General features: G+C 40.1%; 2 protein-coding genes across 2 annotated transcripts; one reads left to right on the top strand and one right to left on the bottom strand.

Moving 5' to 3' along the window:
- The first annotated feature begins 6,824 nt into the window (after positions 1-6,824).
- mfsd6b (major facilitator superfamily domain containing 6b) lies at positions 6,825-23,661 on the top strand. Its single transcript, XM_048599021.1, has 6 exons — positions 6,825-8,376; positions 12,836-12,933; positions 17,580-17,741; positions 19,360-19,458; positions 21,146-21,426; positions 22,063-23,661. The coding sequence occupies exons 1-6, from the start codon at positions 6,851-6,853 to the stop codon at positions 22,348-22,350; spliced, it is 2,454 nt and encodes an 817-aa protein (XP_048454978.1). The 5' UTR covers positions 6,825-6,850; the 3' UTR covers positions 22,351-23,661.
- A 690-nt stretch (positions 23,662-24,351) lies between these two features.
- On the bottom strand, positions 24,352-55,362 carry nemp2 (nuclear envelope integral membrane protein 2). Its single transcript, XM_020523551.2, has 9 exons — positions 55,247-55,362; positions 53,566-53,669; positions 48,157-48,394; positions 42,716-42,788; positions 42,084-42,174; positions 37,273-37,375; positions 36,120-36,345; positions 31,179-31,349; positions 24,352-27,032 (listed from the first exon to the last, which is right to left on the bottom strand). The coding sequence occupies exons 1-9, from the start codon at positions 55,332-55,334 to the stop codon at positions 26,840-26,842; spliced, it is 1,287 nt and encodes a 428-aa protein (XP_020379140.1). The 5' UTR covers positions 55,335-55,362; the 3' UTR covers positions 24,352-26,839.
- Positions 55,363-66,186: the final 10,824 nt, after the last annotated feature.

The following is a 66,186-nucleotide window of genomic DNA, read 5'->3' as shown; positions in this document are numbered from 1 at the left end:
GGAATAGTTTAGGTTAGATGGGCTTCAGATTGGTTTCACAGGTCGGCACAACATCGAGGGCCGAAGGGCCTGTACTGCGCTGTAATGTTCTATGTTCTATGTTCTATGTTCTATACCTAATAGTTATCGTTTAACAGAATTGAGCGAACCGGAGGTGTGTCCATGATATCAGACAGCATGAGTGAAGATAGGAGAAAAACTAGAAAATGAGGGGAGTCAAGGGCTAGGATAGTGGGGAGCATTTAAGAATGTTTAGTCATTTGAGGAGGTAATAAGCAATTTAGACAAAGGAGAGCTGGGGAACATGATCTATTTGGATTTTCAGAAGACCTTTGACAAAGTGCTGCACAGGAGGCTGCTAAATAAGACAAGAGCCCATGGTTTTAGGGGCAAGGTACCAGCATGGATAGAGGATTGGCTGTCGGGCAGAAGGCAGAGAGTGGAGATAAAGGGGTGTTTTTCACTAACTGGTGAGTAGTGGAGTTCCACTGGGGTCAGTTTTGGGACCACAACTATTCACATTATGCATTGACACTCTGGACAAAGGAACTGAGGGCATTGTTGCCAAGTTTGCAGACGACACAAAAACAGGTGGAGAGACAAGTAGTGTTGAGCAAGTGGGGAGGCTGCAGTAGGACTTGGACAGGCTAGAAGAGTGAGCAAAGAAGTGGCAGATAGAATACAATTTGGGAAAATGTGAGGTTATGCACTTTCGTAGGACTTGGGAGTCCTAGTTCATGATTCTCTTAAGGTTAACATGCCAGTTCAGTTGGCAGTTAGGAAGGCAAATGCAAAGTCAGCATTCATTTAAAGAAGGCTAGAATACAAAACCAGAAATGTACTGCTATGGCTGTATAAGACTCTGGTCAGACCGCATTTAGAATATTGTGAGCAGCTTTGGACCCCATATCTAAAGAAGGATGTGCTGGTGTTGGAGGGGGACCAGAAGAGGATTACAAGAATGATCCCAGGGATGAAGGGCTTGTCACATGAGGACTGCTTGAGGACTCTGGGTCTATTCTCGAGGGAGTTTAGAAGGATGGGGGTGGGATCTGATTGAAACTTACACAATAAGGAGAGGCGTGAATAGAGTGGGCATGGAGAAGATGTTTCCACCAGTAGGACAGACTTGAGGGGAAGGCCTCAGAGTGAAGGGAACTTTAGAACTGAGATGAGGAGGAACTTCTTCAGCCAGAGGGAGCTGAATCTGTGGAACTCATTGCCACGGAGGGCTGTGGAGGCCAAGTCATTGAGTTTATTTAAGGCAGAGATAGATAGGTTCTTGATAATGGGGAAAAGAAAGGAGAATGGTGTTGAGGAACATATCAGCCGTGATCGAAAGGCAGAAAAGGTGGAATGGCTGAATGGCTAATTTCTGCTCAATGTCTTATAATGTCTTACGTTCTATTGGTCTTACAGTCATGCGGGTTTGTGGAAAGGAGGGATGTGGCAGAGGCAGTTGATTAGATTGTCTCAATGTTTATGACAAAGAAGTCTGTGATCACCTTGCTGCTTGTTGAAAGCAACAGTGGATGGGAGGAAGGTTTAAGAAGTTGGTTTGCATTAGGGAAAAAGCAAGGGGATGGGGCTATCTTTGCACTCCACAGTGTTTCCAGAATAGTGAGTAGGTTTACCAGGCGAGAACAGGATCCAGTAGTTTTTTCAGTGGTTTCAAACAGATCTACTTTTGAATAGCTCAATCAGTTGTCCACCATGCCCTATCAAGTGTGTATCCATTGGACTCAAGAGTGGAGTTGACAGCTGTACCGGGGTAATGACCAGCGTGAGACAGTAATTATTATCAGAAACTAATACATCAAAGGGGAGGATGAAAGAGCAGCTGAAGAAACCCGTAGCCACAGAAATGTTGTGGTGCAAGGAGGGGCTTTTGAAACTGAATTAGTTTTTTTTTCCTAGGAATGGATATGGAAGGAGATTGGTTTGGGGCATAGAAGCAGGGTGTGGGTGGAAAGTGATAAAAGGAAGTGATCAGTGATGGCCTTATTTGTACTGATACACGAGGAATTGTAAGACCACATGAGATGTCAAGGTGAAGGGGGTGGCTGCGAATAATGGCTGTGGCATTAACATAGAGGTGAACTCAAGAAAGGAAACATGAGCTGAGATGGATATTGCAATCACTGAGAATGAGACATTGAGTGCAGAGCCTGAATGAGGGAAGCAGTGAAGATGTTTTGGTGATTACAATTTCACTGTCGTTGGGAAGGCAGTACAGAATGATGATTTCAAAAGAGAGGCTTTGGTTCAGTTTGAGAATTTTTTAATCTGATGGTCGAGAATTTTCCCTAGTTATCTCACCTCTTTTTATGCAGACAATTGATATTGGACCACATTTGTAAGGGAGTCAGCAGTTCGTACATAATTCATTCAGCTGGCAGTCCTTGATGGATGAGACGAGACAGTGAGCATCAGTGTATTGGTAAACATGCAGCCATCAAAGCCAAAGCTGATTCTTTCCCCACACATCTTCACTTTGCAGCAGAAATCATGATCTCTGGCTGATTTTATTTTCCTCAGTTCAGTCCAACTGTGAAATCCATAGCCATGTAGCCGTGTTTGTTGCTGCATTTTTACATCATAAACCTGGAAATAGAACATAGAGTACAGCACAGGAATGGGCCCTTCGGCCCATAATGTTGTGCCGAACATGACGCCAAATCTTTTCTCTTCAGGGGCTTTCCCAGTCCCTTTTGAAAGTTCCATTGCACCTTCCTTCCCCACAACCTTTCACACCAGATCCTAAGTATTCACTGTGTTAAAGGTCCTTCCTCATTTCATCACTTTTTTTTGCAATTCCTTAAAGCGGTGCCATTGGGGTTCTTGACCCAATGAGAACAATTTCTTCCTATTTAATCTGTTTAGAGTCCTCATCATATTGAACGTTTCTATCAGAACTCCCCTCCATCTTCACATCTAACAGCAGCACCCCCAGCTTTTGCAATGTATCCAGGTATCTAAAATATTTAATCCCTGGAGCTATTGTGGAAATTTTTTTTTGCACCTTCACTAAAACCTTCACATCCACCTTAAATGTGGTGTCCAGAGTTGAACACAGTAGTCTAGTTGAGGTCAAACCAGTATTTTATAAAGGTTCAACATTCCTTGAAAGTAAAAACAAAAGCAATGGGAGCTGCAGCAAACTATTTAGCCCTCGAGCCGACTCTGCTATTCAGTGCAGTTGTGACTGACCTTCTATCCCAGGTGTCCCTCCCTGCTAATTGCATTCTTAGATTCCCTGAGAGAGAGCAAAGAAATCTGTCAATCACAGTCTTCAATATACCCTAGGATACAGCATCTATAACCCTCTAGGGAAGGTAGTTCCCAAGATTCACAAACACCCGGTTAAAAACTTCCTTATTTTTGTACTCTATGCCTCTATTTATAAATGCCAGGATCCCACATCCTTCTTTAAGCACCTTCACAACCTGTCCTTCTGCCTTTACTAAATTGTGCACAAATACTCTGGGTTTCTCCATTATTGCTTCCCATAGAGAATTCTGCTTTCACATTTTATTGCCCCTCCCCATTCTCAGCAAAATGTATTACTTAACAGTTTGCTGCATTAATCTGTCACCTGCAATGTGTCCATCTAGTCCATCAGTGTAGGTCCTTTAGAAATCTTACAGTTAATACATCTAAGTTTATATTTCTAGAAAAGTAATGGGCCTGGCAGTGACATTCAGAGCACACCTCTGTATACATTGCTCTAGACCGAATAGAAACTATCCTGTTTCCTGTCATTCAGTCAACCTTTTACTGCCAAGTCTATTATGTGGCACTTTCTCAAATGTCTTTTGGCAGCCTATGTACACCATATCAACTACATTTCCATTGTTAACATTATCAGTCACCTTTAAAAAAATGCTCAAATCAATTATTTAAATGTGAATTTCTATCTCAGTGACTGTTAACTTTCTTCTGGATTATTGTTTCTAAATGTTTCTAGCACCAAAGTGAATTTCTGTGTTTATCCTTACATCTATTTTGAATAAAGGGTGTAACATTTTTCATTTCTGTGGTCCTCTGCTGCTTCCCCTATCTATGGAGCATTGAAAGATTATGTTTAGTATATTTCTACTGTCAACGCTTAGTCTCCTAAGATTTTCCCTTACACTTCACTCAGTCAGGTCCTGGTAGCTTATCGACTTCAAGTACAACCAACCTTTCTCATATCTTCTCTTCATCAATTTTTAGCCATCTGTACTCACACTACCTCCTCTTCCAGCATGGCAAGATCCTTCCTTGGTAAAGACAGTATTCATTTAATCCCTCAGGTATGCCCTTTGCCTCCATTCATATATCCCTGTTTTTGGTCTTTAATAGACCTACTCCTCCCCTTGATACATTTTTATTAATTATATATCTTTAAAGACTTTTATATTGACTGCCAGATACTTCTCATACTCTTATTTGTCTCCTGAAAATTATCCTGAACCTTTCGCAGAAACTCTTTTTCTCTGTCCCTTTCAGTACAATTATGTCAAACGATTTGGATCAATTAAGTACCCTATTAACACTACTCTATAGCTGTTGCATCTCTTAATTTCCTTGTGAATTTACTGCTCTGTAGGTGTTCCACAATTTGTTGGTCTTTAGAGCGATTTACCTCTGTTGTTTATTAACTGTAACCAAACAGATTCAGTCCGTGACTTCTCCAGAACATTCTATTTCTCCAGCTTTGTTTTATCTTCCTCAATACTGTAATATGCCTCCTCCTTTCTTTACTTCCTATTCTTTTCTGTCTCCAGAATATTGTGTTCTCTGTCCAACCTAGCTTGAGCCAAGTCTCCTATATTGGCAAAACATCATCTTTCCATGTGGCTATCTGCACCTGCAGCTTATCAACTTTGTTTATTACACTTCATTGATTAATTCAACAAAACAAAATCTGTAATTAAGAGTCTAATGATGACCATGATCCATTGTCGATTGTCAGAAAACCCCATTTGGTCCACTAATGTCCTTAGGGAAGGAAACTGCCTGGTCTGGCCTACATGTGACTCTCCAGACCTACAGCAATGTGGTTGACTCTTAAACTGCCCTCTGGGCAATTTGGGATGGGCAGTAAATGCTGGCCTAAACAGTGATGCCCTCATCCCTGCAGGTATTAAAAAATATCTTTGAACTTAAAATCAGTAATATGGACTCTCCTTTCTTCAGATTTAAATTTCTGTTAGAGATTTCAAAAGTGTTCAAATTTTAATTTTTTGTCTTTTCAATTTCATTTTCTCTCTTCCTTAAGTCAGTTTTGGGTCCCCCCCCACCACTTTCTTTTTCTCTGCCTGATGCAGTATAATATTCACCCACTCTAATGTATACTTCCTTCTCCTCCTGCACTGTTAATTTTACAATCATTCGATCTGATTGAATATGGGCTACACAGTTATTTGTGCTGCTCATTGGGTTCAGATGTTCTCTTTCCTGGCAATTACATTATCACCTCAAATTTGAAGCACACAAGATCATTCTGAGAAAACAGGCAAAGTCAAATCTAACCAACAGTAAATGCTGCTTGTTGCTGGATTGAAGCAGATTATCGCTCTTCACTTAGAATTGTTTATTTTGTAGACATCTTCCTCCAACATCTTCCATCCTCTTCATCTTGCGTTACCCTGTGCCAGTGTAAAACTAAATGGACATTGCACACTTGTTGCTTAACGCAGTGGTTATTCATCATCTGTAAATCAATTGGTGTATTTCAGCAGGCGTTTTACCATGGGAAACAACAGGTCCAACCCTGATTCTGACCTCACATTCTGTGTATGTGAATCGGTGAATATTTTACAAGAAAGCAAATCTTAATTCCCTGGCCTTATCCAAAGTGATGAGGCCAGTTGTAGCTTCACTGACAAGTTCAGTTCACTCAGGACAGACTGGTGGTCGGGCTTAAGACCTCACTGATTTGTATGACCCAGCCGCTCATTTCATTTGCAAGCTAAACCCACATGAAACTCACTTGTTATTTTTCTGTTTCCCAACCAGGATTAAAATTGCAACTTTTCTCAGTAATTAATGGCATAAGGACAAACCAATTTTTTTTCAAACCACATGCTGCATGATTGTATTCTGCAATTTCATTAGACTATCATTAATTATTAAGAAGCAGATAATGTCATATTTATTTTGAAAATTAGATTTTCATCTAGCTCTCCATCTCAAGATGAAATATTTAATATTTCTGTTTCTGATGGATGGTTACAAGAAATCTTCTCTCAAAGCTGCACAGCAACCCTAAGCTTTCTGCACAGGCCAATGACAAATCAGTCCTTCAGCTGATCACATGACATTGTTAAAGATTCTGTGTCCTGAGATGAATGGGTGGCACATAAACACAAAAGAGTACATTGTTTGCAAGCACTGTGTTTGAGCTCTAAAACCAATAGAAAAGTTTGTGATTTTGTTTATGCATACTGTACTGATATAATTAAAGGAGAAATGTCAACTTTAATTGAGGAATTTAATGTATAAAATAAGATTCTTAACTGCCTGGGATTGTGGGAAGTTCGGGTATGCATTCCAGACAGATCCCATATTCTCAGCTTTGTCTGGCTACATTTCAAAAACATGTTTTTGGTTTAGAAATTAAAGACACAGATAAATGACTTCCGTTCAATAAATGGGGTAGATGTATAATTTATTGAACTACTTGTCTTTTTTAACCATCCAACTTGACACTGGCAATTAAAAATAAGGCAGTTTTTCCTGAAATCTATTAGTAATACGATGTTGAATTTAAGGCTTTAGTTTTAAATTCATGTAAAGAATTTTCTAAATGTTTCCTTCTCATTTGTAGACTAGTGAAGGAATCTGAACACCACTTCAGTTAACTATGGCGAGTGATGACAAAGTTGCTATCCTTTCTGATGATGAAGAGGACCAGAAAAGAAAATATATTCTTTCTGAACCTTTCAACACTGTGTCAACAGAAGCAAGGAATGAACCACCATCTAGTCCTATCCATTCAGAAACAGAAGCAACAGAAACAGAGAAACAGGATTGGCTAGAGAGACGCTGTATAAAAATAAGTAATGACCTTCTTATTTCCAAAGTGTTTTACTTCTTCTTTTACTCTGGGTATGGATCATTGTACCCATTGCTACCTGTATATTATAAACAGCTTGGTATGTTGGCCAGCCAAGGTGGACTTCTGGTGGGAATAAGGTATTTTATTGAATTCTGCAGTGCACCGTTCTGGGGAGTCATAGCAGATCGATTTAGAAAAGGCAAAATTGTCCTTCTCTTTTCGGTTATGTGTTGGATTGTCTTCAACCTGGGAATTGGTTTTGTGAAACCTGCCTCCATGAGGTGTGAGTCAAAGAATCCAGTGCCTACCACATCAGCTTCAAATTTCTCTACTCTTTCAGCGTTACCCACGACTGCATCTACAAACCACTTTGTCTCAACCGAGTCGAATAAAAGTCGGGTACAGAGGGAGACTTTCACAAGCCAACCTTTTGGATACATGGGTAATCTTAGCCTTTCATTTCCCTCGGTCAGTTCAGAAGAAAGTCATGTTTTACAGAAAAGAGCTGTTCCAAGTGCTGAGAATTCAACAGCAACCATAAATCCCAGCAGGACATTATATTTCACCACGGCCAGCAGTACATCCGCCACGACTCTCCAGCCCACCAAATTGATCACTTATGACTTGGCAGAAGTTGAAAATATTTTCTTACTAATATTGTTGGTGGTTATCGTCGGAGAATTTTTCAGTGCACCAGCGGTCACTATCGTAGACACTGTTACCCTGCAGTACCTCGGCAAACACAGAGATCGCTATGGATTGCAGCGAATGTGGGGTTCCTTAGGATGGGGCATTACCATGCTGGCAGTTGGCATCTCAATTGACCACACGCACATTGAGGTTTCTGTTCAGGGCCAGGGCTGTCAGATACCTGATTACAAGAATTACAGGATAACCTTTATTGTTTTCGGAGTTTTAATGTCCATAGCACTAATTGTATCAACCCAATTCAGATTTGACTACAGTCATTTAAAACCTGAGGAAAATAAAAGTAAAGAATTTATTGAAATTCAACGAGTGGCTCGGAATCCTTCAGTGGAAGATTCTGGAGTCACAAATAATGCTGAAGAGTCCAAGAGTACAGGAACGAAAACATTTGAATTTAGACAGCTCCTGAGAATAATTTGCAGTGTGCAATATGGTTCTGTGCTATTTGTGGCCTGGTTCATGGGCTTTGGTTATGGCTTTGTGTTTACATTCCTCTACTGGCATCTGGAAGACTTGAATGGGACAACTACACTTTTTGGAATCTGCTCAGTCCTAAGTCATGTATCAGAACTGACTGCTTACTTCTTCAGTCACAAGTTCATTGAACTGGTCGGTCACATTAGGTAAGCTGCTATATTCAGTTTCCCTTTGCCTGATACAGTACACAGTTATAAACAAGACTTATAAATGAGGCGACAAGACTCAGCCTGTTTAAAGACAGTAGTTTTGTACTGAAGGAAATTTATGCTCGAGGACTTCATTTGTCTGAGGCTAAACTGAAACCCAAAAGCAGTGTGATTTTTCAATCAAAATACTAATTATAAACAAATTCATAAACAGAATATTAACGTGTCCTGGATTTTCACTCCCAAGGTAATGTGCAGTGGTGGGAAATTTTCTGGCTTGCTGCCCCTGTCTTAGAAAGGTTTCACGAGGGGTTACATCATCGTTCTAGGGAGGGGATAGATGTCAGATACAGTTGGACTCGCTGCACCTGGATCTAGAGTGGAGGTATCCACAGGGACTGCCAAGAGCCAAGGCAGGGTGGTTAAAAGGTCTGTCTCAGTTCGCTAGAACTTGGACCCAGTTGTGTTTTTTTGATTTTAGCCCTCACCTCTCACACTCATTCATACTTAATCCATGCCAACATACTTAACCATGCACTCCACTCATCCCAATGGATCTTTGTACGACCTGTGCCAAGTTAATGCCAACTCATACCAAACCATGCCTTATTCACTATCCTTTGCTGTGATATCTTTCATGCCATTTCACTCAATATCCACCCTGGGCAGATGTCAGGAGCCATGCTAAGATGAAACAAAATGAAATTCTGAATATCTATTGCAGCCGGGCAGGATTAATACGACTAATGGTAGGGCCTGGGGTAGCATTTTAGAACCGAGGGACTAGGGGTTCAGGTACATAATTCTTTGAACTTTGCGTCACATACAGGGTAGTTAAAAAGGCATTTAGCACACTTGGCTTTGTTGCTCAGTCCCTTCAGAGTAGGAGTTGGGATGTCATAATGAGATTGTATAGGACATTGGTGAGGCATCTTCTGGAGTACTGTGTCCAGTTCTGGTCACTCTGCTATAAGAAGGACATTATTAAGCTAGAGGGTTCAGAAGAGATTTACCAGGATGTTGCTGGGTATGGAATGTTTGAGTTATAAAGAAAGGCTGGCTGGGCCGGGACTTTTTCACTGGAGTGTAGGAGGTTGCAAGGTGACCTTATAGAAGTTTATAAAATCATAAGGGGAATAGGTAGGGTTAATGGTCAGTGTCTTTTCCCTAGGATCAGGGATTTCAAGACAAGGGGGCATATTTTTAAGGTGAGAGGAGAGAGATTTAAAAAGACATGAGGGGCTTTTTGTTTACTCAATAGGGTGGTTCATGTGTGGAATGAACTTCCTGAGGAAGTGGTGGATGCGGGCACAGATACAATGTTTAAAAAGACATTTGGTTAAGTACATGAATAGAAAAGGTTTGGAGGGATATGGGCCAGGTGCAGGCAGGTAGGACTAGAATAGTTTGAGATTATGTTTGACATGGACAGGTTGGACCGAAGGGTCTGTTCCCTGCTGTATGATTGTATGACTCCACTATATAAAACCACTCTCATTCATAAAAGCCAAATACATTTAAAACTTCTCAAATACTTAATCCTTTCCAAAAACAAAAATTATCTATATCATCCACATGTATCAACATCAAATCCTTTAATGAATTCTTGGAGCTATTATTCTAACTGTGACCTAATAGTCTAACCACTGTGTCAATGCTAGATTGTGGAAAGGAGTCAAGCAAAAACAATACTATTAGGATTATACTTAAGGTGCAGTTCCAAATATCTGTTGAAATGTCAAGGACAGATTTATTTCAACTTACAGACAGAGACAGACTGTTTTCTTCCCCTCGAAAATAAGAGGACAAGGATTTAAATAACTTCTTAGCTTGACAGCTCCACAGATCTTCTCCACCCTTTTCAAACATTTATGTCTACCCCAAAAAATCGTAACCTCATTTACTGTTTGGTAAGATCTTCAGTTCAACAAAGATGGTGTCTGCTTGAACTCAACAATGGCCTTTTGGGATTTTGGTTTCCCTTATGTATCAGCCATGTCCTGCTTTTTATTCCCATAATGGTGAAAATGGGATTTTAAAAAAATAATGTTCTTGGAATATGGGAATTGCTGGCTAAACTAGAGTTTATTGCCCATCCTTAATTGCCTCGGAGAAGGGGATGGTGAGTTGATGCCTTGAACCAGCAATATGTTCTGAAGTCAAGATGTTGTGTGATTTGCAGATGTTGGGTTCCCACCCATCTAAGGCCCTTCACCTTTTAAGTGATACAGGTTGCAGTTTGAAAGGAGCAGTTGCAGTCAGTAATAGCAGTAGGATTTTTGGATCTGGGTTCCCAGCACCATTTTGGATAAACTGTGAAGTCTTCACAACTCCATGAAAATCTAGGCCAGTGTTGTTTATCTACATTGACCCATTGTGACAGAATGAACAAATCTCACAGAATTTACAACACAGAGAACGGTTGGTCTGGAAATTTTTGTTCAGCTTGCAGTAGCCCGCTCCAAAATGCATTTCTTTGATTCATTGGAGAGATTCTTTAATATCTGTTGAAAAATGTAACTTTAACAGCCAAAAATGGAAGGGTTTGGTTTGGGGGGGGGGGGGGGGGGCGGGGGTGGGGGGGGGTGGGGGAGCAGTGGTGGTGGGTGAGGAGTCACTAAAAAGCTAAACACTTGAATTGCTCACTTCCTGTTTTGATGAAGTCACGTAAAGGATTTGGTGAACAATCTCTAGTCAGGTGGTGATTGGGTCATTTAAATATACGTATGAAATTTTGTGGTCTCATTTTAAGAATAAGTCTAATTCAAACCACAATCAGCCTGATTTCCCTGGTGTCAGGAATTCCAGCTGACGGAAGAGGATAGGAGGCTTTAGAGGTGCCCCTACAGGCTCCCTACCCTGCAAGAATTAGTCAAAGGCCTTTATTGTCTTCTCCAGGAGAAGCAGGAGTGTTTTCCACAGACCAAATGAATTACTATTTGGAGCAAGGGCCAAGGAAGGAAATTCCATTGGAGGGAGAGGGACACAGTTAGATAGGGAGGATTTTATCTGGGGTTTCAGTCAAGGCAGGAGTTGGGCCCAGGTGTTGGACAGAGTGAGTGTGTGGGCTCTTGATCCTGGAAGTGCTGAGAGTGGTAAAGCCAGGGGCTTTGTGTTTGAAGGATTGCACATGCCTGACAGAGATCACATATCTTTGAGGAGTGGTGCAGAGCATTAATTGCTTTGGAGAAGAATTAGAAGTCTGTGTGGGAGGTGCATGGGCGTGGTGTATATTGGAGACCTGTGGTGAAGAGAGGTCAAATGTTATGTGCCAGGCCTAGGACCTGTGGGTGAAGGCTGTTGGTGTAGTGTGTGCTTTTGGATATGTCTCAGGTAGGTGTTTGGATCCAGGAGGTAAGTGCAAAGGTATTTATCTCCTGACTCCACCACCTAACTCTTGCCAGAGGTAGCCCAATGGTTGGAAAACCCAGCTAAGTGCAATTATTGCCAACTATATAAATGACAATAAGGTTAGCAGCTTCATTATCATACTTTAAACAGAGTGGATTGGGAACCCATTCCTGTACCAGCCTCAGGTAAAGACAGACAAATGAATAGTTTGGAGACAGGTTTGGGGTGGGCTATGTATTTCTTAGCCCTTAACTCTCCCAGTGATACAGAACTGCCCATTTTTTAACGTCAAACCTATGTAATAATACCATTTTCACAGATACACATTCGAGTCAGTGGAATTCAGTATAGGGTGCTGCATTTAATGGACAGCTGATTTGATCCTGCCCATTTTACACCATTGTCCCATTCTGCTCCTTATTCTTACTCAACAAAGAATGTTAATATTGGGGAGTGGAATGCTCCATTTCAGCTGTTCAGTGTCAGCATCAAGTACAGCTGTATCCTGAATAAAGTTTCCTCCATTATGCTCCAACATCGGTATTGTATCTCTCCTGCACTAGTGTAGCAGTTCCTTTTCCACATCTACTACCTTGTATTCTCTGTGATTGGCATTTCCAGTTTGTGCCATATTTACAGATAGTTTTGTGTTTTGGGCCTATTTTTGACAAGCAACTGAAATGGGACTGGTCAATGTAATTTATACTGGATGCTTGTAACCAGAAGAGACGGAGCTTGAAATAAATCTAAAGGCAATGTTTACACCACTGCTCCATGTGATCCCTTTGTGTAGACTATTATTATATGAGGTAATTTGTTCTTGCATTGATTATCTATTATGCCATTGGTACCTGGATGGGTCAGCTAAGAGATCCATCCACCTGTGACCAGACTCAGTTTGGTGGATAAAATCTATCTGCTAGTAGCTGTTGCTTACTTTGTCACCTCCAGCTCTCAGAGGACAGATGCACCAAAAAGAAATGCCTCAAGTACACATTTCATCTCTCTCATTAGTGTTTTAGATTTCAGAAATTGGGGTTAACACACTTGGATTATTTCCAGAGAAGCCAATGCTTTGTTGTTGACTGTTCTACTTCTGTTCCAGGGTATTGTACATTGGCCTGGCCTGTAACACAGCTCGTTTCTTGTATATATCTTATTTGGAAAATGCATGGTATGTCCTCCCCATGGAGGTGTTACAAGGTAAGAACAATGTCAAGAACATTTTGAAACCTTAACACACGGCAAAATGAAATAATTATAATGTTCTTCCCTGAAATATCAGCACAAAAGCTGTTGAGTAAAATGGTTCCTCCGCTTGCGACCATTAGATGAGCAGAAGTAGGTAAATTGAACCAACATTTTCACTTCTGCAGGGGAAGAAATCCTCCTTTCTTTCCTGCTACTGACTGACTATCTCATGTTTACAGAGCATGTTGCTATGATCTTGAGTTCACTGCCAGAAAGGGTGGCAGAAGTAGATTAAGTAATGTCAAAAATCACACAACACCAGGTTTGTTTGAAATCACAAGCTTTTGGAGGGCAGCCTCTTTGTCAGGTGCAGTGAGAGGAGAGCACACAGACACAGAGTTCATAGGCAGAGAGATGAAGGGCAGAGAGATGAAAGGATCATACAACTGGTGTGAGTGGAGTGAACAAACCTAAAATGGCTGACTGGCTGCCTCCTGTTGAATCTTTAATCATTTATACATTCCTGCATTCTAGAAATTGCAGAGGCAGGATATGGAGAACTCTGTTATAAAAGGAGATGCGAGTTTCAATTGATTAAAATGCAAATTCCAGAATCTGTTTCATGTCACTGCTCCGAGATAATTGATCAGTGTCTGCCTAACTTTCCAAACTTCAAGGCAGAGCGATAGGAATATACAAAAGGTGACATCTCCGTTCAGACACAGAATTGTAGGTGTGAGGCCTTGTTCAGAATCTGTCTCAGAGTTTTGATCTGGAATCGGACTGGTTTTATTCTGAAAGCAGGAATTTATAAAATGCCACACAGACTGTCTGTGACTACAAATTGTGTGTTCCTTGAACAAAATAGAACTTATCTGCAAATAAACAAACATCTCAGATGAAATGGTTCATCCCATAGGCATGTGTGTGTGTGTGTGTGAGAGAGAGAGAGGGAGTGTATGTGTGTGAGAGAGCATGCGTGTGTGTGTGTGAGAGAGAGAGCGCATGTGTGTGTGTGTGTGAGAGAGTGTGTGAGTTTGAGAGAGAGAGAGTGTGTGTGTGTGTGAGAGAGAGAGCATGTGTGTGTTTGTGTGTGTGTGAGAGAGAGAGAAAGAGAGAGTTTGTGTGTGAGAGAGAGTATATTGTGTGTGTGTGTGAGAGAGAGAGAGAGAGAGAGTGTGTGTGTGTGTGTGTGAGAGAGAGCGATAAGTAATCTAAAACTGTACAAACTAATTAAGGTAGAGAGATCATAACAATTTATCCAGGTGAAGCTGTCAAAACAGGACAGTAAGGAAGATTTTACGGATACAGAAGTGTGGTGGGGTCAACCAGTAGCGCAACATGAATCCAAGATCCCGGTTGAGGCCGGCCTCATGGGTATAGAACTTGGCTATCAGTCTCTGCTCGGCAATTCTGCGTTGTTGTGTATCTGAAAGTCTGCCTTGGAGCACGCATACCTGCAGATTGGAAGCTGAATGCCCTTGACCGCTGAAGTGCTCCCGCACTGAGAGGGAACACTCCTGTCTGGTGAGTGTTGTGCGGTGTCCATTCATCTGTTGTCATAGCGTGTACATGGTGTCGCCAATATACCATGCCTCAGGGCATCCTTGCCTACCGCATATGACATAGACAACACTGGCCGAATCACACAAGTACCTGCCGTGTATGTGGTGGGTTGTGTTCCCACGTGTGATGGTAGTGTCCATGTCGATGATCTGACATGTCGTGCACAGTTTGCCATGGCAGGGTTGTGTTGTCCTGGAGGCTGGGTAATTTGCTGTGAACAATTGTCTGTTTAAGGTTTGGCGGTTGTTTGAAGGCGAGAAATGGAGGCGTGGGGAAGATCTTGGCGAGATGCTCAACGTCATTGATGACATGTTGAAGGCTGCAAAGAAAATGGCATAATTTCTATGCTCCAGCGAAGTACTGGACAACGAAGGGTACTCTATCGGTCGTATCCTGTGTCTGTTTGAGGAGGTCGTTGTGGTTTTTCGCTGTGGCACATCAGAACTGGCGATTGATGAGTTGAGCATTATATCCTGTTCCTATGAGGGCATCTGTCAAATTCCTCCTTATCTGAGCGCAGGGCTTAGCTGTAGGGGCTGCTCTTTTTAATATATATAGGGTGGAAGCTAGAGAAGTGCAGCATCGTGAGGTTGTCCGTGGGTTTGTGGTAGAGTGAGGAAATGATATGTCTGTCCTTGATGGAGATGCATGTGTCCAAGAATGAGACTGATTCTGAAGAGTAGTCCATGGTAAGTCTGACTGTGGGATAAAACTTGTTGATATCACTATGTAGGTGTTTCAGTGATTCCTCACCATGAGTCCAAAGGGAGAAAATATCGTCTCCCTATTTGGTGTATAGTGTTGGCTGGAGGTCCTGCGCAGCAAAGAAGTCTTGCTCAAGCTTGTGTATGAAAATGTTGGCGTATTCGGGTGCAAATATCATTCCCATGGTTCTTCTGGATGAAGAACTGGTTGTCGAAGGTAAAGACGTCGTGGTCGAGGATGCAGCAGATGTAGGATGGCGTCTGGAAATTGGCAGTTGTTGGTATTGAGTACTGAGGCTGTTGCAGCGATGCTGTTGTGGGGGATGTTGTGTTGCAACAGAAGCTGTGTGTTCCTTGTACGATGGGTTTCAAGATGCCCTTGACATAGCCAGAGAGCTTCTCACACAGGGTCCCGTTGCCTGATACGATGGGACATCCAAGTGTGTTGGCTTTGTGTATCTTCGGAAGTTCTTGCGTGGGGAACCTGTGCTGCCTTCCGAAGATACAGCTTCTGTCGCAACACCACGGATTTCACAAAGAAACTCAGCACCCACAGATCAGTCGAACCAGGAACATTCCTCGTTACAGTGGATGTTTTGGCACTCTACACCAGCAGCTCCCAGCCTCCAGGACAACATCGACCACAACACCACACAACCCTGCCATGGCAACCTCTGCAAGGCATGTTGGATCATCGACATGGATGCTACCATCACATGTGGGAACACCACCTGCCACATACACAGCAGGTACTCATGTGATGCGGCCAATGTTGTCTATTTCATACACTGCAGCCAAGGATGCCCCGTGGCATGGTATGTTGGCGAGACTATGCCGACGCTACAACAACACATGAATGGACACTGTGCAACAATCGCCAGACAGGAGTGTTCCCTCCCTTCAGCGGTCAAGGGCATTCACCCTCCGATCTTCGGGTAAGCGTCCACCAAGGCGGACTTCGAGATATACAACAACACAGAATTGCTGAGCGAAACTGAGAGCCAAGTTCCACACCCATGAAGACGGCCTCAACCTTGATCTTGGGTTCATGTCACACTACATGTGACCCCACCACACTTCTGTATCCGTGAAATCTTCCTTACTGCTCTGTTTTGACAGCATCACCTTGATAAATTCTTATGATCTCTCTACCTTAATTAGTCTGTACAGTTTTGGATTACTTATTAACTGTCTCTTATGAACTCTCTTTCACATAATCTCACACTCTCACGCACTCCCTCTCTCACACAGTCTCACTCTCAAGCGCGCACACACACACGCACAGTCTCTCTTGCTCTCTCTCACGCATGCGCGTACACACACACACACACACACACACACACATATATAAACTTATGGGGTGAACCATTTCATCCAACATGTTTGTTTATTTGCAGGTACATTCTATTTTGTTCAAGGAACACACAATTTGTAGTCACAGTCCATCTTTGTGGCATTTTATAAATTCCTGTTTTCAGAATAAAACCAGCCTGATTCCAGATCAAAACTCTGAGATAGATTCTGAACAAGGCCTCACACCTACAATTCTGTGTCTGAACGGAGATGACACCTTTTGTATATTCCTGTCGCTCTGCCTGTTTGAAGTTTGGAAAGTTAGGCAGACACTGATCAATTATCTTGGGGCAGTGACTTGAAACAGATTCTGGAATTTGCATCTTAATCAATCAAAACTTGCATCTCCTTTTATAACAGAGTTCTCCATATCTGTTTCTGCAATTTCTAGAATGCAGGAATGTATAAATGATTAAAGATTCAACAGGAGGCGGCCAGTCAGCCATTTTAGGTTTGTTCACTCCACTCACACCAGCTGTATGATCCTTTCATCTCTCTGCCCTTCATCTCTCTGCCTATAAACTCTATGTCTGTGTGCTCTCCTCTCACTGCACCTGACGAAGAGGCTGCCCTCCAAAAGCTTGTGATTTCAAACAAACCTGTTTGATGAACCTGGTGTCGTGATTTTTGACGTTGTCCACCCCAGTCCAACACCAGCTCCTCCACACCATAGTTTAAGTAATAATGTCAAAAGGAGAACTTATAGTGCTTGGAGGGGAAAATACTATGTGGCTGTGGAGCTTAAGGCTATTTAATTAGATCTTCCAAAGAGCTGGCACAGGCACAACTGGCAGTGTTCCTTCTCTGCTGTATCTTGTCAAGAAAATACCTTCAACAAATTGCAAGCATCAGAAAAAAATAGAGATGCCGTTCATTCAATTGAAACCATAAATCTGATGGTTTTGGTTTTCTTGCTGCCTTAGAAAAGTACGCATTTTCTTTCAAATGTGTAAAGCAATGCATGTCTGAGCATTAAAACTATATATTCCATTTTGTAAATAAATCAAATCTTGAAAAGATTTTTCTTATATGCAGGCGTTACCCATGCATCTGTATGGGCTGCATGCATCTCCTATCTCAGTGCAGCTGTACCTCCGGCATTAAGGACTTCTACCCAGGGAATTTTACAAGGACTGCATCTAGGTTTGGGCCGAGGCTGTGGTGCCATGGTAGGGGGAGTAATGGTAAATGCCTTTGGTAAGTATTGACATGATGGATTTTTTTCCATTTTTCCGGTCTTGGCATTATCGATAATTGGGAGTGAGTAGCTCATTATTTATGTAGCAACAGCAGCAACTTTTTGTCCTCATTATCTTGCTTCAAGCTATGTTGAATATAAAAGCATTTGATGTGCTTCAGATAATTTAGAGGTAGGCATGTCATTTATTTTTAATAGAAATTTTAAAGCTACATTCACAAATTGAACAGTTAGTAAATATAATATTCAATGTATTTACAATTGTCAAGTCCCCTTGAATAAAACAAGTTTTTTTCATTTACTTTATGCTTCACTGAACATCAAGTGCTGCTAAATTGTCTTTTCTGATCTTTAAGAATTCTCCTCTGTTTTCTTAATGAAATTGGCTTGCCTTTCAGAGAATTTACATGTTGATGTTGTAGGATAAAATTGTTAACAGAACAATCTCGGCAGATTATTAACGTTTCAATTGTTAACGGAATGCATCTTTTCACTTCCTCTTCGTGACCATATTAGCGGACCACATTAGCAGTTGTTCAGTTGATCAGAAAAAGATTAACAGGCAACATGAGGCTGCTAAACTGTGAATATCCCACACTGCCTGACCAGAATCTATTTTAAGAAAAGGGAAGTAAAAATGAACAGGATCACTGGGTAAACAAACTGATCAATGAATAGGTGCACAAGCAAAGTCCCAGACATTGTACGTACCCAATTGGTGCTCAGTTGGAAAGTACCAGCCCAGTTAGTTTTTAAGATGTGATGAGTAGTGCCCACTGGGCTGGAGAGATTGGTTTCAGAGAACTATTTGACCCATCACATTGTGGTGGCTCACTGGTAGATTTTCAAAGGGCATGTCATTTATTTTGAACCTGATTACATTTTTTGAACATGACTAAAGTATTGCACAGGGAGATATGAATTCACTTGATCTTTGAGAAGACATGTGATAAAGTCCTTTATAAAGGTATGCCTACCTAAAATTGCTGCCCATGGAATCAAACGTGAATTCTTAACCTTGTTGGGAATTTGCCTGGCTGGCAGGAGACACAGTGTGTTCGGGGTGGGGGGGTGGTAACAGATAGATACCCTCACTGACAGGATGTGACCAATGTCATTCCGCAAAGAATCGAACTGGGGCTTCAACCACTCAGTACTTATTAACAACTTAGACAATGGTACAGAAAGCCACTTACCCATACCAAAGTTATTAAACAGAAGGTTCTATTTGCTATTTGCCATGATTCCATTGAAATGCAGAACAGTCTTGGGGGTGGGGGGAGCTAATTGACCTGTTCCTACTTTTACGTTCCTATCATTTAGATCCACTTTTGTGCTTTTTTCCTATAGCCCTGTGTTCATTTTTGTTATCGAGTATACATCCAATTCCTTTTTTTGAGTTACGTTAACTCTGCTCCCACTACCCTTTCCGACAGAGTATTCCAGGTCACGAGACAACCCCCACAGGAACATGCACGTACACAAATGTCACGGGAGAATGATATTGTCTTTAGCTGTGACAGCCATACATAATCTGATAAGTTGCTGATATAAATGGAAGAGATGCATAAATGAATTGTATGTGACTACAGCAATATCATTTGATACGGATTTCAGGTGCTCCACAAACATTCCGTGGAATTGGTATGGCCTCTCTCGTGATTCTCCTACTTTTTGCCTTGATCCAATGGCTAGCAGTGCCTGATGAAGATGAAGGTATTTATCACATGACAATCCTGATTAGCATTAAATTGAAATACTATTAGATAATATGTTCAAAACACATACAGTCTTTAATTCCCTTCCTCAGTTAAACTGTGAAACAAGTGGCCTCTCTCTTGACCGCTGGCAACAGCTCCAGGTGATAGCTAACAGTTGCTACAGGAAATAGTTTACTTCCTTCTCAATCCACTACTTTCTAGAGGAATTCAGGTAAAAGTAATGACCTGCAAATTCCTAAGCCCCAAACATCTAGCATGCGTGCAGTAGAGTGAAACCCAATCTCATGCCAAGCCAATAGTCCCTTCAATGTGTGCCAGTACCTATACAGGTACATCAATGGTATCTACCTCAGCCAAGCCATCCTTGTAAGGCAGATGTCCAAATGTATTAATTTTTTTTAGAATAAACTAAGCAACTTCTCTGGTATTTATCACTTTAACAAGGGTTTGAGTCCAGAAAATGGCCTTTAAGGAACTCATACTAGCACTCTAAAGAATTTCATTGAGGTTTTGCGGTGTGTAATGGAAGAAATTTTTCAGGAAATTCTGACACGTGTCCTGAAAAAGAATAGAATGAGATCAATTACAGCTCCTTAACAGAATTTTAATGTCTTGTCCAAATGAGTGTAATTCCTACAGAGTTGGGAACGACCCATATTCTGTCACCACTGCAGCCCACTTCCAAAAATGTCAAGTTGTATTCTGTTGCTGAACTAGAGTTTTAAGACTTAATGCCATACAGAATACTAAATAATCTGAAAACTGCTGTCCAATACTATTAAGGTCTATTTCATGTTCGGAAGTACATTTACATTACTTAAAAGTCTAAGATTGGAAGGGAAGCATTACAGTGAACTAATTGGGGTAAAAGCAAAATACTGTAAAGTTGAACTAAGAACAGAAATGCTCAGCAGCAGATTGGGCAACATCTTTGGAAGAGAGAAGCAGAGTTCATTCATCAACCTGAAACATTAACTATTTCTCTCTTCATGGGTGTTGTTTTTTCTATTTCTAGCATTTTCTGTTTTCATTAAGGTAACGAGTTGGCCAATGATATTTTCAGAAGTGTAACTGTGGTTAATCTAACTGCTGAATATGTGCTCGGCTGCAAACTACTAAGAGAGTGTTCTTCTGCACGTCAGCCAATACCTTTGTACTTAGCTTTAAACGTCATCCACTTCACCAGAGTGGTTAACCTGAATGTATGACAAGGAGTAAAGATTTTTGAGCAGAGTTCAACTACTGAAAATTACACAGAATCTACAGCACAACACAGGCTCTTTGGTCCAATTGATATGTGCCAGTATTTATGGTTAACCAACTTGAATGTTTATTTATGTTTTTTCTTCATATTCCTCTCACTTGAATTAGCTCTAACCTCTCTGCCCATGCATTTCTCTATTGCCTTCTCCCTCACAAATACATCAAATCATCCCATAATTTGGATCTGCTTTAACCATTCTAGATTTTAATAAAGTTCATCCTGAATTTGATCTGTTATTGTTTTTTTTACATTAAAATAATTAAAGTCTTTAATTTAATTATCTTGCTTCACAGTTGATGTACTTGCTTCAATACAATGTTGCTTATAAGTGGAAAGTTTAAATTTCTGCCCAATCCTCAATTTACTGAACGAAAGTTCAAATGGAGCCTTTTTATTTTGTCTCCTTTTGACTATTTAGAGAAGAAGATGCTTGCAGAACGGATTCCAGTTCCATCAAGTCCTGTTCCCATAGCAACCATCGATCTCGTACAACACCACTCGGATAGTACGATGCCCCACCTTGAAACCAAACGTCCTCTAAAAAAGACAAAATACCAAGAGGAGCAGGAAGATGTTACAAAACCTGCCTGGGCCATCAGCTCATCGCCATGGGTCACAATCGCGTTTGCCTTTTATCAGGTTATGGAGATGGTAAAGTTAGCGAAGACAAATGCAACTATTGAGCATCAAGTGCTACAGGTTAATTGACAATTTCATATTACAAATCTCACTCTGGCCATACTATAATCTTATAATTTTCTAGTTTACACTTGTGCGATGCTGAGTTGTATTAACTATTAATAAATACTCTGCAAAGATAAAAATTTTAGTCAGAAAACATTGAAATTTAGTTAGTAGTAATAGTTTAATTGTGCCTGTCTTCAAAATATAATGCCAAAGCTATCTTAAACTGCGTCTTTTGTATCTCCTCTGACTTTTACCCTGCAGCTTTTAACTGTGAATCTCTGGCACTATTCTTGGGCTCGCTCACAAGCTCTGATTCCTGTTGATTTCATTCATCTGTCATGTTTTAACATGGGGTTCCCGCACTGATCTCAGGCTGGCTGTCTTTACTCCTACCCTTCACTTTAACCTGTGGGTGACCTCTACTGTTCTCAAGACTTGCATACTGTGACTTCCCCCTTGACACTTATTAGTGTTGGACTCTGAAAACTGTTCTCTCTCCGCTCAACTTACTCTCACTCCAGTATTTTTAAAGTGATAATAACTAGTAACATTAATTTTGGAAATAATCCTTCCAGATAAACCCTCATCATTTATCTGGATCTAGCAATGATCAGCCATAGTTTGAATTCGTTTTTATGTTCACTTTAGGAGGAAAATGATTGTCCACTAGCTGCAGACACCTGGCCGGTTGGGGGCCCTGCAAATCTTAAACCATCACCCACTTCCAAGAAGCAAGAAAAGGTAGAAGTCCCAGTAACTACCTCTGAACCTGATGAGATCAGCATCAGCTCCACACAAGGCACTGAGAATGGATTGAACCAGTCAGATTTGCCTAGGAATTTAATGCCACTGCCAGGAAATGGGAAGCAGAACCTTGAACCAGAATTGCTTCAGCAAACAAGCACTGTTCAAAAAAGTCAAAAAGATGCCTCATGATGGTCAAATTTAAAGATTGCAAAGCACTTGAAAGCATTGAAAAAAATGGATTCATAATTTTCCGTGATGAATGTTTTAAAAAAGAAAGCACAGGAAAGTTTCTGAAGAATAGATCTGCAATATTTCCAGATCATCAATAAGACACTGATGGCTAATAGTGTAAATTTCAGAAATTATAAGGTTCTACAGTACATTTCAGTGTATTTAGAGCTTCAATAGCAGAATTTAAGTGCCTGTTCGTACATGAAGGACATAACACTGTCCGCTCAAAACATTCACATGAATTCTTAAAACCATGCATTGAAACGGTTTAAAAAGTAGCTGAATTGCTGAACTATCGGGATTATACTATCAAACGGAGGTGCAATTGCAGTACACTAAACGGCAATTAAGAAAAAGTCAAATGTCTGAGTGCAAATGGTTTTATCGCAGTGTAGTCAGTTCAGAATCTGAATTTCTAGAATCTGTATTAATTGGTATGTTGAGTTGGGATTATCAAGCAGAATAGCCACTGACGTCTGTCAGTTAGTCTGTGTTAAAATTAGCTTGAGGCATCTTTTGAGTAAGAGATCACCAGAGATTTCATTGTAAGAAGCCATCTTCTTTCAACAAGATGTTGTTTTAGTAGGATACATGGTCTGAGGGAGGAAAGAACTGAATAGTAAAGCTCACCTGTATGTTAATAGTTTTCTTAAGTTCAACATGTAGCCACTATTTATACCAGGATTCAAGAACCAGCCCAACTTTCATTTAAAATTTGTAATTTAATACATTTAAATTTCATCTCCAAGTTCCTCTGTAAATGTTGTGCAGGCAATTAAAGCTTGCAGTGTATTTTAATGGAGATATTTCTACTTTTAAAGATTGCCAATAGGGTACATGAAAGGTAGAATATTTTTAATTTAATTTAAATTATTTAAGCAAACTGGCTGAAACTAAACTATTAACCCAAAACTCAAAATAGAGTAATTAACAAGTTATTTAGCACTTCTCATTCACTTATGTTTGGACAAGGGAAAAAGGAAAAAGTTATCCAGTTGTAAAATGTCTACAGGTTATCTATTCTCACACAAACTCATAGATACCATGCTTCCAAATCTTCACATCATCTTTGCTTAAATGTAAACTTTAAATCTGTCACGAAATGTCTTGATGTACACCTTTACAGTAAAACTCAACTAAAGGTCAGGCTATTTTGTGTAAATCTGTAAAAACCCAACTCGGATGTATCTATGCATACCAAGCTTTTGAATCAGTTAAACAGTCAGCTATTTACAGTGTTACATTGCTGAGTCAGCCTGAGTAAATGAAATACAGAATTTGAAATGCAGGAGCTCTCCTGAAAATTTCTACTTTGAATTATACAATTAATCCTTGTTTTAAAAATGAAAAATTAGAGACCTACTATTAAATTGATCAACAAGTCAAGGCCAAACAGTATGGTATTGGCAGGGGTAGGGGTGCGGAATTGGGGTCAAAATTGAAAAAAAAAAGAGGAATTGGACTACAAGGAAAGTGTGGCATCTCTTATTCATTTTCTGATACCTGGCAAGAAGACACCCCATGAAACCTCTCATCATGCCATTGGTGGCAGTTGTGGGAAACCCACAGGCATTTCAAAAGAAATATGGTTTATTTTTAAGCTTTACTATTTTATCCAGGTCCCTTCTGAATTGCCTCCTAGGTATTAAAGACCTAAAAGCATAGCAAATTGTCATTATGAATTTTCAAAATTGAGGATGGACCTATTTTTGCTCAAATGTAGGGTGCTTCGTTGTGTTGTCTGTACAATTGTTAGTGCCTTCAATGTATTACAAATAGCACTATGTATAAAATATGTTGATTTTGTGTGGGCTCTCGGCTGGTGAAATTTTTAGATTGTTTCTAAACAACGTGGAGATGTAAATTATGTTACTGAATTGTACATTATCTTAGTGCTGAAAGAACTGCTTATATTAAATTTGATTTTATTAATAAAATGCTATATAAAAACAACTTTGTGATCACATTTTACCAAGCAATTTAAATTAATTGCAATTTTTAATAAAATAATACAGATATAAAGAGTTAGAAAACAAACTACTCTAAAATACCTTTGAATATTAAAGCACCGGTCTTGATGAAAAGTTAAAAACCCAGTCCAATCATGTACTTATCTTAGATTGGATACATCCTGGTATAGACAATTACACCAAGACAAACAAGATGATGATGGGGTATTAACTCAAAATAAAAGCACTAACATTGCATTAATAAAACCCTCGAGTTGTCCAGTCCATTGATATAAATGGGAAATGTTCTAACAATAGTACAGGAGTCCATTTCGAGTGCCTCCACATGAGGGAGCTCTTACCTCAAACTTCTTCAGAAGAATACCTGTTCCTTGTGCCCTCTCCTGAACTTAACAGCTGGTGCTGCAACTTTGGTTTAGCCAATCTGGACAAACACAAACTATCACTTCATTCATTTACAATAGGCTGGGTCTCGGAACAATATTCACCAGGTGGTCGTATTTTAATTAATAGCAATAATAAATTTATACATGGAATCCAGATGGTATTAACCTTGAGAGCAAGATTTATCATTGAAATTATTTTTTCCCCTTTAAATGCCATTCTTAACACTTCCACATACATTTAACCCATATAATCATTCCTCTACATTCTTCAAAGTCAGACACTAATGAAGTGTCTTGCACAATTAATGATAAATTCTTTTCACAAGAGATGTCAATAATGGTTTCTATTCAGCTAACAGGCCAGATGAAATGTAGTCCTATTTACTTGTAAATAATAAAATATCACTTGGGAGTTAAATTCCAACTTAGACATCACTTCTAACAAAAACTACAGGATATACAGACACGATAGATGAACATCTAAAGTTAAAATATGCTTGAATAAGCTCAACAAGTAAATAGTTTTTTTTCCCCAAGAATAATGAACTCTCACAAAAAGAATAATGTCATGTAAAAAATATTAATATTTACATAAAATGTTCAGGAGTGGGATCTTGTGTTACTATTTTGCATAACAAAAATTCTGAGTTGAAAACAGGTGAACTTCCCAAACAGGACATTTTGGGCAAATTATCAGCAGAACACCTACATCAAACTGACTGTAATCTGAAAGACAGCTTCATAACAGAGTTAAAAAGATATTTTGAGCATTATTTGCTCAAGAACTCCTGTGAGATTCCAGTCTTTTTTTCTACGTGCATTCTTTTGAATGAAGAATTCCATATTGGAAAAAAAAATCTTCATTTTTTTGTTTGTCTCTACGCCTCGCACCAAAAAAAAATTAAACATGCTTGAAACTCCACAATCACAAAATGGCTTTTGTATCCACGATACTCCACTGCAGGCTTCCAGTCATTATGAGGCAAAGTGCTTGTCCCCTGGCAATGAATAAAATTTGAAAGCAAATTCTGCCTGTCGACACAGAAGCAAGTACATTTACATAAAATAATCCTAATTCAATGTTCACAGGTCATTCAATACCATTTGTTACTTTGCACTGAATAAAATGGCTACAAGATCGTTGTGACTTCGAATAAATCCCATTTCAAATTAATTTTCATATAAATCTTCAGATAAAAGCAGCCCTTTTTTAAACCTGAGTTGGATGTAGAATTAAACAAAATTACACAGTACAGCTCAACTGAAATCCGTTTTGTTAAAATTTGCATACTGAAGTCAGTTGCATGATTAATATTGCATGTTTAAACACAATAATTATCTCACATATTCATCTAATCACCTTTGCTTCCACAATTTAAAAAAAAATGTTTATCCTGGACAAGGAAACAATATTTGTAACACAATGATTTAAGCAGAATACAACACATATCACAATTAACCTAACCTCCAGTTTGCACCTCAATTCCACACAACTTGTTTTCTATATTTGTCATGTGGAGCTGCTTGTTACACAAATTGAGGGCAAGATGGTCTGAACTGCTGATTATAACCAACCCATCAATGCAGCCCTACAATTAACTGCCTGAATGTTAGTAATAAGAACATCAGATGCCTGGTTTTCCTTGTTGCTTTATCTTCCATTTTCAAAGACAGAAATTCTCACTCAGGGGAAGTAATCTAGCAGTCACTGTAGAAAGACCACAATCTCTTCCTCTGAAGCCATCCAGTTCAGATAATGTCATTTTGGTGCTTGAGGTGTAGATGGGCCTCAGTGCCTCAACTTCAACCAAAAGTCTTTCAATAATGATAGGGTCCATTGGTGTAGTCAAAGACTACTCAGGCTGAACTATACCTATTCAGTGTAAACTTTTCCTTAAAAAATACAAACTCTGTGTAATCATTAAGCAGCTCAATTCACAGGTTCCTTGGTCTCTGTGCATTCAGTTGTCAGAGTTATCAGAGTCAGTAATGATAGTACTCAGACATTTCAAGCTATCAATTTTGTGGTATTATCCAGTTTCTATTCACAATAACAGTTGAAAATATTAATTAGATGTCAGTGAAGCAAGATCAATTCATTATCACAGCAACTTCACGTCCATCTGCAGCTGCCATTTCCCCATTCTCAGAGACTGAAAGATTATTTTCTTCCCTGACAAAGAGTTGGGCTTCCAAAAATGAACCTCCAATTCCGTAGTGTTGCTCATGGTTCTGCATTTCCTCTGATGTAATATGATAAGCTCCTAGGATGAAGTCTGCAAGTCTGCAAATTAAATGGAAAGCTGAACAGGAATGTCCATATAGTCATACAGCACAGAAACAGACCCTTCAGTCCAACTAGTCCATGCTGACCATAATTCCAAACCAAACTTGTTCTGCCCATCTGTGCCTGGCCCATATCGCTCCAAATATTTCCTATTCATATACTTACCTAAATGTCTTTTAAAAGTTGTTATTGTACCTACATCCGCCACTTCCTCTGGAAGTTCAGTCCACACATGAACCACTTCTCCGGAAAAAAAATTGCCCCTCATGACTTTTTTTAAATCTTCTCCTCTCACTTTAAAAATAAGGCCCCTACTCTTGAAATCCCCCACCCAAGGGAAAAGACCCCCGCCATTCACCTTATCAATACCCTTTGTGATTTTATAAACCTCTATAAGGTCACACCTCGACCTCCTACGCTCCAGTGAAAGAAATCCAAGCCTATTCAGCCTCTCCTTATAACTCAAAGCGTCCATTCCCAGTAACACCCTGATAAATCTTTTCTGAACCCTGTCCAATTTAATAATATCCTTCTTATAACACGGCGACCAGAGCTGCACACAGTACTCCAGACGAGGCTTCACCAACATTATGTACAACCTCAACATGACTTCCCAACTCCTATAATCAAAGGTTTGAGCAATGAAGGAAAGCATGCTAAATGCCTTCTTAACCACCCTGTCTACATGTGACGCAAACTTCATTGATCAGATGTAACAGCAAATTGCTACATTTTTGAATCAGATGACTGAATATGAACTCGGCTTTCATTTTATAGTGAAATAGTAAATTCAGCATTTTTTAGGGATAGGTAGCAAAGAAGATGACTGCAATCACTACCAGTGATTGCTGTGGTGAGTTTTGTGGCAGAATTGGAATCTCCAAACTGATTGATTCTGCAAGTGAGAGGCAAGAGAAAGGCAGTTTGAAATTACATGAACAAGAATGGCATGCAGTATTATGCACAAGATATATTAGTAGCATTTAATACCAATTTTGGAATCATCCACTAAACAGTTCTCCATTTTCAAATGGTTTGACATAGGAAATGTGTTCCATTCACACAAAAATAACATGGCATGCCAGATAATTGTCTTCAAAGGCTCCCAATAAATTGATATGTATTAGAATGAACAGTGACTTGCATTCAAATTTATGACATGCAGTGATGTCAGTGACTGGAGTAAGGCAGAGTAAACATGCAAATATCTGCTTGTTCTGACCTGGCAAATATTACTATTAATACAACAGGGTTAACAATAAGTAATCTGAAGAGAAAGGTTTACTAGTATAGAAGTACCAGTTGCAGAAAGTTACATTTCTAGGTTTCTAATCTTTGTTCCAGGAGCAATATTAAAATAAATAATCTGAATTAGTATGATAAATTGCCCTTTTGTCAATGTCAACCCACAATACTTCACAGATAAACAGTTGGTTTTGAAATGTAGACATTGATTTCTAGATAAATGCAGCAGTCTAATTCGCAATTACAGGACTGGCCAACTTTTGTACTTTTGATTGAGGGATAAATGCTGAATGGGATAATGCAGTGTTTCTCTTTAATAAAATGCTACGGAATTTTTAAAATCAAAATAAAAGAAGTGCAGATGCTGGAAATCTGAAACAAAAACAAAGTGCTGGAGGAACTGAGCAGGTCTGACAAAGGATCAGAGGCCTTGAAATATTAACGTTGTCTCGCTCTCTATACAGATGCTGCCAGACCTGCTGAGTTTCTCCAGCAATTTCTGTTTTTATATGGGATTTTTAACATTTGTTTGAGCAGGCAGGATTTCAATTTAATAAACATGCAAAAGAAAAAAATACAACACAGCACTCGCTCACCATTGATATCACATTACTTTCGATCTCACTTATTTTGTCCCCACTTTTGCTGAATGCATCTACGGCGAGTTCTTTTCCCATGGAATCCCTACAGCGTGTAAGCAGGCCATTCGGCCCATCGAGTCTACACCAACCCTTCTGAAGAGCATCCCACCCAGACCTAGCCCCCTACCCTAGCCCTGTAACCCTGCATATCCCATGGCCAATCTGCCTAACCTACACATCCCTGGACACTACATGGAATTTAGTATGGCTAATCCATCTAACCCGCACATTTTTGGATTGTGGGAGGAAACTGGAGCACCTGGAGGAAACCCACAGAGACATGGGGAGAATGTGCAAACTCCACACAGTCACCTGAGGGGAGAATCAAACCCGGGTTCCTGGTACTGTGAGACAGCAGTGCTAACCATTTCAACTGCACCACGTACCCTTGTGGGTATCAGCCATGTTCCAGGCACGCGAGTCTCAATTAAAGTTGACAGCTCATTGATAGGCATGGGGTATTACAATTAGGCTCTATCCTGTCCTCAACAGATACTACAAACATAATAATCTCTGCATAACTTCCAATTTCACACTCTATCGAGTACAGCTGAATGCATGGCTAGAGAGATGGTGTAGGGTATTCAGACCAATTTTGGGAGAGGTGGTATAATCACTGGACTGTTAATCCAGAAACCCAGATAACATTGTGGGGACCTGGGTTCGAATCCCACCATGACAGCTAGTGGAATTTGAACTCAATAAAAAAAAATCTGAAATTAAGAATCTAATGATGATCATGAATCGATTTTCAGGAAAAACCCATCTGGTTCACTGATGTCCTTTAGGGAAGGAAATTGCCATCCTTACCTGGTCTGGCCTACATGTGACTCCAGACCCACAGCAATGTGGCTGACTCTGAACAGCCCTCTGGGCAATAAATGCTGCCTAGCCAGCGATGCCCTCATCCCGTTAATGAATAATACAAAAGTAAAATGTGGCTTACGAAATGGCAGCTGAACATTCCTGATTACAACAAAGACAAATTTGCTGGAAAAGCTCAGCAGGTCTGGCAGTATCTGTGAAGGAAAAAACAGAGTTAACGTTTCGGGTCCGGTGACCCTTCCTCACAGCGTTCTGAATTTTCTGAAGAAGGATCTCGACCTGAAATGTCAGCTTTCCTGCTCCTCTGATGCTGCTTGGCCTGCTGTGTTCATCCAGCTCTACACCTTGTTATCTCAACAAGAAAAAGGTCAGTTTTGCACTTAGTTTTAGGGAATGATGGAGGCAGGTGGAAGCAGTATCAGTGGGGAAGGATTTCACCAGTGGTGATATTAGATTTAGTGTAGTTATGGGAAGAAATAAAATATTGACCAAGAGTAATAGTTCTAAATTGGAAAATGGCGAACTTTACTGAGCCAAGACAAAAACCAAAATTGCTGGAAAAGTTCAGCAAGTCTGGCAGCATCTGTGAAGAGAAATCAGAGTTAACATTTCAGGTCTGGTGATCCATCCTTAGAACCAGACCCAAAATGTTAACTACGATTTCTCTTCACAGACGCTGCCAGACCTGTTGAGCTTTTCCAGCAACTTTGGTTTTTGTCTCTGATTTATAGCATCCACAGTTCTTTCGATTTTTATTTACTGAGCTGAGATTTGACTCAGCAAAGTGGAGTGAACACTGCTACTTGATACAATGTACACAGGCTTTAATCAAAGCTTTTGAGAAGGCCCAACATTACAAACTGATGGGATACAGACAAAATTGCAGATTAAATCAAAATTGAATTCAGTGGCAGGAAGCAAAAGTCAACAGTATTTTATGACTGATAGGCAGTTGTCTAGAGTCCTTCGAGGAAATAACAGGCAGAATTGATGAAGGGAAACCACAAGATGTAGTCTAATTGGATTTCTAGAAGGCATTTGAGAAGGTGTCTTGTAAAGGGTGATTGCACAAGATATGAGCTCGGGATTTGGAGTAAGGTTGCCACATGGATTGAGGATTGGTTAACTCACGGAAGACAGTGTCAGGATTCACTGGACTTTTTCAGGCTGGAAAGACATAACTAATACAGTGCTTCTTTTTTTAAAATTATCTATATTAATGATTTAGAATGAGGTCAGAGTGTCATCTATGCAAATTTGCTGATCATACAAAACTAGTTGGGAGGGCAGGCTTAAAGGGATAAATGTTCTACTCCAGCTCATATTTCTTACATTCTTGCATGCAAGTGAATGCCCAACTGGCCGTACGTAAAAATGCATAACTAAGGCAAGTAATCTCTTTGTACAGGGACAATGGTATGACACTACCTACCTTTTTGGAGAACTGACTTTAGATACGATTTCCCATGTAGGAAAATCCTGACCCTTGCAGTATCTACGGAGTTCCTCAAGAGCCTTTATAGTTGCCACTTCACTTTGATCTTTGTACTCTTCTTCAGTGAGGAAGCGAACTTGTCGCTTCTTAAATAATCGTTTAATTTTTCTGCAATTATAAAAGCGAGAAGTTGTCTTTCTGTTTCAACTAAACATGGTTAGCAAGCGCTTCTGTCGCACCACATTGTGCAACATGAAACATGCAAGAATAATCCTGGAAAACATTGACACAGACATTAGAGAGCTCCTTGGAGGCAATTTAGAAAGCCCAACTTCATTTTTAACAATGATGGTCTGCTCTAAAGTAGTCCCTGTGAAACTTTGAGATTCATCATAGCACGTCTCAGATAGAATTCAAAGGGTCCTGACCAATGTCATCAACTTAGTCATGAAAGGTGGCCTGTATCACCCAGAAGTCATTGATGTGGCCCGAGAGAGAGAGGGCACAGGCTCCTGGGGGTGCTGAATAATGTATGCTCAATGAACATTTCCATTAGAGAGAAATGCACATCTGGAGGTTATGTCTCCTGTGGTCACACAAAAAATGCACATCAATAGAGTACAGCCCTTTACATTGGATAAAGGTTACATCTTCACCCAGCGAGCTTTGATCACCATATATACAGGAAGCTCACATTGTCCACAAAGCCCAAAAGACGATAAGAAAAAGGAACAGGAGTAAGCCATTCAGCCCTCAAGCCTACTCTGCCATTTACTAGGATCATGACTAATTTGACATTCCTCATATCCACCTTCCTGGCTTTTGTCCATAACTTTTGACTCCCTTACTGATCAAGAATCTGTCTGTCTATCTCAGTCTTACATATACACAAGGAGAATTTCCCACAGCTCTCTGTGGCAATGAGCTCTAAATACTCTCAATCCCCAGTGAAGAATTTCCTCCTCATCTCAGTTTGAACTAGCACCCCCTTAATCTGAGACTATGCCCTCTGGTCCTACTCTCCCATGAGGGGAAACACGCTCTCAGCATTTACCCTGTCAAGCCCCTGATAATCCCATATGTTTCAATGAGATCAGCTCTCATTCTTCTAAACTCCTGTGAGCAGAGTCCCATCCTGTTTAACCTTTGCTCATAAGACAATCCTTCCATACCAGGGATCATCCTAGTGAGTCTTCTCTGAACTGCCTCCAATCTACCTACTTTTGTGTCATCTATAAATTTGGTGCAATACATTCACTTTCTTCCTCCGAGTCATTAATATATATTGTAAACAGTTATGGACCCAGCACTGATCCCTGTGGCACCCCAGTGGTCATAGGTCAGAAACCTAGAATAGAGGTTTCTTTATTTTCACTTCCATTTTCCTATTGTTGAGCCAATTCTCTACCAATACCAATACACTACCTCCAACATCGTGGCCTCCTGTAATTATGACTTAACCTTTTTTGAAATACCTTGTCAAACACCTTCTGGAAGTCCAAATACAACTCATCTACTAGTTCCCCTCTATCCACTCTGGTTGAGACTTCCTCAAAAATCTCTAATAAATTAGGCAGACACTTCAGTCCCTTTCGAGAAGCCATGTTGACTCTGCTTGATTAGACCCATTTTCCAAATATTCTGCTATTATTTCCTGAATAACTGATTTCAAAACTTTTTCAAGAATAGATGTTCGGTAAATCAGCCTACTGTTACCAACTTTTTGCCTCCTTTGCTTTTGGAATCAGAGTGTCATATTAGCAGTTTTCTAACCTTCCCTTGGGTACTTCTCCAGAATCCAATGACTTTTGGAAAATTACAACCAATACATCCACTATCTCTGTCGCTACCTCTTTTAGGGTCCTAGGATGCAAGGCACCAGGGCCAGGGGACTTATCTGCCTTTAGCACCATTAGTCTGTCTAATACTACTTCTCCAGTATATATCTTTTGGCCTGGCTCTCCGTATCCATTCTGAATTTTACAAACTCTCTAGCCTTCTTAGAGGTAATTTCTCACATCTTTGCTGCAGTGATGTGTGACTCTCTACGAGATTCCACACTGGAGCCCTGGAAGAAGCCACTGGTGGAGAAGTTTAAGGTTGCAGTGATTTTTAAAGCCATTGATACTGCACACTCTCCTCCAACCCACACCTATTCCAATGGATTGCAAATCTTTCTGGGGAGGTAGTAGCATATTGGTAATGCCATTGGGTTAATCCCAAAAGCCAGGCTAATCTTGTGGGGACTCAAGTTCAAATTCTACCATGGCAACTGGGAGATTTTAAAATTAAACTAGTAAATCTGGAATTAAAGCTAGTCTCAGCAATGGCAAACATGAAATCATTGTTGACTGCAGTAAGAACCCATCAGGTTTACTGATGTTCTTTCGGGGAGGAAGTATGCCATCCTCACTTGGTCTGGCCTACGTACAAGTCCAGACATACAGGCACATAGTTGATACTGAATTGTTGTGGCCTGGAAGCAACTAGGATCAAGGGTAATTGGGGATCAGCAACAAATGCTGGCCTTCTTAGAGACTTCCACATCCTATGTAAGACTAAAAAAAAAACATACAGGCCCAGTAACTGCCTCTCTAGGCATGCTCAGCCATCACTGATTCTGCCCTTCCGACATCTTCAGGCATTTAAATCAAGAGCAGACTCTGGGGAGTGCCATCGATCTGTGCCATACTGGTCCCTTGCTCGCTCTCTCCTGACCACAGTCAGAATCTGGTCCTACTGTTTAAGTGTAACTAGCCCGATCTGCCCTCTGTATCATTGCTCCTCCACCCAAGACTTCAGGAACAATGGTGCAGCACACTCATTTTGTCTCCTAAACTTCAACAGAGGCATAACCTGGCAAAGATGTGTCCTCCAACAATGATCTAATCTACAATTAAAAGAAAAACCTTGTGCCTATGGGCAAATGAGTTCTTACACAGTCATTAAGCTCTAGGACTGCAAAACCCACTTCCGCTTGTCCACTTCCACTTGGTCTTGCCCAAGCTCAGCCATGACCTCCCTCAAAGATCAGTGTCCTCCTCTCAGTCATTTTTAATCTTCCGGATTAATACTTCACCTTCCCCAAAATGCTTTGCCGTATCCTCAGCCCTCTTCCAAGATGATCTCAGACATGTTATTAGAATTTTAAGCAACCTGAAAAATCTAACTGTACCTCCCACAGATGTTGCCTGACCTGCTGAATATTTCCAGCATTTTTCCGTTCATGTATTATATTGAAAAGTATAGAGATAGGAAGCACAGCAGAAATACAAACAGATCAGCACACTGGCAACACTGCTAGTTTCTCAACTAGGCACTAAAGCCTGATATCAAGGATGTTACTCCCAGCCTGACTTCTGTGTGAAACACTTTTCAACGGTGTTGTTTTGCACATTGAGGCAGGAAAACCCGACACTATCAATTTTTCCACCTTCCAAGTTTGTCTTCAGATCACAGAATCACCTTGTGGTGGTAAGAGTAATCATTGTTATAATTGTGGTCATAATATGCAATTTCTATTTAGCAGAGAAAAAAAATGACTGGGTTTTTTGGTGAGGAGGGGAAAAGAGGTAAAAATCCCCAGCATAGTTACAGCTGGATGTCAACAAATACCCAATCTATATACAAGAAGTAAATTTATTTTTTGTTCTGAGCTTTGTCTTTAAAGCTTCCTAACAAAACATTGAAAGTTGCTACAGTGATGGAACCAACGTTCCCTGTAAATGATCTTTGTACTGCGGTGGGGTGGGGTGGGGGGAGAGGAGTTGACAGTAACCTGTTTATTTTAGCGCATGGTACTTTTTAAATTGCTGCATGGTCAAGCAGCATGCATCTTCGACAGAAATTAGGAATGAACACCTTTTTACTGTTTCAAATGGGGGAGGGGAAAATATCCCTTGGAACAAAATGAGCTGAAAAAGTCACGTATTCAACTTCAGCTGAAGTGACTCAAAAGCATCAATGGAAACACCAAACTGACCATTTAGAGAGTGCACATTTAATCCAATCAGCTAGAGAACGTGTCAATTAATAAACTTTCTTAATGGACAATGGGTGGAGATGTAGACCAAGTGGGTGGGTTCAAAACAGCGACACCTTCAAATAATAAAAGCAAATAAAGATGATCTGATTCATCGCAGAAAGCATATAATGTTCCTGCCTGCAGTGCCTACTATAACCAGTTTCTACTGCATGAGTCGTAAGTACACTCCCTTTCTTCAATATGCCAATCCTTAACACTAATATCGATTCAAATCTCAATATGCAGATTGTGCTTCACGATTCATTTTTTTGGATGCCCCAGAGCTGGTTTTTTGCTATGAAATATTGTACATATTAAACACTATGTTTTACTGGTAATACTTTGTTCACTTCAGTTTTAATTGCATCACAGCACCATCTACAGGAAAACTTCATCTATACTTACTCAACTGTGACTTCATGAAGCTTTGTGCATGCATCAGAAATTGTACGAAATTCATTTTATTGCCAGATGCATTTGAAGTTTGTAGGGATATATGAATGTAGAGTACTGCAGCAAAAGTAACTGATAAAAATCCTTAAAATGGATAGCATTAGGCTTGATCAAATTGCAAGTCACTCAGTGTAAGGTTCACACTTACATAAGATACTGAATAGAACCTGCATCTGTGCAATCATTTAATTCTGAGTTGTGTCACTGCCTCCACGGAATAGAGAGGGAACTAAGTCATAGAAGGGGAATAATTATTTTACTTTAAGTGAATTACATGAAAGCATCTCTTGAATACAACCGATGATCGAATTAACACAAAATTATTCGAGCATGTACGTCAAAATACAATACTCAGTAGAAATCAGTTGACATTTCTACCCATTGAATGGACTTATTTGCACATTTTCACACGTGCAGTAATATCAAACAACTGAATGCGAGACATTAAAGTAAATACTAACCTGTAAATGTAGCGGATCAAATTAATTGGGTGGTGAAGGTTGCTTCCACACAACAGAATTATGATGACAGTATAGGCACACTGACTGAATGCAACACCACAGTATATCAACACTGATGCTACAAACTGTAGGGTCCAGGTGAGCAGTTTTATACTGTGTTCATCTGATAATGGCCTGTGCCTTTCGCAAATAACATAACTAAGGCAACTAACCACAAAAAGGTAACCTATAAAGGGCAGGGTAGAAGAAACAGAAAAAAAAATATTAGAACTGGATGACCAGCTAAACATTTTTAGACTGATTAACTGATACAGATCCATTAAAAAGTTAGCAGAACAAAGAAATTAAGAGAAATATTTTGCTGAAGAAAAACAACATGCTATTGATGATTTTCATCTGGCATTCTCATCAGAGAGAAAATATCAAATTTCAAAGTAAACAACAATTTATATTGCATTAGAAAAGGATACTGATTAGTTAAGATATTGTCATGAAGAATGTACCAAAGATATACTGGTCTCATTTTTTTACTTCAGTGAAGGTACAATAACAAAATACGGCCCTTTCTTTTGCAAAACATAGGTCCCTGTGGTGTTTTTTTTTTCCAATTTCTACAGTACCAAACAATTAAGTAATACAATATATTTGATTACCAACTATCTTTTGTGTAAATACAAAATTTACAGGTGAAAGCTACCTGATTCACACTGCTAATATGCAGTAGCAACATGGGTGGGGTTCACCAATAACAGGATGCTGCTGTCAGCACTGGAAGCTACATTTATTAATGCATAGGGCTTTGTTTCTTGCAAACAGAAAGAATGTACGCAACATAGGCAGTAGCCACATTCTGGTTCAAATTTCAGGGCAATGCCCTGACCAGAGTCAACATGCCAGGTTTGAAATCTAAACAAAGCCTGGCAGTTAACAGTCAATCAACATTCACTGCTGCATTCTCATGGCAACATCTCTAAAATGGTCCACCTTGCCAATCAATCAGCATTCTCATAGCATATTTGTTGGTTTTCCCCTTTATTGGTATTCTTGTGAACTGTCCTGACAAATGCAAGACAAAAAGTTTGACAAAATTACTTTTCCGTAATACTCAAATTCTGTACAATTAATTAACCAATAATATTACAATTCTGCTTACCATATAAATATTTCCTGTATTGAGATTGATTTATAAGACACAAATAAATCAGAAATGCAGAGGTTGAAAAACTTGCAATCATCAGCAACAAGGAAGTTCTTCTCTATAAAATGAAATTGCATAAATAATATTAAATGGAAAAGAATAACTGATTTAACAACATTAGGTCCATTTACATATCTTTCCATCACATACACTCCCCTCCACAATACACAGCAGAGACCAAATCAATTTCTGGAAAAATTAAACTATGCACTTTAAGCTTAACACCATCAATCAGATTCTCCCAAAACTTAACAACGAGTTTCCTTCAAGAAAAATAATAAACCGGTAAATATTTTAAATTAAAAACAAACATATTGTACAAAGAGAATACCATGGGAGAAACTAGTAATATATACATATTAAAACTACATTAAAAAAAAGAGGTACTGCTATCCAAATCTGAACTACAGATATGAGTGTGTGTTTAAAATCTGATGTTTATTAAGTAAATCCTGCTTAAATAAACCAATACTTTTTACCAAAAAGTGACGAAGTGTTAGATTATCAGCTCCTATTTGTAAAAATAAGGAAGTACAGGTGAAGTCTGTGGCTGATCTCCTTCAACCAGCTGTGAGTACTTCTTTTCTCCCCATTGCTTGATAACATTTTAATTGCAGATTGATCAAGCAGGAAACATTATAAGAAAATAACGCCAATGTTACTACGATTGACAGGAAAATATTTGCATACAAAACATTAAAAGTCAAAACCCCAAGATGAAGATGCTTTCCAGTTGAGTGACAAAACTAATTGGTACACTGCACAATGTGTTTCCTTTTTACTTAAGTTGGTTTAGATTCATTTGAATTTGTTTTTCCTGGTTTCAGGTAGAGACACCACTATGAAAGAGTCAGAGTTATACAGAATGGAAACAGATCCTTCGGTCCAACTCATCTGCACTGACCAGACATCCTGAACTGATCTAGTCCCATTTGCCAGCATTTGGCCCATATCCCTCTAAATCTTTTTTATTCATGTACACATATTGTAATTAAATATTGTAGTTGTACCCATCTCCATGACGTCCTCTGGCATACATGCACCATCCTTTATGTAAAAAATTTACTCCTCAGGTCCCTTCTAAATCATTCCCCTCTCACCTTAAACCTACGCCCCCTAGTTTTGGAATCCCTTCCCAAGGGAGAAAGACCTTCCACCCTACCCATGCCCCTCGTATTTTACAAACCTTTGTAAGGTCACCCCTCAGCCTCCAATGATACAGGGAGACAAGCCCCAGCCTATTTAGCCTCTCCAAATAGCTCAAACCCTCCGTTAGAGACAGACAAAATGCAGACTACAATCAGGAACAATTTAGATAAAAGTTAACTTAAAACTTGAAGAGGAAACACTAGTTCCAACTAATTTGAACATTAGGTCATCAGCTAAGTATAGAAACAACAGAATTGGGCCGTTTAGAGAGCATTCTAATCCATTGAAAACGCTACCATGTCACAAAACTGGATAAGAAATATCTTTTGTTTCTACCTCCCTCGTGCTCTGGAAATAGACATTTTTATGATCACTAAGATGCATATATTTTGGTAACAGTTATATAGCATGTGTTTTAGTTCCTCACATGTGAGGACATGCATCATAATTCACGGCTACACAACATATACCTCATTTATATGGTTCTGACAAACAATCATACTTCCTTATATTAAATTTAAAATAAGCAGCATATGTATTCACTAGAGACATAACCTTAAAATCAAAGATGGTCAATGTGAGGGTGATATTAGCAAGCACATCTTCATAGAATTATAGAACGTTATGGAACAAAAGGAGGCCACTTGTCCTTTCACATCTTTGTTAGCTCTCTACATAAGAGATTAGTAAAAATTTGATGCTCTTTTCCATTAAAAGGCTGTTAATGGTAGGTTAATTGCAAATACAAAAACAAAAACAAATCGATAGATTTTTGGGAGTCAAGTGTGTTACGGTTTCCGAAGCAAAGGCAGAAAAATATCAGCTGTGATCTAATTGAATACCAAAAAGGCTCAAGTGACTGAATGGTCCATGTTTCTCATGAGTCACCATGTCCTTCAGTCAATGAAAGGATGGCAGTGCCACAACATGCAGTGTGGTCTAGGAGATGTCAGATGAACAAATACTTTGTTCAGTCTTCACCATAAAAACATTCCAGCAATATCTGTTAATTCGGAGGTGCAGGGGAGAGAGGAACTCAGTGAAATTACAATCATGAGGAGATAGCAGGAACTGCAGGTGCTGGAGTCAGAGTCAACACAGTGTGGAGCTGGAGGAACACAGCAGGTCAGGCAGCATCAGAGGAACAGGAAAGTTGATGTTTCAGGTCAGGACCCTTCCGGAGAACTCTCAGAATCACCAGCTCTGATGAAGGATCCCGACCCGAAACATCAACTTTCCTGCTCCTCTGATGCTGCCTGACCTGTTGTGTTCCTCCAGCTCCACACTGTGTTGACTCTTACAATCATGAGGGATGTGGTACTTGCAAACGGACTGAGCTTCTGGCTGACACATCTCTGTATGCTGAGGGACTTCATCTTGGGATCTTAAAGGAGGTGGTTAATGAGCTAATAGATGCATTGGTGCTAATTTTCTAAATTCCCCTCAATTCAGGAAAGGTTCCATCAGACTGGAAAGCAACAAATATAACCCCTCCATTCAAGGTGGAAGGGAGGCAAAAAGTATGAAAGTTTAGGCTGGTTAGCTTGATGTCTGCATGGAAAAATTGTTAGAATTGATCATTAAAGAGAGTATAGCCTAGCACTTAGAAAAACTCAAGGTAATCAGAAAGCGTGTGCATGGTTTCATCCAAGTAAAATCATTTTTAACCAATTTATTGGAGTATTTTTTTGAAGGAGTAGTACACACCATGGATAAAGGGAGCATGTAGAGGTACTATACAAGTATACTCTACTATACTTATAATATACATAATCCAGTGGCTTTTGATAAGGTGCTACATCAAAGGTTATTGTAGAAAACAAAAGGTCATGGCATGGGGGCACATATTAGCACAGATGGAAAATTGGCTGGCTGGAAAAGAAACAGAAAGTTAGAGGTCTGAGCTGGGGCCTTGTGCTTTTATGATTTACATGAAGGATTTAGATGAGTGGAGTGAAGGCATGGTAGCTAAAATTTATGTAGAACATAGAACAGTACAGCACAGGCCCTTCGGCCCACGATGTTGTGCCGAACTTTCACCCAAAACCTAAGGTCTATCTAACTTCCACCCCTACCTTATACTATCATCCATATGCCTATCTAATAGCCGCTTAAATGGCCCAATGAGGCTGAGGCCACTACCCTCTCCGGGGATGCATTCCACGCCCCGACCACTCTCCGAGTAAAGAACCTACCTCTGACGTCTCCCCTATATCTACCTCCACTCACTTTAAAACTATGTCCCCTCGTAATAGCTACCTCCACCCTAGGAAAAAGTCCCTGGTTGTCTATTCTATCTGTACCTCTGATCATTTTGTACACTTCTATCATCTCTCATCCTTCGCCGTTCTAAAGAGAAAAACCCTAGCTCTCTCAACCTTTTCTCGTAAGACCTTCCCTCCGTTCCAGGCAACATCCTGGTAAATCTCCTCTGCACCTTTTCGAACGCCTCCACATCTTTCCTGTAATGAGGCGACCAGAACTGGACACAATACTCCAGATGTGGCTGAACCAGGCTTTTATATAGCTGGAGCATAACTTCACGGCTCTTGAACTCGATCCCTCTATTTGCAGACAACACCGGAGATTGATAGGAAAGTACACTGCGAAGATGTAAGGAAGTTACAGTCAGATATAGCTAGGTTGAGCGGGTGGCCAAAAATCCAGCAGATGAACTATAATGTGGGAAAATGTCAAGTTTTCACTTTAACGATAAGAACACAAAAGCAGAGTATTATTTAAAGGAAGAGTAGTTGCAGAATCCCATGATGTGGAGGTAACGAGGTGTTCTAGTGCAAATCACAAAAGTTACAATGCAGGTACAGCGAGTAATCAAAAAGTGTAATGAGATGCTAACCTTTGTTACAAGAGGAATTGAACATTAAAGTAAGGATGTTATTCTACAGTTAAATAGGGCATTGGTGAGACTGCATGTTGAATACTGTGTGGAGCTTTGGTCTCTTTATTAACGAAAGGAATGGAAATGCATTGGATGCAGTTAGGAGGCTTACCGGATTGATACCTGGAATGAATGGGTTGACTACTGATGAGACGTTAGACAGGCTGCATCCGTTTACACTGGAGTTTAGAAGAGTGAAGGGCGACTTAATTGAAGCACAGAAGATCCTGAACAGCCTTGGCAAGGTGGATAAGGAAAGGATGCTTCCTCTTCTGAGTCAGTTCAAAACTAGGGGGCACTGTTTTAAAATTAGAGGTTGCTCTTTTAGGCAAAAATGAAAAGAATTTTTTCACTCAAATCATTGTGTGCAACTTTAGAACTCTGCCTCAGAAGGTGGTGAGACGGGGGTCTTTGAATATTTTTAAAACAAAAATGGCTAAATTCTTAGATAACAAGGTGTAGAGCTGGATGAACACAGCAGGCTTATTAGGCAGGTAAACCAATGGCTGTTGGAGGTAGATTGGAAGATGGAATTCAAAACACAAACAGATTAGCCATGATCTTACTGAATGGCTGCATAGGCTTGACGGCACAAATGTTCCACTCCTGCTTCTATTTCATATGTTTATATGGACGAGATCATCTGTGCTGCTGAGAAAACTGGGTATGTGAAAGGAAAACAGATTAGGCAGATGTTATGAGGTTAAGAGTTTCTTACTCGAATTATTCTTTTACAGATGTGGAGAAGGAGGACTAATGGTGCAAAGATTCCCAGAGTAAATCCTGCACAATAATTAAATAATTCATTCCTGCAAGACGAAAGAGAGATCAATTAAAAATAATGATATACGGTTTCAACAATTTGTAAAACAACTCATGTTACAGGAAACTCGGGCTCTTGTGGTAAAGTGCCAGTGCCCCTATCTCTAGGCCTGAGGTCCCACCTGCTTCAGAAGTGTGTCATAACATGTCTGAGCACCTTAATCAAAAGTATGTGTCACAGGAAACTCTTTTCTTTAGCCCCACCTTACCACATAAGCATTTACTTCAATATTTCAGAACGCAAGGTAACTAAATATTTTCAGTCATGGAAATGCACATCATTTAATATTTATACAGGAAGTGTGCAATGTAGCAAATTTAATTCTTCAAAATATATCTTTCTTCCCAATTATTGTTTCAATTTCTTTTATGATTTACGAAATGACTATGAACATTGGAAATCAATCATTTTTGGTTTAGTGTTAGCTGGTTGAAAATAAGGATAGCACTTGCATTAGGGTAACTAAAGGTAATGAATCCACTGAACTGTGGACACTTTTGTATTACAAGAAGATTAGATGCAAGTACCTGCTAATGGATTTTGCATAAACGAACAGGATTATTCCAGCCACAAACTGAAAAATCAGCTTTGGTTCGAATTCTGCAAGAGATACAGGTTACATCAAATTTAAATTGCTTGGGTTTTCACAGTTGATTATCCAAACATCAGTGCATTTGCCTCCAACACCCTTTTATTGTGGGGATATAGTTTTCTTTTCTTTAAAGCTGCATTGTGCTGTTGTTCCTGAAGAGGAATGCCTGAATTCTTCACAGAAGAGTATGAGAAAAAAATTGAAATAGCTGTGTGGGGATTGACGAGTCAGCCAAATACAGGGACATACTCTGCAACTGAAGCAGGAGCCCAGTGCTGTTATTTGTACAATGCACACCAAAATATAAATGGAAAGAATTGAAAGGAAACCAATGAACTAGATTTTACAGGTTGCTGTATTCCAGATTCTCCATGAGCTTACCCACTGAAAAGCTGGCTGTCCTGGAGTCATTTTACACTGGGAGCAGCGATAACTGTGCAAGGGTCAGGATGCCCACCCCCTTCTCTCTCTCCTGCCTTGTTTGTGTCTTGTATAGAACATTTGGCTGGATCCAACAGGAAAGGTGTGAGCCTGAGAGGGGTGACTATTCCAGGCAGCGGAGGCCAGCAGGTCAAAGCTTCCCAGTACATGGATGATGTCACCATATTTTGCTTGGTTTTGCAGACTCTTGAGCATCTGCAACCAGTTTGAATGGGCCTTGGGAGCCAAGGTAAATCGATGCAAGAGTGAGGCCATGTTCTTTGGGAACTGGGCCAACCGATCATCTAACTCATTCACAATCAGGACAGATTACCTGAAGCTGCTGGGAACATGGGTCAATGAGGCTGGGGTGTGTGCAAAATCTTGGGAGGAGCCAAGGTGAGACAGAAATTGGGCTTTTGGGTGTATTGCTCCCACTCTATTTGGGTAAAAACCTGGTCATCAGGCATGAGGCACTCTATCTGTTGTTGTACGTGGCGCAGGTCTGACCCATTCCCAGAACCTGCACCACTGCAGTCACCCGTGTCATCTTTCACTTCATCTGGAGGTGTAAGATGGACTGGATATGCAGGAACACCATGTACACAGGTTGAGATAAGTCGGTGGGGGGGGGGGGGGGGGGGGGGGGGGGGGGGGTGGTGTGGGGGATGCAATGTATGTACCCAATGTTGCCCTTATCCTGCAATATCAGAAATTGCTGGAAAGCTCAGTAGGTCTGGCAGCATCTGTGAAGATAAAATCAGAGTTAACGTTTCGAGTCCACTGACCCTTCCTCAGAACTCCCTTATCCTGATGGCCATCTTTGTGTGTGGCTGCATCATGCTGTGAGTAGACTCTCTGTACGCAAACACTAAGTGACACCACGTACTAAGGTTCTACCTGTCCCCAGTGTTGCGAAGGATGGGACTAGCATCATTGCCCCATGGAACGTTCCAAATAGTTGGACCATTCCTTATCACCTGTTCTTCATGGAGAAACTTGTAAAGAGAAACACCTTTGACCACAAGTCCATCAAGAAGCAGTCAGCACACAGTATCTGTGAGACCCTGCGGGAAAAGGAGAGAGTGGATCCTGTTGGGATCAGACTGTCAAAGTCATTTGGCAGAATGCCTTAACACCAGAACTTTCTGACAAGCATCAAAACATCATATGGCTGGTGGTGAGAACAGCATTACCAGTGAGATCCTTCATGTATGTCTAGGCTCTCTGTGACAGCACACACTGCCCTTGAAATGGTCGCAGTGAAGGCGGGGGTGGGGTGTACAGCATGTCACACATTTTCTTCTGGAATGTGCCTTTGCAAAGGAAGTCTGGAAAGAGATGCAATGGTTCTTGCAGAGGTGATGCAGGACTCTATGCTCGACAGGCTGTTCCTGGGACGCACACCCAGACAAACATCAACTGCGCCTAGAAAATCATCAATTTGGTGAAAGACACTCTTTGGTGTGTTGCAGACGGGCACATTCCAAGGTCCAGGACTACATGCCAAGGGATGCACTAAAGCTTGGGGCAGTAGCCGCCAAGGTGCAGTGAGGAAAAACCACTGTAAGGTCTTTCTGCCAAAGTTCAATGGGAATCCATTCAGTTATCGGATCCTCCCGATGCCTCAAATATATGTAAATATAATCCAGAACAAGTAAGAAATGCCTTTGATTTGTTTGTTTGGATACAGTCAAACTCCAATGTTTGTTTGTTTCTTCATATGCCATTGCACAGAACCAAACTGCTTTGGTGACTATGTATACAAAGATATTTTTATGAATAAAGTATAGTTTTGAAATTGAAATAAAAGAATTTCCACATCCTTCAGGGAAGTCCTGTGTTAGAGACCTGCTGTTCAATCTGATTGGCTGGCTGCTCTGTTGCCCCAGCAGTGTCAGGTTTGAGTGGTGTGGGCTGCTTTTGTGGAAACTGGGCTACTCATGAAGCAGATGTTATTCAGCGTGACTTAAAGGCAAATTCTAGGGTCCTGGTGGGCCCCACTGGCAGACCCCAATGAGGGGTGGCTGGAATTGGTTGCAGAGGCACAGAGGGACGATTAAAAGGGAACAAGACCATTGAGGTGACAAGGCTGTGGAGATGTCTCTGATTGCCAGAGGGGACCCCAAAAAGGTTGCTGTCCACATGAATCCCCGCCATGGCTGGCTTTAGTCCATACAATAAAAGATGCTGGGCTACTGACCTAGGGAATACTTTGCCAGTTGTAGGCAAAATAGCACAATGAAGAACACAAATGGACAACAACTGGGCTTAATGACTGCTGATGTCACCCCAACCTCTGTAAAATGGGAGACATGTTCAGGTCGATGGGAAACTGGTAGGAAGGTCAAACGCTGCATTTTAGAGGCAGCTGCCTTGCAACACACTGGCAGGGAGCCCTAAAACCTAGCCCAATTTATCTTTTTTGAGCCAGTCCACAGATTGTGCCAAAACACAAAACTGTAGGGGCTAAAAATCTGAAAACAAAAGCCTGGAAAGCACTGGAACAACAGCAGGTCAGATAGCTTCTCCAAAGAGAAAATGAAAGTAATATTTTAAATCAATGACCTTTCACCAGTTGTTTCATTCCTCACAGATTTGGCCCAACCTACTGAGTGTTACTTGTATTCTCTTTTTCTTCCACATGGTATACCGGTTGGTGTGTAGTCATGGTTTAAATCCAACATTGGTGCTATTCAGTAAGTTTGCCTGTTTAAAAATATATTTCCTCACAGTTCCTAAAATTCTCACAGATGTGTTTATTAATTCACAGATATTCTCAGTGTGAATTTGCAGTTTGTTTTAACCACACTGTGCGCATAGTCATATGAACTGAGAGCACAGGAGACTATTTGGCCTCTCATATCTATGCTGAGTTGCTAAGAGTGGCTTTGAAATGAATATTAGTGACTTGGGCTTATAAAGGAGTATAAAGTAAAAGCAAAATCAAGCCAGGGATTTTATCCATCATTGCTTAGTATGTTGTGGGCAATTTACACCTCAGGAAAGATGCAAATACTTTTGAAAATATTTGGTGGAGGTGTACCAGGAGAAGATCAAAGAAGAGAATGAGAAGTTGGAAAGAGCACATATGCTTAGCCCCATATCCCCTCTTTTCTGCAATCCTGCGTTTTCCAAAGTATCTGTCTAAATCATTTCTAAAATTATTTTTGAAATCGGCTCACATGGACTGATCCAGATACTGATAAGAGTGAAAAAATATCCTCTTCATTTCTCCCTAGATCTTTACCCAAGCATTTTGAATCCATAACTTCGAATTAATGCCCATTCATGAGGGAACGTTTATCCTCCAAATTTCTTATGAAAACACCTTTTCATCTTGACAACTTCATTAGGTCACTTGTTAGCCAATTCTTCCCATTTCTTCTTATACCGATTGTTCCTTATCCTTAAAATGATTCTGATAAACATCCTCTAAGCCTTTCTGAGGCGATTACATATTTCTTGAAGGGTAAATGGTCCATAACATTGTAGTCAAGGCCCAAACAATGATTTATATATAAAGTTTACCATGACCTTGTTTTATTTTATATTTCTCTGTTCGTAAACCCAAGTAACTAACACATTAAAAACACCTTATGAAATCACCTTTCTATCTTTAAAGATTTGCAAATGCCAGGTGTCTCTGCTCATCCACACTTTCACTATTATGCTATTTCTAGTACATTATTTTTCCATATTCATTCCTCCCCAGGTGCATCACTTCACAATACTCCTTATTGAACATCATCTGCTAACCTATCTTCAATTAACTATCTTCATATAACTAAACCCTTCACGATCATCTACTTTATGAAGTTTTATATCATCTGCAAACTTTATAATGCTGCACCCTGCATCCAGGTCTAGTTTGTTCATGTAAGTTGAAAATTGTAATATAACCAAAACTGACCCTTAGAGAACATGACTACAAAACATTTCTCAGCGTCAAAAATTTTCATCCCTCACCACTGTTTTCTTTTTGTCACTCAGCCAATTCTGTATTTATGTGAATTCTTGAACTTCATCCCAAAGGCTTCTATTCCTCTTAGTGAGCATCTTGTGTGGCACTTTGTCAAATATCTTTCAAAAGTCCATCTATCTAGTATATGATCTTGATCAGTCAGCACAAATAATTTAAATAATTCAATCAATTTTGTCAAGCATAATTTACCTTTAATAAGTCCATGCTGGCTCACCTTGATTAAGCCTCACTTGTCCAAACAGAAGTTAATTCTGTCCAGATAATTTTTTCAAATAAATTTCCCACAATTGATACTAGGCTGATTCGCCCTATGTTCCCTGAGTTTTGCTGTCTCCACTATTTATAATAATGGCAGAACATCAGCACCCCTTCAGCCCTCTGGCATTGCTCCTATTTCCAACCAGAATTGAAAGACTGACCAAGATGTAATCAACTGACCTAATGTCTCATGTGGCTGAATGTCATATTTTGTCACAGAACACTCGTTTAGAGCATCTTGGAATGCTTTACTTCATTAAAAGCACTATACAAACATAACTAGTCTTTGCTCTATTTTGCACAATATGGGCACTGGTACCTCAAGTAATACCACTCATTCTTTCTCTTTATTTCTGTATGTTTAATTATAAGGGCCATCACAGTATTGTGGGGAGGGTGGGGGTGATTTAAAAATATTGGAAAATGTATGCACAATTGTGCCTTGTATGGGGAATTACCTTTTCCAATTCACTTATTTTCATAATTGATACAAGTAGCATGGAGACAAGGAACTCTCACTGGAGTAGCGACGAAAGTAGAGTTAATAGTAAAAATGTTCATAATCGTAGCCACAATCAAACTCAACAAAACAGCAAAAATGATAAACTAATCTTAAATCATGGATATAGCTTCAATCAAAATTCTGTTATGGAAGTCATACATAGCAAAATCAAAAATAGAATGATAAAGTAGCAAATAACATTAAAACTTACGCTGCCTTTTTACTGTAACGGTGTATATTGTATCAGGCAACTTTGGCTTTACTTTGAAACAGGTTTTACGATCACAGCATTCAATATTTATGATGAATTCAGTAGCTGGTGAATTTGAAGATGATATAACTTGATAGTAATAATGTTTAATGTAGTCTTTCAGTGTGTCTGGTTCATGAAAATAACTTTCTTCTGAAGGGTAGGTAAGCTCCATTAAGTCGGAACTCTTTACATTCACCTATGAAGAAAAAATATTAGCTTTAAGATTAGATCATGCTTTTGTTGAAACTTCACCAATAGGCAGAACAAACTCTCCAAATCTAAAGTAGTAGTTGTAACACAATGCAGAATTAAAATAATCAAATAAAGGGTACGTTGTGTTTTCCAAGATACGCAAACAAAAAACCCAGCAATTAGCTACTTCCGGCCTTGATTTCAGTTTTCATTGATTACATACAAACATACAAACTAAGAACAGCAGTAAACCATTCAGCCCCTCAAATCTGTTCTGTCAATTGATAAGATCATTCCTGATCTAATTGTAATCTCAAATCCACGTACCTGCTCACCCTGATAATATTTCAACCTCTTGCTTAATAAGAAGCCATCTACCTCTGCCTTAAATATTTTTAAGAATTCTGTTTCCATGGCCTTTTCAAGGAGAGAGTTCCAAAGACTCATGACACTCTGAGAAAACATTTTTGCCTCATTTCTGTTTTAAAGAGACAAACCCTGATTTTTAAACAATGATTGCAATTTCGAGATTATATCACAAGAGGAAACATCCTCTCCACATCTACACTATCAGGACTGTTCAGGAATTTATATGTTTCAATCAAGTCATCTCTTACTCTTCTAAACTCCAGTGGATACAAGCCTAGCCTGTCTAACTTTCCTCATAAGATTGATAATCTGTCTATTCCAGGTATGAGTCTAGTAAACCTTCTGAGAACTGCCTCGGATGCATTTACATTGTTCCTTAAATGAGGTGACCAGTTCTGTGCACAGTACTCTAGATATGGTCTCACTAGTGTCCTGTATAACACATGCATAACCTCCATAGTTTTGAATTCAATTCCTCTTCAGATAAATTATATTATATTAGTTCTCCTAATTATTTACTGTTCTTGCACACTATACAAAGATAAAGCTGAAGCATTCGCAAGAATCTTCAGCTAGAAGTGCCCAGTGGATGATCTAGGCCGGTCCCCTCCAATGGTCCCAGCATCTCAGATGCCAATCTTCAGTCAATTTGATTCATTCCAAATCATATCAAGAAACGGTTGGAGGCATTGCATACTGCAAAGGCTGCGGGCCCTGACAACATTCCAGCAATAGTACTGAAGACTTGTGTTCCAGAACTTGCAATGTCCCTAGCCAAACTGTTCCAGGAAGCTACACCAATGACCATAAAACATCTACTTACAATGTAGAAACTGCCCAGATATGTCCTATACAGAAAAAGCAGGACAAATCCACCCCATAAGTCTACTTCAATCACCAATAAAGTGATGGAACAGTGTTATCAAGCAGCACTTGCTTAGTAATAACGTGTTGACTGTTCTGCCAGGGCCTCTCAGGTCCTTACCTCATTATAGTCTTGGATCAAATATCGACAAACAAGCTGAATTCCAGAGATGAGAGTAATTGCCCTTGACATTAAGGCTGCATTTGACCGAGTGTGGCATCAAACAGCCTTAGCCAAACTGGAGTCAATGGGAATCAGGGAGGTTGGCAGTTCTGACAAAGGGTCACTGAACTTAAAACATTAATTCGTTTTTCTTTCAACAGATGCTGCCAGACCTGCTGAGATTCTCCAGCAGTTTCTCTCTTTGTTTCAGATCACCAGCATCCACATTTTGTTTTATTTCAGAGTAGTTTGTTGGTTGTAGGATGGCCATAGTCCATAGAGACTCAATCACTGCCATAATTTATAATAATATCTGGTGCATTGAAGAACACCTGATTGTAAATTCTATTGGGATGTTTTATAGCTCCAAAGACAGGCTATAAGTGTATGCACATTATGATAGTGTAACATTGAGATACATAGTGTGATGGATGTATGCACTCTCCTGATGACCCTCTTCACTTGTTTCACATTCGTTAACAGAATTAAGCTCACAAATACAGCATTGCTTAATCATTTTGCTGTATTCACAGGAATACACTTGCATATCTAAATTAGGAATTTTCATACACTGCAACATAATGTATTGTCAGAACTTTAAAGAGTTCAACTGCGGTCAACTATGGCAACAAATAGGTCTTGTTGTGATACTTTTCTCTTCTGATTTATAAACAAATTAAATGGTTCAAGGGTTTTGTCACCCCTATCAAACCTGCATTTTGCTACTATCTACATTTGTTAGTAATGTGTAACTGATACAGCTCATAACGCGGCACAATCAACAACTCTAAAGTGTATTTTTAAGTGTACTTATTTGTATGGATTTGGTGCTATTTCACCAATATTTGTAGTTAATATATGTGAAATAAGTAGGTAACAAACAAAAGACTAAAAAGAAATGTTGCTACATTTGATGAGCATTAGTTTACAAACAATGTGACTATTTAACATAGTTATAAAAATTGTCAGGCTAAGCCAATTTTCCAGGAGATTATTAAACATGTCATTGCACAGAACGATTTCAACATAAGAGGTGCAGTCAAGCCGTTATGTCTGTGCTGGCTCACTGACTTAAAACAATTCACCTCATGCAATTCTTCCTTGTTCTTCCTGCAACCTTGCAAATTCATCCTTTAAAAATAATAATTAAATTCCCTCTTGAATGTATTGATTGAACCTGCCTCCACCAACCTCTTACCGTTGCATTTCAGATCATAAACACTCATTGACTGAAAATCCTCTGTAGAAACGTCAGATCCTTTAAGTATTCCTGTGAGACCAAAATACCTACCAACTAATGGAAGACCCTGGCCCATGACCAATTAAAATAGAGATGTAGCAAACATATCAAGAGTTCTCATCAGGAACATGCAGAGGTGAAGTTAAGCTGCTGGAGGAGTCACACAAACCTCCAAAAAGAGATAGGCCTGACCCTTCAAGCACCAACTACCCTGCACATGACAGAGTCTGCAGTTTGGGCATTAGATTCTGAGATGACTGATAAATCTATCAAACTGGAGTAGAAGCAAGTTACTCTCAAATTCAAGGAGATGCCTAAACAGAATCTTTTATACACAAATACATGTATTTTAGTGATTGGAGTACATTGTTATTCAAATAATTTGCTGCTATAAGTTATCACATCGGAAAAGATAAAAAAGATGCTAAGTTCATCATTATTTGACTGAAAAATCCAGGTATCTTTCAACCACAAATGATCTTTTTGATTCCATATTCTATAACTATACTATTCTATAGCTCTAAAACACTTGTTTCTTTTTCTTTTTATTCATTCACAGGATGAGAGCATCACTGGCTAGGGCAGCATTTATTGCCCATTCTTAACTGCCAAGAGGGCAGTTAGAGTCAACCACATTGCTGTGGGCCTGGTGGGCCAGATCAAGTAAGGATGGCAGTTTCCTTCCCTAAAGGATATTAGTCAATCGGCAGTGGATTCATGGTCATCCTTAGATTCTTAATTCCAGATTTTTAGTGAATTCAAATTCCACCATCTTCTATGGTGGGATTTGAACCGGGATCCCCAGAACATTACCTGGGTCTCCAGATTAGCAGTCCAATGATAATACTACTAGGCCATTGCCTCCCCATTGTAAACAGTAAAACAAAAACACTGAATCAAAGTTCTTTTGATTGTTGGGACATCTTAAAGGGTGTTGAAGCATTCAGGTCTTGTAACAAGATTAACTGTAAGTCAATCACACTCAGGAATGATATGTTGGGTGTTGCAATTGCCTTCAGAAATAATATAGTATAAATGAAATATTTGTACTAAACAGTCCAGCGATTGTTGTAATTTGTCATGCTCAGAAAACATAGGTTCTTCAAGGTCATTCAGTGAATGGGAAACCCCTCGACTAATTTTTAAAGTTCCACAAATTATGAAAGATTTGGAGTAAGCAAACTGTGAAGGACTCTACTATTTGATTAATTGGTAATAAAAAAGTGAAGGATCATCACTGAAAGAATGAAGGAGACTGGAGATTTTATATGGGTCATTGCAGTTCGGAGTATTTTACCAGCCATTAATGAGAAAAAAGTTATGTATTATGTAATTGAACAAGTATTTGAAAACATAAAAAATGAAAATTTTTGCAGCAAACAGAAGTTCTTATAAAAAACAATTATGAGCTGCAGTATAATTATCTATCAGTGGGGTATGGTGGCTTAATGGTTATGGTACTGAATGGATAACCCAGAGGGTTGGATTCTGGATTTATATATTCAGAAATACGAGTTGAAATCTCACCACACTGGTCAGAGAATTTCAGCACTAACCATTGAATAAAAATCATCTGAAATAGACATGAGTGTCAGCAGCTGGACTGATAGTAAATCCCATCTGGTTCTCAGCAATCTAGCTGTTGACACTAGAACTAAGGATGTATCCGGTGTAGATGGATAGCAGCACTTCAAGAAGACAGCTCACCACCACTTTCGCAAGGCAAATTAGGAATGTATAACTAATGCTGGCCTTGTTATCACCACTCACATCCCATGAAAGAATTTTAATGCCCTTTGGGATTGGTTTTTTAAAAAATCTTTTATTACTTTGATCTGGCCTATTTGTTATGCCAGACCCACATCAATGTGGTCAATTAACCACCATTTGAAATGGCCTAGCCAACAACTCAATTTTGTTTCAAAAGGTTGATACCTACTACCTTTGTAACTGCATTTAGGGTTGGGAAATAACTGCTGCTCTTACCTTGAAGAGAAGTGGGAAAGATCCTTAGTACCAGTGGCACGGTGGTTCAGTGATTAGCACTGCTGCCTCACAGCGCCAGGGACCCAGATTCGATTCCACCCTTGGTCGACTGTCTGTGTGGAGTTTGCATCTTCTCCCCATGTCTGCGTGGGTTTCCTCCGGGTACACCGGTTTCCTCCCACCAGTCTAAAGATGTGAGGGCTAAGTGGATTGGCCATTCTAAATTGCCCATAGTGTTCAGGGATGTGTAGATTAGGTGGGTTATAGGGGATGGGTCTAGATGGGATGCTCTGAGGGTCAGTGTGGACTTGTTGGGCCGAAGGGCCTGTTTCCACACTGTAGGGATTCTATGATCAATACATCAGAATTTCACTTTAGAAATACAGTCACTGTCTCCTAAAATTGATCTATTTTTCTGTTGTGCCCTTGTACATTGTTATTATTTTTAAATTCATGTTAACATTGGCTATGCCTTTTTCCTTACCTCAAGATGAGGCAAGTACTCAGTTATTTTGTAATTCAAGGCTTATGAGAACCACATACTGCATGTTACCTTGACTGTTGACCAAGAATCCATGAAGTTAGGCTTTTGAGAAAATGCATAACAAAAATCCTTCTCTCCATTTTCATAGTATACTTCATCTTCGTTTACCATTTCTGCAATAAAAAACAGAGTGCAGTAACAACTTCACATTATTTTATCACTCCTTTTTGAAATTTTAAGGTTGAAATGCTGTGACAAAATATTTATCTTTCTTCTAACATAAAATGCCTATAATATTAAACAATAATATGACTGAAGACATTTTCCCTAATTAAATTTGAAGCAGGCCAGATCATTTACTTTGCATTTAATATATAATTAAAGTTTAAAAATTCTAAGCTCTAACAGATTTCTAACTACTGCCACTTAACAGTATCTCCCAATTATTGCATTGTGGTCAAAAACGAAAGTTGCTGGAAAAGCTCAGCAGGTCTGGCAGTATCTGTGAAGAAATCAGTTAATGTTTCCGTCCGGTGACCCTCGCATTGTTGTTTTGTATTTTATACCTTGTAGGCCTATTTACATTATTTCCCAGTTGTGCGCCTCCCTTGCTAGGGGGATGCTGTGCTGTGAACTTTGATCTGAGTTTTGTTTTCATCGGGACTGTGGAACTTTCACTGTAGCTTTCTGCTTCCACTGGCATGCACGGAAACCAGTTATATTTTCACGTGAGTGGCACTTCACTTTTCAGTTATACTTAGTACCGTTCCTGATATACTCTTCTACACCACTCAATGAAACCATTACTTTGACCCTCGACTACATTCTAGAAATATCCCATATCTTTCTGTTAAGTAATGATGCCTCTAATTTACCTTTGCCATTGACACTTGCTTATTGTAATACATCGTGCATTAGCTACATGGTTTACTTTCGGCTTTCCGCTCTAATTTTCATTCAGCGTCCCACTTGCCTCCCACATCCCCAAGTTAAGATATATTGAAACGTTACTGGTGTACTCCATTCCTAAGCCACTGAACAGTATCTAGGATGTAAGTTACGCAAGGGATATGGGGGATGGGGTGGAGAGTAAGCGCTGTACTTAAGTCATTGGAATCTGCCAGAATGGGCCACCCTATCCCTGTCACCATGCACACGTTTTGTAGATCATACACACTGCTGCTACGGAGCATCGGTGTAGAAGGAGTGGATATTTGTGGATGTCGACCCAATCAAATAGGCTGCTTTGTTCTGGATGGTGTCAAGCTTCTTGAACGTTGTTGGAGATACACCTATCCAAGAAAGTGGGGAGTATTCCAGCACGCTGCTGACTTGTGCCTTGTACATGATGGATTTCTGAGGAAGGGTCTAGGCCCGAAACGTCAGCTTTCTTACTCCTCTGATGCTGCTTGACCTGCTGTGTTATCTCTTTGATTTGCAAATTGGCTTTTTAATAATTATCTGAAGATCGAGCCTGAGCGCGGGCACATTGAGATAACAAAATACATCCGGTCGTGGCCAAAATGAATTTCTACGGCCATGAAATAAACGTTGCATATGGAGAGGGTGGTGAAGGAGACAAATCGTTGCTCTTCTCAAACCTGTGTACCTGGGAATACGCCAGTCCACAACGAGGGTGGCTGCGGACTGTCCCCTACCGCCCAAGTTTGCAGCTCCTCCTGGTGAGGGTGCTGCAGTTCGGCCAGGATTCGCCACCTTTAGACTGAAAGTTTAAGCCGCGCTGCGATACCTTGGGGCACTGCCGCCGCTCCGTTCACCAGAGCGACCGACGTGCAGAGCCAGGCACCCAGGACGCTGCCGAGCCTCCACAGCCACATTACGCCTCCCTGTCGCTATTCCCGGGAACGTCGGCCACAACAACCCAGGCTCCTCTTTCCCCCCGCTCACATATACTTTCGTTTTCTCACCGCCTCTCTGGAGCCGCATGCGCCTTGTCTTTGGACAAATCTGCCTGGTTACTGGCTGAGATTTTGCTTCTGTTTTGTGGACAATCCCAACAGTGCAGGAAAATCTTAAAGAGCTTCTTGGAGTTTAAGGTTAGTCGTCAGGAGACAGCTTGTTCAAGCTAGCAGGTAAATCATTCAAAATTTCTTTTTAAAAGCCTTTACACCTTTATTAATCATTAAAATGACCGAAGATTTGGGGGGGAAAACAAGCTTTGTCCGCACAGAGTGAGCGGAAACCTGTATTCATATCATCAAACATACCGGAATATAAAAAAAACTAAAGTTGGCAACCCGAAACTTCAGTCGGTAAGTTGCTGGGGCAAATTGTTGGTGGTTTGTGGGGGGTGGGGGGGAGGGGATGCAGTTGGACTTCAACCCATTGGTCATTGAAAAGCAGGGCAATCACTCATGGGTGTAATTATTTTATTATTTTGATTGGCAAACTAACTAGCGAAATGTCACAGGGATGAGTGATTCATGGCTAGATTAATGACATGGGTGAAGGGATCAATGGCATGGAGAGGAGGCTACAAAGCATGTTGAGGGTGTGAGTGGGCAAACTCAAAGGCAGATGGCATACAATATGGGATATAGTGAGGTTATTCCAGTTTGGAATAAGAGATAAAGCAGAATTGCATTTGAATGGGGAGTAGCCACAGAATTCTGCAGTACAGGGGGACCCGGTGTGTACATTTTCATTAAAAAGTCAGCATGTAGATAGAGCAAATATTTACAAAGGCAAACAGAATATTTGCCTTTATTGCATAGATAATGGAGTATAGCAGTAGGGAACACTTGCTATAAACAAAAACTGAAGTTGCCTGAGTAACTCAGCAGGGCTGGTGGCATCTGTGGAGAGAAAACAGATTTTAAAAATTAATTCACGAGATCTGAGTGTCACTGGCCGGCCAGCATTTATTGCATGTGCCTACCTGCCTTTGAGAAGGTGGTGGTGAGCTTCCTTCTTGAACTGCTGCAGTCTATATGGTGCAAGTTAGGGAGGGCATTCCAGGATTTTGACCCAAAATAGTGAAGAAATGGTGATTATATTTCTAAGTCAAGGTGATGAGTGGCTTGGAGGGGAACTTACAGGTGATGTATCTGCTGCCCTTGTCCTTCTAGATGGAAGTGGTTAGACAGGTTTGGAAGTTGCCGTCTTTAAAGACTTTGGCAAATTTCTGCAGTGCATCATCGTAGAATCATAGAATCCTACAGTGCAGAAGAAGGCTGTTCGGCCCATCAAGTCTCCAAAGAGCATCCCACCCAGACTCACTTTCCCTCCACCCTATCCCTGTCACCATGCACACATTTTGCACACATTGCGTAGATCATACACACTGCTGCTACTGAGCATCGGTTTAGAGGGAGTGGATATTTGTGGATGTGGTCCCAATCAAGTAGGCTGCTTTGTTCTGGATGGTGTCAAGCTTCTTGAATGTTGTTGGAGATACACCCATCCAGGAAAGTGGGGAGTATTCCAGCACGCTCCTGACTTATGCCTTGTACATGGTGGATCAACTTTGAGGAGTCAGGAGGTGAGTTGCTCTTCACAGTATTTCCTAGGCTTTGACCTGCTCTTGTACCAACTGTGTTTATGTGGTGAGTCAGTTGAGTTTCTGGTCAATGGTAACCTCAAGGATGTTGATAGTGGTGGATTCAGTTATCGTAGCACCTTTAAATGTCAAGGGGTGGTAGTTAGATTGTCTCTTGGAGATGGTCTTTGCCTCCTATTTATATGGAGCAAATGTTACTTGCCATGTGTCAGCCCAAGCCTGGATATTGTCCAGATCTTGTTGCATTTGAACATGGACTGCTTCAGAACTGAAGAGTTGCGAATGGTGCTGAACATTGTGCAAACAGCGAACATCTCCACTTCTGACCTTATGAAAGAGGGAAGGTCATTGATGAAACAGCTCAAGGAGCTGGTTAGGCTGAGGACACTATACTGCAGTAATTCCTGCAGACATGTCCTGAAACTGAAATAACTGACACCCAACAACCATAACCATCTTTCCGTGTGCCAGGTATGAGACTAACCAGCAGAGAGTTTGCCACTGATACCCATTGATTCTAGTTTTACTAGGGCTCCTTGATGCCACGTTCAGCTGAATGTGGTCTTGATGTCAACTGCTGTCACTCTCATCTCACCTCTGAAATTCAGCTCTTTTGTCGATGTTTGAATCAAGGCTGTAATGAGGTCAGGAGCTGAGTGGCCCTGGAGGAACCCAAACTGGGTGTTGCTGAGCAAGTGCTGCTTGATAGCACTGATGACACCTTCCGTCACTTTATGAACAATTGAGAGTTGACTAATGGGGCAGTAATTGGCTTGGTTGGATTTGTCCTGAATTTTGTGTACAGGACATATCTGGACAATTTTCCAGATTGTTGGGTAGGTGCCAATGGTGTAATTGTACTGGAAGAGCTTAGCTTGGAGAACAGCAAGTTCTGGACCACAAACTTTCAGTATTATTGCCAGAATGTTATCAGTGCCCATAGCCTTTGCATTATCCACTGCCTCCAGTTGTTTTTTAATATCATGTGGAGTGAATCAAATTGGCTGTAGTCTGATCTCTATGCTACTGGGGATCACTGGAGGAGGTTGAGATCGATCATCCACTTGGTATGTCTGGCTGAACATGGCTGCAAAAGCTTCAGCCTTATCTTTTGCATTGATATGTTGGGCTCTTCCATCATTGAGGGTGGGGATATTTGTGGAGCATCTTCCTCCACTGAGTTGTTTAATTGTCCACCACAATTCACGACTGGATGTAGCAGGACTGCAGAGCTTACACCTGATCTGTTGCTTGTAGGATCACTTAGCTCTGTCTATCACTTGCTGCTTATGCTGTTTGGCATGCAAGTAGTCCTGTTTGGTAGTTCCACCAGGTTCATCTTTAGTATGCCAACTGCTGCTCCTTGCATGCCCTTCTACACTCTCCATTGAACCAGGGTGATCCCTTAGCTTGATGGTTATTGTTGAGAGGGGCCATGAGGGCTGGGCCATGAGGTTGCAGATTGTTCTGGTGTACAATTCTGCTGCTGTTGATGGCCCACACTGCCTGATGGTACCCAGTCATGAGTTGCTAAATTTGTTCGAAATACATCCCAATTAACAGCGTGATAGTGCCACACAGGATGGAGATATTCCTGATGTAAAGGCAGGCCTTCAGCCCTAAAGGACTGTGCAGTGGTCACTCTTAATGATACTGTCATAGACAGATGGCTCTGCAGCAGACAGATTGGTAAGGATGAGGTTAAGTATGTTTTTCCCTTTTGTTGGTTCCCTCACCACCTGCTGCAGACCCAGTTTGGCAGCTATAATCTGTAGGAGCCAGCCAGCTCGATCAGTTGTGCTGCTGCTGAGCCACCCTTAGTTGTGGACATTGAAATCCATTATTAGTACGTTTTATGCTCTTGCCACCATCAGTTCTTCCTTCAGATGTTGTTCAACATGAACAAGCACTGATTCATTAGCTGAGGGAGGATGGTACATGGTAATCAAGGAGGTTTCCTTGCCCATATTTAACCTGAAGCTATGAGACTTCATGGGGTCCGAAGTCAATGTTGAGGATTCCCAGGGCAACTCCCTCCTATCTGTATACCACTGTTCCACCACCACTGCTGGACCTGACCTGTCTGTGGGACAGGACATATCCGAGGATGGTGATAGTGTTATCTGGGACATTTTTTGTAAGGTATGCTTCTGTGAGTATGGCTATGTCAGGCTGTTGCTTGCCTAGTCTGTGAGACAGCTCTCCCAATTTTGGCACTAACCCCCAGGTGTTAGTAAGGAGGGCAGTTGAGCGTCAACCACATTGCTGTGGGTGTGGAGTCACCTGTAGACCAGACAAGGTGACGATGGCTGGTTTCCTTCTCTGAATAAGCCAGGTGGGTTTTTTTTGACAATGGTTTCATGGTCATCAGTAGATTTTTTTTTTCTAATTCCAGACCTTTTTTGTTTTTTGAATTTAAGTTCCACCATCTGCCATGATGGGATTCAAACCTGGGTCCCTAGAACATTAGTTGAGTTTCTGATTAATAGTCTAGTGATAATAGCCACGAGTCTGTCACCTCCTCTGTTCATATTTCAAGTCCAGTAACCTCCTTTAGAGCTGAAGAATTCTTGCTACAACTGTACTGGGCACTGGTGGCATCAGACCCAGGTAATGTGGGCAATTTTGGTCACTTTCCTTGAGGAGGAACATACTTGCTTTGCAAGCAGTTCAGAGAAATTTCACCTAAGTAGATTTTGGGGCAGGGATGTTGCCTTGAGAGAAAAGACAGAGCAGATTTGGCATATACCCATTGGAGTTTAGAATGTAAGGTGACCTTCTTGTACAAGACAAGATACTGAATAACTGTTCCCACGTAGGGCAAGGACAATGTTTTCAGTTATAGGGATTCTAGAACCAGGGAGCACAATTTTAATAACATTTAAGACACATATTTAAGGAGAAATTTCTTATCTCAGGGGGTCATTCGTCTACATCATCTTCTTCCCCACCACACACTATTTATTTTTTAATCCGATATCTGTTCAGATATGCTATGACAACCTCTGCAGCAGGTGGGAATTGAGCCCAAACCTCCTAGCTCAGAAGTCGGGACACTAATATAGCACCATGAGAGGCCCCAGCATGCATTGGATGCTGGGTCATTGAATATATTCAGGCTGAGTTAGACAAATGTTCAATTCTCAAGGAAATTAATGCTTATTTGGGCAGGCAGAAAAATTAGGGCACAATCTGATCCTCCACAATCTTATTGAATGGGAGAACTGACTCAAGGGATCGACTGGTTTGCTACTGTACCTATTTGTTATGTTCGTATGGCCATTTACCATTATTAGTTCACTTGTTGGACAAGCCTTCTGCATTTCCACACTGAAACATTTGTGGTATGCTGAAGAAGGGAACAGCCCAAATATGCACCATATGTTCTTTCCACAGATGCTGGTTGTTCTGTGGGTTTCTTGCATTCATATTTACATTATTTGCAGCTTTTTGTTTTTAATTTGAGTGCCCAGTTGGAAGCTTTGGCCTGTTCAAATTGAAGTTGTTGCCTTCAAACTGTGCAGAAGGTGGGATGTTTATTTTGTTGATAATAGTGTTGTCAATTCTGGTTGGAGGCATTCCGCAAGATTTAATCATATGACATTTAACCACACAATGTCCGGTCATGCAGCACCTGTCATGTAATAACTGAAAACGTCATTGCATCACTCTTCCTATTTCATTAGACTTGAATTCTGTGCAAAACTGTCAGCTCTATACTGGGAGCTTCAGTCAAGGCAGATTTCTACATGGACTTCAAGCTTCAAAACTGGCTGTGCAGATCAACCTGAATTAATCAAAGAAGTTGGAAAAAGTACTTCTTACATCATCCTAAACTCAGTTTAGCACCAACATTCGTAAATCCTTTCCTGACTTTGGACTCAAAAGGGGAGATTTCATAGGATTATAGATTTGATCTGTGGTGCTAGGTTTGACAGGCATGGATCAGCAATTGCTTCACAATGTTTCAATCAGCTCATTTATCTACACATCATGTAGATATCTGTGTCTGTATAATGCACTGACACAGCAAGACAATTGTAGATTGTTGTCTCCCAGCTTTAGCTACTCTGACTCAAAACCTTTGATGGAAATATATGTGGATAAAAACATAAATAAGTAAGTTAAGTGGACCTTTATAAAGATATAATTATATTTAAAAAAGCTTTCTAAACCACATAAATGTCACTCCACTCCCAGTCAATATGTGTTGCCACACTATTTGTGTCATCTTTTTCTCATTATTGGTTCCCACGTCCATACATATAATAGCTCAGATTTAGCATTAGGAATAACAAACGTTCACCATTATTAAGATGCAAGACAGCAATTTGCAGTGTTTTCATAGTAGCCTGCTGCAACCATCTCCTTCACTTCACTAAGTCTAAGGGCATTGATTTACAACAGTAGGAGAAAACCATCAACAAGTCTTTATGAGAAGTGCCTCTTGTTTAAAAAGGGGGTAGTTTATTGGATGATGGCAATCAGGTACAAGTTTAGGTGAGACACTCATGAGGTTACTGGGAGTCCTAAGAATATAGATTTTTTTTTCACTTGATAAAGATCCTAAGATGTTTTTCCTTCAACCATCCCAGTCCTTATGATGTTGTCAGACAGTGTGGAGCTTAATTCAGTGTCTGAATATAGAACCTGTACCTGTGCAGTTAAATGTAGTGTGTTACTGTCTGAGCTGCTCCTTTCCTCCACAAGTTTTGTTAAACCAGTAGCTACATTTACACTCATACAATGGCATGAATTTATGGTAGCCACTAAACAGCCAGGAAAAAGGGGATTGCCCATTCAATTTTAAGGAAATTTTGGGCTTTTTTTCACTCATTCGTGGAATTTGAAAATTGTTGGCAAGATCCGTATTTGTTGGGCATTCCCAATTGCCTTGTGAAGATAGTGATGAGGGACTTTCTTGAATTGTTATGATCTATTTCATTTGCCAAGAGTGCCCAGTACAGGAGGAGTTCCAAACATAATAGGTTTTAATTACTAACGAACAATCTTTCTGCCTTGAAAGAAAATACTTTTACAAATGTGCAATCCCATTCTTTCGTATTTTAGTTATTTTGTTGAAGATTCTTTGTTTTTCATTCTGACTCTTTTATCTCTCCCTCTCTTAACTCCATCATTTTCCTATGTTTTGTTTGGCTTTCTGAATGTAATTTTCACTCTATTTTAATATTCTAACTTACGCTTCCTGATTTAGACATTGAATGGAATATAATGCCATTCCTTGTGGTGGCAGGGAGTATATTTAATTATGTGGGAGGTTGGCGGGTGACTCCCAACCTCCACTCCAATTAAGTCTGTGATGACAAGGCTTACAGACAGTCGTCTTGTCCCAATGCCAGTTGAGGCTCTTAAGTAAACAATTAATATATTCCTGACATGGGGCTCTTGCTGTCTGTCCAGCCAATGGCTGAGATTCCTGTTGCTTCCAGTAAATACAGCCCTGCATAGTTCAGTAAAGATTCTTAATTCTTCTAATTTCCAGCAATTTCTGTTTTTGTTGTTTCAGATCTCCACTATCCGCAGTTCTTTTAGTTTATTATCTCAGTCTTAGGTGTTGCACAGAGAACAAAACATTTCTCATTTTTTTCCAAAAGGTAAAGAATTTGGATTGAGAGAAACGGCAATAGACAAAACTGCTGTAGCCTACTCACATTTTGGACACAGCATCATTGAATGATGCAGCACAGAAGGAGGCCAGAGCTATCCAATTAGTCTCTTCTCTCTGCTCTTCCACATAACCCTGCATTTCCCCAGCAAATATTTATTCGGTTCTAATTTATCCACAAGTAAGGAGGATGAGTCATGATGAAAAGCTATTGATTATTTTGTACTCTGATGTAGAAGGCCAATACAGCCAAATTGTTGTGGATGTATGTATTAAGGATTAAATTAAGGCCAAACAACTTAACTTTCTAATGTAGCACATTTTACATCTGATGTGAAGAATTGGTATAGTTTATCCATGACTCAACCACTGCTCTGGTATTTAAAATTGTGTGGCCTCATTATTGACTTTCTGTGCAGGTTGGTGTGGGTGTTTTAACTTAAAGGAAAAAGCAATTCCAGTGGGAGTAGTTTTTATTGCATATACTCCCCCTGTACAAGATGAACCTATTTTGAACTTGTATGATTGTTCTAAAAGAACAAGTTTTTTTTGCTGGTTTAAAAACCTTAAAGATTTTCTGTGATCTGTGCGTCTGACACAAGGAGGAACAGCCAAGTGAAGAAAGAGTAATACATTTTGCTTTCTATTATCCATATAATCACATGAAAAAAGAATAACGAAATTGTTATTCAACTATAACAACTAGGTTGTTTCAGTTGGTTTACAACAATCTTAGACAAAAGACAAGAGAAAGCTCCAGTGCTGGAAAGCCTTAAGAATCTATCGCACTCTGGGAACCTAATTTATATATTAGAACAAAGTGGTTTGCCCCATCAAGATGGCATATATGCATGGCATGCAACCCAATGCCATAACAATGGTGACAGGAGCAAATGCAGTAGGTTGGTGGTATATCTCTCAATTTTTAATTTTGAATCTGCCACATTAACCAACGTTCCTCTCTCAATTATCTCTCACCCATCCTGAGGGGTCAATATCAAGGCCAAGCATGCCATAGATTTGCTTTAAACTTAACCAACTCAACACACAAATCTACAAATTTAAAATAATATTTTGTGGTCAAAATCATCTGGAATCTTTAGAATCTTAAAAATTTCAACCGGATAACTACTCAACCTCCTCTTTTCCAATGAAATCATGTCCAGTTTACAGAATTGTTCCACATATCCAATCTTTTCAACCCCTCAATCATTCTGGTTTCTTTCTTCTCTTATCATTTAATTGCTGTAATATCCTTTTTATAATGAGGCAATAAGAATGATGTAAAACGTTCTAAATGTGGTCATACCAATGATTTACAAAGTGACAGGGCAATCTTTCCATCTTGTCTCAATGTTGAACTTTTAAAATGAATTCCTAAAATCTGCTTTGCTTTACGTGCTGCCACAGAGCATTCTTATAATAGCATCGATTTATTGTCAGAATCCCAGACTTGTTTTATTTTTCATGCTCTTCTTTTAACTACTTAATAGTTCTTTTACTGGTTTTCTTTTCGTCTGCAAAATGTGAAGCATTTTACAATTCCAAAGAATAGTTTAAAATTTTCTGTAGCTTATACTGTACAGCGTTCCAAGCCACCATTTCTACTAGTTTTTTACAATTTACACAAATGTACAGCTAATGGAAGTAGGTTTGTTAGTATGGGCTAAAGATTAATGGACATAAAACAGACAGTAAGAATCAACAGATAATTTTCAGGTTGGCAGGCTGTAACTTGTAGGGTACCATAAAGATTAATGCTTGAGCGTCAGCTATTTACAATTTAGAATTTATGTTAGTTATGTAACTGAGAGGAAAGAGCGTTTTGTATCAACTTTATTACATAGTTAGAAAGAAAAATAGCCCTGAGGATTTTAATGGGTTAACAGTGGGCAAACATGTTGCACATGGAATATAATATGAATTATTCACTTTGATAGGAAAAAATAGAAAATCAGAATATTTTAAAATGATGCACAACTGAGAAACATTAGTATTCAGAAGGATCTGAATGTCATTGTATCCAAATCACAGAAAAATTAACATTCAGGTACTGCAAACAATTAGGAAAACAAATAGTATGCCAACTGTTGCAATAAAAGAATTTGAGTATAAGATTAAAGGACTCTTACTATAATTGCATAAGGCCTTCATGAGACCCCACCTGGAATAATGGGTACAGTTTTGGTCTGTTTTCCTAAGAAAGAATGTACACGTCTTAGAAGGAATGCAGGGTCATTTGACACAGAGAAAATGGATGGGGAAATTATCCCACGATGATCGAGTTAATTTGGCTCTTATTTCCTAAAATTATAAGAATAAAAGTTGATTTCATTGAAACATATAATGTTCTTAATGGGGATTGACACTATGTAAATTCCAGGAGAATGTTTCCCCCTCAGTGGGGATTCTTAAACGAGAGGTTGCAGGCTCAGTATCAAGTAATGGCCATCTTAGAATTGCAGTGAGAATTTCTTCACTCAGAGGTTTATGAACATTAGCAATTTTCTACTACCGAGAGCTGTGAATGCTCGGTGATTGGATATGTTCAAGACTTGAATATTGAGGGAATCGAGGGATATGGGCATTTGTGCAGTAAGATGTAGCTGAGGTAGAAGATCAGCCATGATCTTATTGAATGACAAAGCAGACACAAGGTTCTGAATGACCTTTCTGTGCTCGAATTTCATGTATTCTTTTCTTGCCTGAATATGTAGCCACTGTACTTGACTCCTATTTTCAGATTATTAATGGAGGCATTAAATAAAGGAGAACACAAACAAACAACATTTGAACTAATTGGTAAATATCCCATTCCTTGTAACACCACCTTCTGACTCTATTGACAACCAATTACATATCAATTGTAAAATATTTCCACTTCCTTTAGTGTGTTTGCTAGGATAGCACATCTGATGGGGAGATCCTGTGTCTTGTTTGGAATTCTCTCAGCCAGCCCGGCAAAGCTTGGCCAAAGTACTGCTGTTCTGTACTTTAAGCATTGTTCTTTGCAATCAATATCACTAAAGTAGCCTAGTAGAAAGGGTTCAGTTCATCCACTTCACCAACACCTTCCACCCCAACCTTAAGTTCACCTGGACCATCTCTGATACCTCTCTCTCCTTCCTGGATCTCTCTGTTTCCATCTCTGGCAATCACCTGGAAACCGATACCCATTTCAAGCCCACTGACTCCCACAGCTAGCTAGAATACACCTCCTCCCACCCACCTTCCTGCAAAAATGCCATCCCCTATTCCTAATTCCTTCGCCTCTGCCACATCTGCTCCCAGGATGAGGCATTCCACTCCCGAACATCTCAGATGTCCCCGTTTTTCAAGGACCGCAACTTTACCCCCTCAGTGGTCGAGAAAGCCCTCGACCATGTCTCCCGCAACTCATCCCTCACACCCCATCCCCGCAATAACAACCAAAACAGAATCTGCCTCGTCCTCACGTACCACCCCACCAATCTCCGGATCCAACGCATCATCCTCCAACACTTCCGCCATCTGCAATCTGACCCCACCACCAAAGACATTTTTC

The sequence above is a fragment of the Rhincodon typus genome, chromosome 7, assembly GCF_021869965.1.
Source record: "Rhincodon typus isolate 14 chromosome 7, sRhiTyp1.1, whole genome shotgun sequence".
Taxonomy (NCBI): domain Eukaryota; kingdom Metazoa; phylum Chordata; class Chondrichthyes; order Orectolobiformes; family Rhincodontidae; genus Rhincodon; species Rhincodon typus.
This window is presented reverse-complemented; position numbering and strand designations above follow the sequence as displayed.

Bases quoted from the DNA above. Each gene is read 5' to 3' on its own strand.
- mfsd6b (XM_048599021.1), top strand. From the start codon at position 6,851: ATGGCGAGTGATGACAAAGTTGCTATCCTTTCTGATGATGAAGAGGAC. The intron at 8,377-12,835 runs GTAAGCTGCTAT...CTTCTGTTCCAG, and splicing joins GAACTGGTCGGTCACATTAG to GGTATTGTACATTGGCCTGG. The intron at 19,459-21,145 runs GTATTTATCACA...TTGACTATTTAG, and splicing joins AGTGCCTGATGAAGATGAAG to AGAAGAAGATGCTTGCAGAA.
- nemp2 (XM_020523551.2), bottom strand. From the start codon at position 55,334: ATGTGGCTGTGGAGGCTCGGCAGCGTCCTGGGTGCCTGGCTCTGCACG. The intron at 36,346-37,272 runs GTAAGCAGAATT...TGCCCTTTATAG, and splicing joins ATACAGGAAATATTTATATG to GTTACCTTTTTGTGGTTAGT. The intron at 27,033-31,178 runs GTAGGTAGTGTC...TTTAATTTGCAG, and splicing joins AAAGTCAGTTCTCCAAAAAG to ACTTGCAGACTTCATCCTAG.